General features: G+C 41.2%; 3 long non-coding RNA genes across 3 annotated transcripts; 1 reads left to right on the plus strand and 2 right to left on the minus strand.

The window, feature by feature from the left end:
• Positions 1-30,645: 30,645 nt before the first annotated feature.
• On the minus strand, positions 30,646-38,766 carry LOC106148994. The gene is made up of 4 exons (XR_001234847.1): positions 38,540-38,766; positions 33,338-33,472; positions 33,051-33,171; positions 30,646-31,193 (listed from the first exon to the last, which is right to left on the minus strand). It is a non-coding gene; the product is annotated as an uncharacterized LOC106148994 (long non-coding RNA).
• A 4,112-nt stretch (positions 38,767-42,878) lies between these two features.
• On the plus strand, positions 42,879-51,483 carry LOC102017493. Its single transcript, XR_261678.1, has 2 exons — positions 42,879-42,976; positions 51,090-51,483. It is a non-coding gene; the product is annotated as an uncharacterized LOC102017493 (long non-coding RNA).
• On the minus strand, positions 46,998-52,151 carry LOC106148991. The gene is made up of 3 exons (XR_001234844.1): positions 52,056-52,151; positions 49,281-49,371; positions 46,998-48,356 (listed from the first exon to the last, which is right to left on the minus strand). It is a non-coding gene; the product is annotated as an uncharacterized LOC106148991 (long non-coding RNA).
• Between the last annotated feature and the right edge of the window lie 19,938 nt (positions 52,152-72,089).

Below are 72,089 nucleotides of genomic sequence, written 5' to 3' on the forward strand. Positions count from 1 at the left end.
AACGAATTTCATGAAGCAGTTTTCACGACTGAACTCTCAGATAAAGACCATCTGCCTTTTCGTGCAATAAAATATCGAAGTCTAGCAAGTTTGGGGGTAGGGTACTCTCTTTCTTTTCAAAAAGCAGTGTAGTAAACCACAAAGTGATGGGTTATCTCCAGCCATGAAGGGTTCGTTTCTTTATGATATAATGTTTGCTTCCTTTAATTGAACATTGTAATGTGATTTGAGCTGTAGCCAACATGACTTTCACAGTACAAGCAGCCTGGGCTTGTTTCCATTAATTCTGAGCCTCCAACCATAGCTCCTAGAAGATAGCTCTTATTAAATATTACTTGTTCATTTATTTTGTATAAGTATGTTTGCAATACATAATAAACACATTCATGGTGGGGAATTGGTACATATGCACACTGCATCTTGATCCTTTCCACTTCCCCTCCCTGCCCTTCCTTCCTGCCTGCTCTGGATTCCTAGAATGCCTTCCCAGTTATTACCAGAAAAAAACAAAAATACAATAACCCTCAAGCCTGTCAGAATCAAGTCATCTTGCCAGTGCAAAATACTATCGTCAGTAGTTACAGGTACTGACAACTGCCTTGGATCCTTCAAGACTCTTATGCGTGTATACTGACTCTATTTTGTTGGAACCACTTCCCAGTATGATCACTAGAATCTACAGAGCATCTCCTATGTGCAAAGCCTCACTGTGCAGAAGAACTGCCTACAAGTAGATTACAAACAAAGGGGTGTCAGAGTAGAGGCAGATTCATAGTGGTACACAAGCACAGACAAAGGAAGGCCCTAGCACCTGGGGCAGGGAGGAGAAAGAAGTGTGGGAAGAGTTCACCTGGGGGAAATGTAGGTGGATGTGTACTAAAAGGATGAGAACAGCATATGCAAATACTCAGAACACTAAGGGCACAGAGCCAGGAAGTTCTGCAGAGATACCAAAGTACTGATTTATGAAGTGAGAGAAGAGGTTTGTGGGCTAACGTTTGCACATGGGGTCAGAAAGACAGGACCAGACTGTTAGGTCTATGGAGGAACCAGAAGCCCCACAAAAAGGCTATTGAAAACCATCTACAATGAGATTCTTTGGACCTCTTGCTAATGAGATCCCCTTAGTAGAAGTCATAGTTTTTACTGGGCTTCACCTTTTAATAAAATGTATTAGAACAAGATTCCGCAGTCCCCTAACGTAAGATCTTGCTATTTATTCCTGGCTTCTCAGAGGTAGTTAGCTGGAAAAAACACACCATTAGAATACCTTCTTGTAACTAACTTGGGGATATAAGGGTTGTCATGCTAACAGAGATGGAGTAGCTTTAGGAAGTTGCTTAGCCTAAAACCATACTTGATCACAGCGCAGTGACTAATGCCCACGGAGAGAATGTGCGTGGGCACTCATGAGAGATGAAGTGGAGTCTGAAGTCTGTCTGTCTGAATATCCCAGTGCTTTCTAAACTAACAGGATCCAAAAATACCTCTGTGCATAGCCCTGGGGTGCACAGGTTCTTACATGTCCCCATTCTGCAATCTCACAGCAACAAACCCAGACGCTGCTGCATAATTCAACCCGCAATGTTAAATGTTCAAATTTCTGACCTGGTTAATATGTAAGTTAAAACCACCATTTATGAACAGTTTGGGGTTTAGAGCGTATTGCTCATTTTTACTGCCCAGGTTGAACTCCTGGCCTCAAAGAAATTAAGCTAAATGAAGGGTGCATCATAATGTTCAGAGATACTTGAGGAGAGGTTGAGGCAGCTTCTCTCTCCTGCAGTGGACGTTTGTTGTAGCCTGTGTCACATTCACTTCTCCTGATGACTCACTGAGGGCAGGTCCTACCTTCACAGCGTGTATTCTTGGATTGTCCACAAAGGCGCCCTACCTAGGCCACATCGGTCAAGCTAGACCTCTATCTTTCCTGAAAATTAAATATTGTATAGGAAGACAGAAGAAGAGAAAATGCTTAGAGGGGATAGCCAGACCTACTTCCTGTTGTTTGCAACCAGAGAACCCCAAGTGGGACACAGAATCTAGTTTAACGATCATGAAGCCAACGATAACAGAAAGCTAGACAAGGGAGGCTAAAACAGAAATACTGAGCTTGTAGCTTTATGGAGAACTCATATAAATTTTCAAACTGGTTCAAAATAGTGTGAGAGGGAGAGGAGAGGGATGGTGCTAACTGGATGGGAAAGGAAAATTCTTCTAACATAAGCCAGCAGAGGCTCTCTCAGGCACTAATTTGGATTATGATAAGCACTGTGGGTGAAGCACAGCATGGATGTCACATGGATGTCACAGGCACTTGCAAAGTGCTGAGAACCAGGTGCATCACCACGATGCCTTGGGTAAGGCCAAGGAAAAGATGCAGTACACTAAGGGGCATTCAGGAAATATCCAGGGCAGTATCAGATGGATGAGGCAGAATATCCCAGAGCAATAGCTACAGAAACCAGGAGAGCATAGGAGTACTTGCTGCAGCAAGCAGCGGACTCTGAGAGATGCTTGCTTAGCCATTGCAAGAGCCTTTCTATCATTTCTGACCTTGCATTGTCACTGGCAGTTTTCCCAAAGAGGATGGGAGACTACTCAGGGAAATCCAGGAGCCTCAGTGGCTCCTCTGTGCTATGCTATTACATTCCAGTGGCTGGGGAGAGGCTATAACCTCCTCTGCAGCATTTACATACAAACATACAAGCAGCATAGCTTCAGAAGGACTCTCCCAAGACCTCATGTGCAACAGTGTTTGTCTAGGAATGGAAGTCATCTGGCACAGCGAGCCTGTGCTTTAAATCCCACCCCCTTTGCCACAGCTGTGAAGACCAGAGAAGCACAATAGCCATTTCATGGGGTTGTTGTGAGGACAAATGAAATGGTGCATGTAATGCATTTAGCACGGAGTCCCACGTATACTAAGTGCTCAACAAAGTTAAAGCAAGTGCCAGAAAAGATGCTCAATGACGTGAGAGAGAGCCATTCCAATCCCTTTACTGTTATCAAACTCCTAGACACATGCTGTGTACGTTGGGAAAAAACTAAGCTTATTTCTGGGCAGCGCACTCCCTGTGACCTTCAAGTGGCCCTGGACGACTCCTGATGCAGGCGGAGGGGTCAGCAGGGGTTTGGATCTGGCTTCGAGAAGGGGGAAGGGCAGCATCTGGCAGCAAAGTCCCCTAAGGCCGAATGGCAGCTGAGTCACACAAATAGTATTCGGACAGAAGCGGAGGGAATAAGAGAGAAGCCTGCTCTTGCCTCCCGGAAACCGGCTCCTCTGTCATCATCACAGCTGCCATCTTTCATCACCCGGCCTCCCCCAGATGTGGCAGCCAACTACAGAATCCCCTCCCACACCAGGAGCATGTTGAGACTTTGCTGTCTGCTGCTAGCGCTTGTAGGGACAGTACTCCCGTTCCCGTGTAAAATGAAAGCAGCAGTAGAAGAACTGGGGCAAGGCGGGGTCAGCAATTGTTTTCTAATGCAGCTGTTAGTAAAAATAGATCGGATATTAGGGAATCTGAGGATTGTGGCAAGAGAAAAGGCTTATATTTAGAGAAGAGTAAGATCCATGTTCATGAAGATATCCAAAGTCCCAACAGCTAACAATGCCGAAAGGCAAAACACTCCACTTGGACAATGGCCTCAGTGAGTCGTGGCCACATGCTATTGGTCACCACCAAGCAGGCCGTGATGGACAGAGCAGAAATTAATTGGTTTCATTTAAAGGCAAAGCAACCCTAACGTGATTTTTCACTTTCCACCTTATTCTACCATTCACTATTACAGCTTTAGTTATCGTTCACCTATTATTTCTTCATGAAGCCAGATCAAGCAACCCATCAGGACTCACATCAAACTCAGACGAAACCCCATTTCACCCATACTACACAATCAAAGACATTCTATGTCTTAGGTTCATATTATTAACTTTATTAACTTTAGTCCTATTTTCACCAGATCTTCTAGGTGATCCAGATAATGATAGATCAGCAAAGCCCCTAAACATGCCCCCCATTAAACCAGAATGATAGTTTTTATTTGCATATGCCACCCTTCACTCAATTCCTAATAAACTTGGAGGAGTCCTAGTCTTAGTATTCTCAGTCTTAATCTTAGCTCTGTTTCCAATTTCATATTCATCATAACAACTTAGTATGTCATTCTGCCCACAAAGTTACTTATTCTTACATGGACTCGTGGCCAACCAGTTGAACACCCATTTATCTCTATTGGTCAATTAGCATCTGTAACCTACTTCTCAATTATCTTGACTTTTAGACCATTAACAAGCATAATAGAAAATAAACTAGTTAAATGAAGAGCCTTCCTAGTATAATCATTACTTTGGTTTTTGTAGAATATCATCTCATGTTGGTAGCTGCACACGACATTGTTTAAAATATAGAAACGTTATTATTTAAAATACAAAAATTTCTAAAGATATTTTTTGTGCACTCATGTCCAGTTATTTTTATGTCAACAAAATCCCACTTGGAAATTGTTCTGCCATTATGCTATCCTTAAAGAACTTATCCACAAGGAGTTATTGGCACTGAATTCCTACCTCAATCTAAAAAGTTCCTTGAAGGAAATCTATACTCATTTCTAAGCTTTATATATGAAACCCAGTAACGATATTTAGGATTGTTTAAGAATCCCAAACTCTATGCCGATTACTTTGTAAGCATTGTCCAGTTTTCCAATCTAAACTGGGGTGGCTGGCCCCATGTAAACTGGGCATGTAGATATTGGCCCACATAATTGCACCTTCTCTTTCCAGATGCCAACACGGGCATCAGAGACTCTTTCCAATTCATCCCTGTCCAAACCTCTTGAAAATCCTGTCAGGATGGTGATTTTATTATCCTCATTTTACAGATGAGATAACTGGCTTAGAGGAGCCAGGCAATTTGCACAAGACACCAAGCCACTGAGTGGCTCTGCTGAATTACAGCCCATTGCCTCGGAGCCCTCAGAGGGTTAACTTTTGTTTTCCAATAAAACAATCAGCTTGTTGTGAAAGTTACCCTTCAGTAACCTTCCTAAGATAAGCAATGACCTGCACAGATTGTATTTCCGATATAAATCAAACCTAGGTTGAAAGAGAAAAACCAAGGGCCAAAAACAATGATCCCTTGCCTACCTTGTGAAAGACAATGGTAATTCTAGGTTAAACTCTAATGAAGGATATCCACGCAGCAATTAGTAATTCAGGCACACTCACTGGCAGTCTTGGCAGAACAGTTGTGATTGTCATAGAAACTGGACTCCTCTCCGCTCCTCAGGGGAATTCCATGTGGCTGATCCAGGCTGGAGCTGACTGCTGAGGGTTTCCCCACTGCCCAAGTTGGAATGCTGCTCCTTTAACATCTTTCCAGAGAAACACAACTCAAAGAGAGTCACAGAAAGATGGAGCATGCTAGTAAAAAGTGCATCTCCTTCCATTTCATGCAGTTGCTTTGAAACTTCGGCTGGTAGTTCACATAGTCTGCAAGGGCAGCTTCTCAAGTTTGCTAAGAAGAAAAACTTAAGTAAAATCAACTTTGTTTATTATTTCCCACTCTGTAAGACTTATAATTTATAGCCAAGACTAACAACATTAATAGAAGCAATGAATATATCCCATTAACATTTTGTCTTAATTCTGCAAATGTCTAAGTCTTCCTAATCCCCTTAAGAAAATTATCAAGCAACATTAATCTAGTTAGCACTGTAGTTGAATCGTTGTTTATTTAGACAATGGATGGCTTTACATGATAAATCTATCTTATCTTTTACTGAAATGATAAGGGATGAAGATCTTGGGAACCAAAATTTACAGAATGTCTTACATGAACTCAGCATCTTACCTCATCTACACAATGAGTCTATGAGATACTTATCTCCATTTTATAAGAATTAAAACAAGATCCATAGAAGTTAAATAACTAGCCTCTACGTCACAGAAAATGAAATTCAAAGCTGGAATTCAAAGCCAGAGCTGTCTGCCTCCAAAACCTTTGTCCTTTCTTTTACCAAATTTCACATATATGGAGTTTATTTCACATGCCTCTTTATCTGGCAGTACTCTCTGTATGACCTTTCTATTACTGTAAAATGTAAGAGAGATAGTCAATTTTAAAAGAACAAATTTTGTTTAAACTCGCAAGTTCTAGTCCATGGTCAACTGGTACCCCTGCTTTTGGGCCTGTAGTGAGGCAGCATATTATAACAGGAGCACGTGGCACAGCCATTCTCTTCATGGCCAGTACACGAAACAGAGTGGAAGGGGAAGTAGTTGGGGTCCTATTATTCCCTTCAAAGGCACACTGTCAATGGCCACTGTCAATGGCCCTGGGCTCCACCTCCCAATGGCACCATGGGCTGAGGAAGAAGCCTTTGACATTTTTCTATAATCTATGTATTCCAAAATGTATACTAGCTGGAGCCCAAGTAATTAGAATCTTGAATTAAATGATTCCTCCTCTCCCATATCCCTGTGGTCTACCACCATCACATTCCTAACATGAAGGGACAAAAGCTAAATGTGACAAAACGATGAGGAACCTTGATTATTTTTAACCCTTAAATGGAACCATGAGATGACATAACATATAGTCCAGTTTCAGAAACCTATCCCAATCCTGTCCATTGCTGCAAGCGGGATTGCTGATATGAGCCCAAGGCTTTCTGAAAGTCTAAATTATTGAAGAAAGATTCTGTTACATTCAGAATATCTTGCTTCGACAAGAAGATCTGCTGGAGAATTTCCAGTTTTTTGGTAATAAACTACAACAGGGGAGGTAGCTATATAGAAAGCTCCATTACATAACTCCATGATCATGTAGGTAATCTACATAATTAAATATACTTTGAAAGAAACCCTCATTTCTTCCAAAGCCCCAGAATTTACCATGTAGATGAACACAGCATTGTGAACGATGAGGCAAACTTCAGGTTTGGCTCCCGGCTCCATCACTACTCAGCCTTGGAACCGGGAACAAGGCTTTAACTCTTTTGGACATCAGATTCCCTCTCAGTAGAAAAGTATGAATAAGACAATGTCTAAGCCCTCTTCTGGAGTCATGCATTCATACATTCATTCATTCATTCATTCATTCATTCACTGAATAAATAGGAATGGCTTATAAACATAGTGTTCTAGTCTTTGATGATATTAGTTTGATGTTATCATTACCATCAATATTACACATCAATTATGCTCCTGCCATTTTAACCATGGTAATTACAGAGAAAGACTCATTCCTTTCCAAGAAGAAACTTGACATACACGCAGCCACGGAAGGTACCTCAGGACAGGCACCAATAACCAAGGCACGACAGAATTACCCAAGAATCACATACATTTCTTTCCTTATCTCAGCAGTGGAGCTGAGACAAAGTTGAACAGCACTCAACCGCTACACTGGAGGTGAGATCATGCTTGGTATTTCCTGTACATTGCTCCCTATTGTAAGTCTCCAACCGGACCTGACTCTCCCAGCCCCTCTATCTGCTTGCCTGCAGAAGCACTGCTGCATGCAGGGAACTCAGCTTTCAGCAGGGAACTCAGCTCAGCACCTCCACCCCCTACCCCAAGGCTGTCATCGACAAGCACAGGAAAGGAGATGAGACAAGAAATCTTGCAGGTCCTAAAAACATTTACAGACACTGAAAATTTTACATCAAACACTTCAAAGTACTCTTCCCACTAAGATTGAAAATTACCAAAAAATTTTAACCAGAGATGTCCATTGAGATCTTCTGCCTAATGTCTCCTGCCTTCTCTCCATCCCTATAAAAGACACACACTTCTCTTTGTTTGGGGCAGACAACCTTATCCCACTCTCTGTGTAAACCCAGACATAATAAATTCCATGCCATGTTACCTTTACACAAGCCCGGTGGTCTCTGCTGGTTACATATGTTACACCTCTATCGTGAAAAGCACATATAACCTGACTGTACAGTAACCAAACACAATTACAGACAAGTGGCTACACGCACACAACTGACTCACTCAGGAACCATGAACCAATGTGTACAAACATCCATACACCAATACTCACACCACTTTCCTTTAATTCAGTGTTATAGTGAATGTCTTGTTTGGTGGGTACTATAAAAAGTACTAAGGAAAGGGCCCTGTCTCCTCCCACCCCAGGAGCTCACCATTTATTCCTTTCACTTGAAAATGTAAAAGATTTCAGTAGGTACAATGATTCTAACAGTAACATTCTGGACAGCAGAAAAGGGAGTACTCAAACATTGCTGAAGAATGTGGGAAGACTTCTCCACAATGGTAGGCTTTTAGCGGAGCTCTAATGAAAGTACAAGACTTTGCGAACACGATGTCACTCTGGAACAGCAGTCAAGAACATGGGATTTAGAGCCAGACTCCCTGAGTTTAAGATCTGACTCCCTGTGACTTCAAGCAAGTTACTTAACCTTTCTGTTCTGTAGCAAGTACTAAATAAGGTTAAAATGATAGAAATGCTTTTAAAAGTGTCTGGAAGTTTGTAAGACTTGCATAAATGTTTACTACTCATATACAATGGAGAGCCCTGCAGGTAATGAAATTACCATAAGCTAACTGGTCTATTATACAGTTTTTTTCCCGGTCCAGTGGCTATACTAAGGAGCTTAAAAAGGACTCTGTGGTTGAGATTATGTTGCAAAGTTTAGGGCTGTGATGATGAAACTTTTACAGACCAACTGCCCAAACTGCAACCCAAAACCCACTTATTTATTGCAAAGTGCCAACACTGCAATTAAACCTGAACACTGAGGCTTTAGTTCAGAAAAAACAACTGTTATCCAATGCTCAGCGGCTGGGGTGACTTGGCTCTCACACTGACAGAGAGGGCTCTTCGTGCTTTCTGTGGCACATATGCCATAGCTTCACCACCCCTGGTTTAGAGGAATATATATTTAATCTGTATGGCACTCTAGTAATGACAGTTTCTCAGATTCGAGAGCTCTCAGCTTGCCTGGATCCCAAAAACATACCATGAGGGTGCTTACAAATTCCAGAATTTCCAGAATTTGGAAAGCACTAGAAAAAGTTAAAATAATCAGGGTAGATAGATGCTGTTATATCAAATTATCATCCTATTTCTTATTCATTCTTTCATGATTTTTTAGTAAGTTTGCTTAGAAAGAAGTACTAGTGTATTGGAAAACAAAAAGTAGGGCTTCTAGACAAGAACATAAGATGCCTAGCCAGAGCAGAACACAGGATTCTCTTAAGAGATGCCAAGCCTATTTTCCTCTTAGGAGAACCAGGAGCAGAGGGCTCTGCAGACTGTGTTCTCACTATTAGGACACTATTCTTCTCTCCTTTGTTCTGTTATTCACTGGTAACCAAATTTAAGAAAAAGGTCATTGTTGCAAGACAGCAAGAAAGCAGACTTTAAAATTAGAATTGCCTTGGAAGGTTGCAAAGCTATGATTTCCCTTCCTTTGAGAAACAGTAAAGGCAAGTATTAGAATTCATTAGGGTTATTCCTTTATGCAATTCCAAATCAGAATCTCATTACTTTCATCCTTGTGATTTCAGCAAGAATTGAATTTTCAGATGAAATCAATTTTAACTATGGACTCTGCTTAAAGTTTTGCAAGTTGAAGAAAAAGAAGTAGGACAGCATTTCTATTCCATGTGCTGAAGGAGGCCTGGAAAAAGAAGAAAGGGAAAAAAAAAGCCATCGCACTCCAAGAACTGCAGCAAGGCAGCATGACCTAGTTGTAGCCCGAAACACCTGGCATTCTTTTCCAGTTTTGCTACTTCCTGGGCCGCATCATTTTACTGACTTATCTAAACATCCTTTTCCTCTCTCTGTTGAAATATATATTAATGCAAAAAATTTACCACCTTGGATAGGGTCCTCTTGCTTTCTAAATCCCAACTAAGGCTGTTAGTATTAGTCCTCTCTCTCCCTCTCTCCTTCCATTCCCTCTCTTTATCCTCTCTTGGTTTGCTTTATAAATGTTCAAATTTGGAAGACTAGCAGGAAACTATACATATATCTATATATGAACATGTATGTGTGCATTATATGATTATATGAGGAGGGTGTATCATATACAAACATTATGTAGATGTTTAAATGTTATGCTTCATTTGTGCAACATTGTGCATCTAAATGTTGATGAAAGATCATTTTATCCCAAGAAACACTCAGGGGATGACAGCAACCAACTCCTTTCACCTCTTGGGTTCCTTTTCCAAACTACCGTTCATGTAGATTGAGAAGGCTCTGGTTTGCCTAGGGAGCTACAGCATTCCACTTGTACTTCCTGGCCTCTTCCACTCTGAGTTCTTCGTCAGCACAGGTTCTCAAACTGAAGCCTCTGGACCCACAGCATGAGCACCAGCATCACCTGGGAACTTGTTAGATATGCTACCTCAGTGCTCACCCTAGACCTACAAAATCAGAAATTCTGCAGGTGGGGTCCCAGTGACCTGTGTTTTCATAAGTACTTCCCTGCTCATTACTATAGATATGAAAGTAAGGGAACTTTGCTTCAGTATAGAGATGCAAAATTTATCATTTGGAGAATAAGGGAAATGATTACAGTAGGATACAATCTGGCGATGTAAACCAAGTACAAAGCAGGTAATGATGGCACAGACTCTTCAAACATTACTCTGGTACTCACCACTTAAAACCAAAATTTTAATGTAGTTTTATTCATAATTTTATTTTATTTCTTAGGAAACACTTACTGAACCCCACCACGTGCCCACCTCTGAAGGCATGGAGATGGGAAAATACGTGGTCCTTTTCAACTCATATTCCATTAGTAATCAAGAAGATGGACGGGAAAATATGCGACCAATTTTTATTGAATGCTTACTATGTGTTCTTTGCACATGAGATATTAACTCTGTACTGTTTCTACCGTCATTACTTATATATTACAGGGACAGAGATGATCTCAGGGAAGTCAATAAACTTGTCTAAAATTGAGATTTTTTTTCCTGTCAACTTTGTATTTTGAAAAAGTTCAAACCTATAAAAAAGTTAAAATACAATGTTACAGCCTTCACCTACATCAAACAATTTTTAACACTGCACCACTAAATACATCATCATACGTCTTTTAAGACACCTGCTACATAAGCACAACATCATTACCACAATCAGAGAAATTTATCATTGATACAATAGTATGTCTCATAACCTCCGGTGGGCTCAAAAATATCCCAAATAGCTTTATTTTCCCCTTAAATCATATTTCCATCAAGGATCAAGCATTGTATTTATGACAGTATCATATTTTTGCAGTATGTGTCCTTTAATCTGGACTCACCCTTCTGTTTTTTGTTTTTAATCTTTTATGACACTGTTATGCTTTGAAGAGCCTAAATTAATTTAGGATAATTGTCTACATTTGTTACTTGGCTGTTTCATTCCCTCATTTTTGGCAAAAATTTTACATAGACAATGTTGTGTATTTTGTTTCATATCATATCAGATACCTAATATCTGTTTTGCTCAATACTGGACAAGCTAATTTTCATCCCTTAATTCATCTAGTTTTGAGCAGATCTTCCTATGGTAAAAGTAATATTAAAAAGTTTTTTATTTTTAGGCAATCTGCAGGGGAATTTTTTATGTCTATTGGTACAATGTAAGTATACAGAATGACCATGTTCATTACAGGCAATTTGTATCTGTACATGATATAACTTGATTCCTCTTTTTTTCTCCCATTCTCATCCCCTCTGTTTAAAGCCCCTTCCCCTCCCTGTTCACAAAGCTTGGTTTTCATTTTATCCTTCTTTTCTTATTTTTTTCTTTCCCTTCCTTCCTTTATCCCTCCCCCTCCCTAGTTCCCTTTTCCTTTTAAATAGTGTTATGGTTTGAATCTGTGTGTCCCCGCAAAGCCTCAAGCGGCCATGGGGCAGGCTTTTAGAGTTTGATGGGTGTGAGAGCTACACCCGCCCAGGGGTGGATAGTTTGCATATGTAAGGGAGAGGAAAAGAGTGCTTGAGGCCATTCCGTCCTGGTGTGTGCTTGTTGCTTTGCTGTGTTCTGCCGCCATGAGCTGTAGCTCTCTGCCATGTGCCACTCTGCCTTCTAATCTGCCAAGTACGGACTGAAACTTCCACAAACTGTAAGCGAAATAAACCTTTCCTTCCTTAATTTTGGGCTTCAGGTATTTTGTCCCAGCAGCGAGAAAAAAGTAACCAAGACAAATAGTTTCTTCTTAGTTCACAATATCTATTGTACATTTTGGTCTTATTTTCATCTTCAGTTTGTCATACCCAAGAGATAATGTGATATTTACACATGTGCGTCTGATTTAGTTCACTTATAATTATGGTCTCAAGGTCCATCCATTTAGCTGTAAATGTCTCAATTTTGTCTTTCTTTATGGCTGAGAAGTACTCCATTATATTAAAAACAAAAACAAAAAAAAAAAACACATCTTTTTATCCATTCATTAGTTGAGGGGCATTTGGGTTGTTTCCAAGATTTAGCTACTACAAACTATGCTGCTATATAAACATGGGTGTGCATATATCGCTGTGGTATGATGTTTTTAATTCTTCTAGGGAGATACCCTAAAGAGGAATAGCTGGGTCAAATGGGACCACTAATCTTAGTTTTTTGAGGAGTCTCCACACCAATTTCCACAGTGATTGTTGTACTAGTCTACACTCCCACCAACAGCAGAGAAGGGTTCCTTTTTCCCCACCTCCCCTTTGGCATTTGTTATTGGTTGATTTCTTGATAATACCCACTCTTTCTGGGGTGAGATCAAATCTCAGAATTGTTTTAATTTGCATTTCTCTAATGACCAGTGATGTTAAACATTTTTCATATATTTATTTGCCATTTGTACTTCTTCTGAGAAGTGTCTATTCATCTCAGATGCCTATATTTTGATTGGGTCTTTGAATTTGGAAAGTCTGATTTTTTTCAGTTCTTTATATGTTCTAGATATTAGTCCCTTGTCTGAAGAACAGCTGGCATAAATTTTTCCCCATTCTCTGGGTTGTGTTTTCACTCTGTTGGTGATTTCTTTTGCTGTGCAAAAGCTTTTTAATGAGATGAAATCCCAGTTGTTGATTCTTTGTGATACTTCCTGTGCAATCAGGGTTTTAGTCATAAAGTCTTTGCCTATTCCACTGTCTTCAAGAGTTTTACCTATTCCATCCTCCAACAGACTTAGTATTTCTGTTTTAATATTTAAATCTTTGACCCACTTTGATTTTAATTTAGTGTGTGTCTTAAAATATTGTACTCTGGAATTTTCTTGGGGCATGGGCACTATACTGGGAGTTGGACCCAGACCCTTTTGACCGAGTTACATTCTCAGACCTTTATTTTTATTTTTAGTTTATTTTGTGACACAGTTTTGCTAAGTTGCCCAAGTTGAACTGGATTTTGTAATTCTCATGCTTTGGCCTGCACATGGCTGGGATTACAGGTGTGTAACACCACAGCTAGTCTCTAGCAATCTTTTATCCAGCTGTTTCAGTATCCATTAATGATCACTGTCTGAATAATTTACTATATTGGAGATTATAAAAGAGAGATTTTTGTATCATTTCTCCTAAATCTCCACTTCTTTCATTCTTTTGGATCACTGACAAGGATTTTTTGATTGATTTTCATTGCCATCAATTTTTTTAAAAATATCTAAATTTGAGCAATAGGAGCTCAAGTTTTTTCCTTACTCTTCGGTCATTTTCTCATGATTCTTTGAGCTTGTCTTTGTTTTCGGCACAATAACATATGCTAAGAGCATCTTTGCAATGCTCCGTATCTGGAATCTTGCCCTGCTCCAAGGACTTCCAGCTTCCTTTCATCAGCAATAGCTTTTAGAAATTAATATTTGAAAGTCACAGCTGAAATTTGAACCAAGACTGTGGTATTCCAAAATTTGAGTTCTGAATAGGTTTACTACATGGTTCTCTTAACATTTTAGTTTAGAGCCACAATATATCCACAAAAGTTCATATGCTCAGAGGATGAACTTTGGAAGGTTATTGGATTATGAGGACTCTAACTTAATCAGTGGATTAATTCATTGATGAGATCATAATTGGTGACACCTCTGAGAGGTGATAGAAACAGGGTATAAAGCCTAATTGAATGGAGAAGACCATAGGGAATGACGTGTTATGGTTTATGTCTGGGTGTCCCCCCAAAGCCTCATACGGCCATGGGACAGGCTTTTAGAGTTTGATTGATTATGGGTGTGAGAGCTACACCTGCCCGGGGGTGGATAGTTTGTATATGTAAGGGAGAGGAAGAGGGTGCTTCTGGTCATTTCCTCCCTTGTGTTTGTTTGTTGTTTTTGCTGTGTTCTGCCGACATGAGCTGTAGCTCTCTGCCATGTGCCAGTCTGCCTTGTAATCTGCCAAGTATGGACTGAAACCTCCACAAACTGTAAGCGAAATAAACCTTTCCTTCCTTCATTTTGGGCGTTGGGTATTTGTCCCAGCAACAAGAGAAAAGTAACCAAGACAACTTGGGACTATATCTGGTCCCCAGCCCCTTCCTCTCTAGCTGTTTCTTGTCACTTTGTGTCAGGCATGAGATGAGCAGCTTTGCTCCCCCACATACTTCTTGCTACAATGCTCTGCCTCACAATGGGCCCAGAAGCAATGGAGCCAAGTAACCATGGACTGAAGCCTCTGAAACTGTGAGTCAAAATAAACCTTCCACTCTTTAAGTGATTTCCTCAGGGATTTTGTCACAACAATGGAAAGCTGACTAACACATTTTATGAATAATCCCTGAAAAAGAAGGTATACAAAAGATGTTATAGGAATATAAACTCAGATGTGAGTGAAAAGAAAGGACAGTATAGGCAGAGAAGTCTCCCCCCGGTAATTTATTTTCACTGTTAATGGCAGAACTATTCATTTAACCTCCTGGTCACTAAGGAAGCAGTCTTTCCTGTCTGAGCCCCAAATCTATACTAAATTTTCCATATTTAACCTTAGTCTCAGAGATCTCTGAACAGCTGTTCTTTCCTAACTTTCAGGAAGGCCTGAGAGAAGTCATTCTTCTCTCCTTTCTCCCACTGATGCTCCTGTTGTCCTCATTCACACATTCTTTTGGGACTTCATTGTTTCCTTTAATTATATAGTTTCTCTCATCAGGAATTCTCTTTCTTCAGAATCATCCTTTATGATGACTCTGGATAATACACCTCTCCACATCACTGTCTTAGCAAAACTGTTGTACAAAATTTTACCATGTTTTAAGTTCAGTTTTATATTTTAATTACCCTACCTGGGTCATGTGGGAGCACCTCTCCATCCATATAAATTTTAGATGCACAATTTTCAATTACCCTAAGTATAAATGTGCACAGCACTGGAATACAGGAGAAGGCAGCTTAGAGTTAACACCAGTCTAGGTTTCCTTAAAGAAGGCACCAAAAGGAGCCAGCTGAGAGCCTACCTGGGCTGCAGGCGGCTGGCGAGCATGCAGAGCCTTTGTGGGCTTGTGTGTGGTTAGATAGAGCCTCCTCCCTGGCAGCCTTCACTTTGCATTGCCTTGTGTTTTCTTAATGCTTTTGTTGCTGCTGCCGTCAGTAATGAAATCAATAACAGTAACATCTGGATCTATTCAGCCACCTCAGATTTCAGTCCATGTTAACCTGCAGCAGAGATGGTAACCCTGTGACATTTTTGAATAGTAATTAAGAGATCTTTCAATGGCACAAAAGAGAGAGTCAAGGGCCTGTTTAAAAGCATTCCTATACATCAATACTAGATAGGAATCAATAAGGCATTCATTCTCAAGATTACAAATTAGCTTGGAAAACAGATCCTCAACTGAGAACCTATGCTCCCTCCCACCCAGAGAACTCCAGGCCAGATCTCCCCCATCTGCTGAAAGCTCTGCAAGTCCGGGTAACCCATTACTCACTCCTAACCTGTCTCACTGTTGCTTGACCACAAGCCAAGCAAAACGAACGTCCCTGCAGTGGACTTGGCAGCCACTCCAGTCTAGATTGCACTTTTCACCAGACAGAAAGAGGCTTTGAAGCTGGCCTCCCCTCTGTTCTGCCCCACACTGGGGAACCACCCTTGGAGGAACAGAGATCAGCTGGCACTGAGCCATGCTGCCTTCGGGGAAGGATGAATTCAGGAAAGGCCTGGCCTGTTGATCTCATGATTGTACAGAGTGATTTGGCCTGTTCCCAGTTCCTCAAAAGGTGTCAGGCATCATGCAAGAGCAGTTTAGCTACATCTCTAGGATAAAGAACTCAGTATTTTCTACTTGCACTTAACATAAGAATATCTGTCCTTTGGCCTGTATGTATTATGTTAGATTGTTGTTCCAGTGCTAGGCTTGAGAACTGTTTTACAAAATTGCACGTAGTTTATCAATAATTCAAAATAGGACCTGGACTCATGTAGGGTCAGGATTCAGTACAGAGTGCTGGAATAATGGCTGGGTGAACAAACAAGTGCAGTCGGAGCACAGAACGAGGGACGGAGAATGAGAGAGAATGCTGAATCCACATCCGGGAGTCTGGGTTTCGATCCTGGCTCAGTCCCTTCTTGGCCTCTCAGCCACTTGGACAGCGGCAGCCCCTTTTACGAAATTAAAAGCTTGGAAATTACTGTATCTCTGCCAGCTGTAAATAGTTTACTATTTCACTTGTTTGCATATGCAGATTAATTATTAAGACTCAAACCAGCTTGTAATTTGTGGCCATCAGTAATACTCAGTCTCTGAACAAGCAGGAATCCAAAAGCAGCCCCCAACTGAATCACACCGCATGACTAATGAATTGTGACTCTGACTTTTGACTCTGTTTCAGGGTTAATGAATTCAGTCTCTGTGGCAGGTCTTCACCTATAAATATTCTAGACATATTTGCTCCCAAACTAAAACATTTAGAAAATATACCCAAAAAATACAATGCTTACCATAGGCATGTTTTACTGTCCCAAAATGCACACAGTGAGCTCTTCAAAATAAAGTAGGCTTCTGTGTAAAGCCTCCAAAACTACAGAAAATAAAGATTCAAAGTAAAATATCCAGGTAAAGAACAATTAAAGAGGCACTGCAAATGCACTTTAAGTTCATAAGGAAGTTTTATTTGTATATTCAGGCAGTACAAAACAGATCGCAAGATTGCTTCCCCACCCCCACCCCGTGTCGGGATTTGAACTCATGACCTTGCACTTGCCAGGCAGGCACTGTACCTCTGAGCTAAATCCCCAGCCCCAAGATAGCTTTTATTATACCTTGCCTATCAAGGAGGGAACAAAAAACCCTGTTAAGAGACCAGGAGGTGAGGAAGTAAGATAAATCTGAGTAAACTCCAGCACCTTGCTATATATGTGAGAGAAACACTGTAAATAGTGTAGATTCTTTTATAAATTAGAGAACTTCAGATTCCCTTCTCTGACCTTCTTTTTCAGATTGAATAAAATAAGCGTAACTCTAGAAATTTCTGAGCCCAACACAGTGTAACTCTGTTCTCCCACAATGACCTGTATGTAAAGCGAACCACCTAAGTCAGGAACTAGATGGAGAATGTGGAAGAAACTCAGAAGGTAGAACTTAAATTACTTCAAGTTAGCTGGACCAGCTCAGGGTCAGTGATAGAAGCCAGCAGAAATACCTGTTCACTGGCCTCAAACATCTGCACCAGATGCCAGGACGGGGCCAAGTCAGCCACACTGAGAGTGCACTAGCTATGCTCTCTGCCTCCTAAGTTTACACAAACCATTCCATGCCTCTAAATGCATTCTGCCATAGCCCATGTTCCAATATGCACTTGGAGATGATGTGGAAGTGAAAATATGAATGATTAAGCAATGATTACACAGAGTGAAGGCTGAAAATTACTTAAAGGGCTGCTTAAATGGATGAATTTAAAATCATCAGGAATAAAAACATAGTTGATTTCCCCCTCGATGCATTGAGGGAGTGAGGTTCACCAGAAAGACAGATCAGTTATAGGTAAAAGAAATAAAGTATGTTTACCTCACAGTTGTTGGGTGAACTCACAACTTTGTAAATTGTCTATGAAACTAGAGGCAATTATGACTCAAATCTGCAAGGTAGCCATGAACCCTCACCACCGTGAAAAACTTCTTCATTTATTTGCTACCAAATAAGTAACTGGGCTTCTCCTCCTGCTAGTCTGAAACTCCCGATTTTTCAGCAGGTGACAAAAGTGGATGCGCTAAGTGCACACAGGGGTTGAAGAAGAAGTTGTTACCTGTGAGCGTGGGGGACATGGCCAGCTGGTTAATCTGAATTAATTGTGGAGAAATGTGATCCTGCTCTTTTCCATGAACGGTTCCCTGGGGAAGTGAGATATAAAGAACAGGACAACAAGGACGTTCATTGGGAGCTTACTACCATGTGAATCCAACACTGTCCCATCAAACTTGCTAAGACAATGGAAATGATCTACATCTGCACTCTCCAATACAGTAGCCACTAGCCACATGTGGCTTTTGAACATTTGAAATATGGCTAGTAGAATAGGAAATTAAACTTTTTTTTTTGGATACCGGGAATCAAACTTAGGACTTTGCAATTGCCAGGCAGTGCTTGTGCCACTGAGCTATATCCCCAGCTCCAGGAAATTAAACTTAATGTTAGTTAATTTCAATTAATTTAAACAGCTAGGGCTGGGGATTTAGCTCAGCGGCACAGCGCCTGCCTGGCAAGCACAAGGTCTTAAGTTCGATTCCCAGTACCAGAAAAAAACAAAAAAAAACAAAAATAAAATAAACAGCCACACGAGGCTAATTGTGTATGTGTGCATATACCTATGTATGTATTTTTATTAGTACATATTCGCCATACATAATGATCACGTTCATCATAGGCAATTTGTACCTGTAAATAATATATATTAATTTTTTCCCATTCCCCCTCCCTTCAACCCTTCTTCCCTTACCCATTTACAATAGCTTTGCTTCTATTTTTTCCTTCCATTCTCTTCTTTTAGTCCTTCCTCCCCTCCTTCCCTTCCCCTCCCCTCTTCCTTTTTCCCCTTCCCATTCGAATGCTCTTCCTACTTCCCAATATCTGTTCTCCATTTTGCTCCTTATTTATCCCTTGGGTTTCTTACACAAGAGAAACAATGCAACATTTAAACTTGTGTGTCTGATTTATTTGACTTAAAGTTATGATCTTGAGGTGCACCGATTTTCCTACAAATGACTCAAGTTTACCCTTCTTTGTGGCAGAGTAGTACTCCATTGTATATAAATACCACATTTTCTTTATCCACTCATCTGTTGACGGGCATGGGGGCTGTTTCCAAGGTTTAGCTGTTGTAAATTGCGTGGCTATTGTACTGAACAGTGAAGTTTTATATAAATGTTAAGGTATTTAAGGCTCTAACCTGATTGATTGATCGATTGTGGTACTGGGAATTGAACTGAGGATATTGCATGAAGCATCCCAGCCCTTTATTATCTTTTATTTCGAGACATGCTAAACCAGTAAGGCCAGCCTTGGTTCAAACCCTCGTTTTGCCTCAGTCTTCCAGACTGTTGGGATTATGAGTGTGGGCCACCACAACCAGCAGGTATTTGAGTATCTAAAGCCTTACCGGACTGGCACATAGGTGTCTATGAGCAATAATCGCTGTTGCAGTATTTGAAAAGCAGAATACAGGTCAAGTTTAAATCAGAAATGGCGCCTACTTTCAATTTGCATTAAGCTACCCTGCTCTAAATCTCCAGTACCATGGGTTTATAGAACAGATTTTAGGAATATGTACATACTGCATCCTCCCTTTGATTTCGGCTGTGAATGCAAATGGGCTAAAGTTCTGCTCCTAAAAGCACTTTAAAAACAGTTGGGGCCCAAGGAGCTTCTTTTGTTCCCGAGTTTGAAACATTTCCTCCTGTTTCTTAGCCTATTCTGCTTCCTCATTTCCATAAGTTTCTTTTTCCCTTGCTGTTCCTTGCTTTCTTTTCTCTAAAACGAGGTACCAAGGAATAAAATAAGAAAGCCTACGCAGCTAAGTTCACTGTACAACTGCATGTAGCCCAAACGACGAAGAAGCACTCTGAATTTCCCAGAGATCATGTTTGGGTTTTGGTGATTCTGAAGTTTTGCAGTTTAGGTAGAAACTTGATACATAAAATAGGAAGCATGAGAAATGTAAGCCTCATGCTTAACAGGATATGCTCTGAAGAGAGAAATGTTCAACAGTAGAGCTGGCATATTTTTGACCTGTATATTTAAACTGAAAACTAAAACTTAAAGTAAAAACAAAATAGGAATAAGTGGGTCTTTGAAACAATAGTGCATTTACTTCCCAATGTATAGTATTGACCACTCAATTAAAACAAATAAAAATAACTGTACTAATCAGGAAGAGGAATTAGAAAAACAGATACATAGGAAACAACTCCATCAATTTGTAACCCAGTGGGGTGATGGCCTTGATCAGATAGAAGCATATCACTGGGCACTTGATGTTTGCTCTTCTGCCCAGTCACTTAAAAAAGAAGTTTTAAGCGTAGGTGGAGAAATTGGTCTAAGTGACACTCAGCAGAAAAAGGCCTCTGAACTACATTTTTCACTGTCTGGAGAACTTGGCTTAGCACAGATTCCACGGTTATATATAGAATCATTGGCATGTACTTGACGTAAGAGTAAATCAGGAATCTTAGTAAAGTTGGAGTTTTCATTGTCTTAAGCAAAGAACCATGGCTTCCTTCTATCTATGAGATGGTTGTAACCCACACTGCAGGCTACTGTATCACCAAACTACACTGACCGTGGCCCTTTCCTAGTACACCATTCCCAGCACTCACAGCACATGTGCGGCCATCTCCACGGAAATGATTCAGGCAGTAGAGAGAAAAAAGCTGGTCACTTGGTGTCAAATTTACTAGGTTTGGAAGCCTGAAATGTGGGAGAAAAATGTGTGTGACCCTGACATGCACAGGCAGAACTTACCAAGGAACTCTAGCACCGATTCTTTATTAATTATGATGTTCATAAACCAACTTGTTCCTTAGCAATAATCATACTTCCCTAAGTTCCCTGTAAAAGTTTGCTTCCAAATTTTTTAAATGAAAATGTTCTACAATATCTATTGAAAACTATCTATTTGGTTACCTGTTAGATATTCAACCTAAGGAGGTAAGGAAAAACTGATAAAGGAACAGAGAAAGAAGTAAGGAGAATCTAACAGCCACATCTGCAGTATCTCACAGAAGGCAGATGGTTTTAGTATTTACTCTGATAACTAGTACCTGGTACCTGTTATAGATATCTCAGTGTAGCCAATGGCAGAATTTATAAATAAATTTAAATTGATCATTTTGAGAGGAAAAGTGAACAAAATATATGTGGATAATTTAGTTACAAATTAAAAACTAAGACAAGTGAGGTAGCACATGCTTGAAATCCTAGCTATTTGGAAGGCTGAGGCAGGAAGATCACAAGTTAGAGGCTAGTGTGGGCAACATAGCAAAACCATATTGGAGAAAGAAGGTAGAAAGGAAGAAAGGAAGAAAGGAAGAAAGGAAGAAAGGAAGAAAGGAAGAAAGGAAGAAAGGAAGAAAGGAAGAAAGAAAGAAAGAAAGAAAGAAAGAAAGAAAGGAAGGAAGGAAGGAAGGAAGGAAGGAAGGAAGGAAGAAAGAAAGAAAGAAAGAAAGAAAGAAAGAAAGAAAGAAAGAAAGAAAGATAGATGACTGGAAGAGGAGAGGAAGGAAGGAAGGAAAGAAAGGAAAGAAAGGAAGAAGGAAACGGAAAGGATAGGAAGGAAAGAAAGAAAACAAGAAAGGAGTGGGAGAGAAAAGACATATTTGATGATAGATTTGAAGGTATTTTATAATGCAAAATGACATATTAAAACTTTTGGAAACCTTAATGAAATGGATGATTTACTGAATAACTTGAAATAAAAAGTTGACCAACAAAACATGAATAAAATAATAAATCCAAGAAAAAGTTCTTAATTTCTACTCAATAATTGAGAAATAAAGAGACAGCTTTTAAGATTTATCTTTCAAACAGGCTAGGGGGCAATAGCAATAATTATGATTACATTTATAAGTCATATTTATTAGGTGTAATTAACTGCTTGCAATTGCACTATCTGATATACATGCCTTATCTCCTTCATTCTGATAATAAGCTTAAAATAGGAATCATTATTTCAAAGTTTTACAGCAGGGAAAAATCAGGTTTGGTGAGAACTCAGAAAGCTAGTATGTGGATAACTTAGTTACAAATTAAAAACTAAGACAAGGGAAACATCACAGCACAAATGAAAGAATTTCATTAGCAAGTTCATTTGAAGGAGGGAAAAGGAGATAGGAAATCCTAGAGTTATAAAAGATGTAAGTGACATTATTTTATTGCAATGTGTGGACTTTATTTGGATTCTGATTCAAATGATAAACAATAAAATAAACAAATAAAAACATTTATATTTATTAGGCAATTAGCATATTGGACATTTATTAGATGTTAATATTAGCAAATTGCTATAATCTATAGATGTGGTAAAAGTATTGTGGCCTTTTTAATTAATTAATCTTGTAGTGGCAGGGATCAAACCTGGGGGCTTCATGGTGGTAGATAGCTCCACGTGGTTGTTTTTATAGTTCTTGTCCTTTAGAGACACATAATGAAATATTATACTTATTTCATATTATAAATTATAAATATATAATATATATTTTAAATTATAAATATCATACATAATTTTATGATGTCTGATATTTGTTTCAAAAATTATTGGGCAGTGGAAGTGGTTAAAGAGATAGATATGAGACAATTACCTGTGAGTTGACCATCATTGAGGATGAACAGTGGCTTATTTCATATTATAAATTATAAATATATAATATATATTTTAAATTCTAAATATCATACATAATTTTATGATGTCTGATATTTGTTTCAAAAATTATTGGGCAGTGGAAGTGGTTAAAGAGATAGATATGAGACAATTACCTGTGAGTTGACCATCATTGAGGATGAACAGTGGCTTAACTAATTATATATAGTTCACATTTTCCATGATTAAAAGTTTTCTTTACAAATTACTATAGAGCTATAATAATTAGAATTCTATGCCTCAGGGGCTGGGGATTTAGCTCAGTGGCACAGCGCCTGCCTGGCAAACACAAGGTCGTGAGTTCAATTCCCGGTACCGGAAAAAAAACACCAACAAAAAAAAGAATTCTGTGCCTCTGGCGTATGTAGGGAAAGACGAATTAGTGGAATGGAAAACATAGCCTAGAAAGAGATCCAAACATGTATACTATATGGAAAAGGACAAATTAATGGTCAATGTCAAAAAATGATTATGTCATGAAAGTTGTTAGAAAAACTAGCTAGCTTTATTATCCAGGGGGGAAAAATCCCTTTAGATTGATTATTCACCAAAATCTAAGTACATTCCATAATTAGAAAATGTAAGTGAATGTTTATCTGACGTCTAAGCGAGGAACAACTATCCAAGTGCAAAAGTAATAAGAGTAACAGATTTGATCAGACAAAATTTTAAATGTCACCATATTAGATTATCATAAAATATAACAAACTAAAAAAATACACAACAAAAAGTGACTGCAGAAGAGAAAATATTCTTAATATGTTAAGCACTTAACTGAATTGAAAGTAAGAACAAAAAGCCACTATAGAGTATTGACAAGGGGTATAATTAAGCAACTCCCAAAGAGAAATTGTAAATATCTACTAAATAAATGTATTAAAAATCAGTCTTGCTGTTGGGAATAAGTAGCTCAGTGGTAAAGTAAGGGTTTGGCATACATAAGACCTAGATTCAATCTCCAGCAACTCACACCAAAATAAAAATAAATAACTAAAACAAATTTCACAATGCAATCAAGAAGGTAAAAAAAATCAAAACATGGATAAGGTACTATTTCAGTGTATCAAACTATCAAAATAGTAATTCTGATAAGATTACAATGAAACAAGCTATTTTCTTCAGTGTTCATGAGAGTATAAATAATTTACCTAAAAGCCATTTGGCAAGATAGTATGAAGTCTTAAAAATGCTTATGCTTTTTCACTCAATAACACCAAACTCAAGTTTATCCTAAGCAAATCATCTGAAATGCTAGCATAATTTTATGAGTGAGGATAATACATATAGCATTATTTATAACAACAAAAACCTGTAAATAACGTAAATACCAACCACTGGAAATTAGTTAAGTGCATATGATACAGTTACTAAAAGTCATGTTTCAGAAAATGTTTATAACACCAAAAATGTTCATACTCTATTAAATGCATGTTAACATTGTAAGATGTTCATTTACATATAGAAAAACACTGGAAAACAATCACCCAAGTTTTCCTATGATAAAGTACAATTAAACCAATGTAAATATTACAGATTTTAATAAAATGAAAACTAAATTAGGTTTTCAAAATGCATATAAAATACAAAGTATGTCCAGATAAATGCAAAGAAAGATGGTAAACAAATTCAGAGTTTCCAGCTATACACAGGTCAAACATGGATCAAACATTCTAGGACTCCAGGTGGCCAAGCACCGAGCCAATGGGAAGCAGTTTCCTTCTGTGAACAGGTGAGGCGTCTAGAATACAGGAAGTGAAGTACTAAAGATAGACACAAGACCACTGCTCATGAACTGTCCGGCGCCAGAGCCAAGGGCATCTGGGTAGCTGCTCCTGATATGCTATTTCCTGCAAGGACAAGAATTTAGGACTGTGTGAGGCTAAGTCTGAGTTTGCAGCTGTTTAAAGAATGAGGGAACCAATACTGGATAAGACCAAAAAAAAAAAAAAAACCCAAACCACCAAACAGTAATATTGCAGGTGGTCTCTGACAGATATAGAAAGCAACAAGCTTCAAATAAGTCTTGTTCTTTCTACTGAGGAAAGAGAGAGTTATGTGCACCAAGACAGTTCAACAAGATTTCTAGTTTAAGCAAGTAACCGGGCATAGCAGGTACTTCAAAAATAAACAAACAGAACAAGACTCACAAAACTGGCCCTATAAGTCTGCAGCCTCAAGAATGCATTCCAGACCCTGATAGAAGTCCACTGCCTCGTTTCATTTTTAATCAATAGAATAATTTCTTAATGCACTATAGTGCTGTCACTGAGCATCTAGTGAACATGACAGCCCCAGATCCCTCAGCTCTGGCCTCTTAACAGGGCAAAATCAGCTTGTATTTCTTACTGAATTATCTCAAACAAGATTCCACCAGTTTGCTTTGGAGTCAACCAGAAAGGAATGAATTTAACTCTGTTTTGCTTAACATTTTGAAAGAAAGATGACAAAGAGTATCTCTGTAAGCAAAGAATTGTAGACAACTGCTTTCTTCACTCTACAGGATGGAGACTGACTCGATCTTTTGTCACCACATTGAAATTATTTCTGTACTACAGTCTTTTAAAATGTATCTTTGACACCAGCACATTCAAAGGGTGGAGGAAGAGGCAGGCAGGTTGTTCATTCTTTGTAGCTTTGTAAGAAGTTTGTGGTATTTTGCTTTAATTTAGAGTCGCTACAAAAATTGCATACAGTTGCTCTTCTGCAATGGTATCAGGTAATGATTTCTTTAAGAGGACCATTTTTGTCGTTCCTTTCTCCCTCTTGTAGAATGATTTTTCTGGTTTTTTTGTTTTGTTTTGTTTTGTTTTGTTTTTATTATTATTCCCTGAAAGTAACAGACATCTTTGGCAAAGCACCAGGAAACGTCTGGCCTTGGACTTCCACATGCACAGATAGTTTAGTTAGATTACCCCGGCAGAGGCTGAGGCTCCCTCCCTGCCCACCTCCCCTACCCAGAAATTTATTTTTGGAAGTTAAATAAATGACTTTAACCTTATCAATGGTTGACTCAAAACTATAGACTATATAGTTATGATTAATATTAAGAGCTATGTGGGAAGTGAAGAAAATATTAACAGCATAAAGCTTCAAGGTAAAAGTACCCCCTAAAACCAACCAGGAGCTCATTGTATAAATAGAGCTATAATGGAAGGGCCTTAACTAGAAACCTAATCTCACCTTCTGTGCCCAAGTAAATTTTAAACTGAAATTAAATAAATGTAGGCATTCAACATTTAGTAGGGAGTTCTGCCAGGAATTGGAGTTAGGCCATCTAAAAGCCTGCCATTAAAGGTATATTTCTTTTAACTAAAAGGCTTATGGATCCACAACACCTAAAATCAGAGGTGTTCTATAAAATATCAGCAGCTCTCTTGAAATGGGCATTCATTGTGAGCTCTCTGTCTACTCTCTACTGATGGATCAGCCACCCACACAAGAGCTTGCGTCAGATACTCTAATTACAATCAAGGACAATATCTCTATGAAATCTATTAATCTAATGCAATATAAAAAATGTTTCCAGAAGTATCTATAAAGTAGAGGTTTCCTCTTCTCCATGATAAATGTGAGCATACAAGTAACTGAAAACATCTCAGAAGCATTATCTTCAAGTTCAAAACTTGTGACATTCTACTTGTACAAATTTATTAACCTGCATAATTCAGAGTTAAGCTGTATTAATCTTTGTAGTGCCTTATAGCCATAACACTGGAAAAAGGAAGTATAATGTGGTTCTCTAACTCTCCAAGTCATTTTCTAGAAATATTCATTCAACAAATATTTATTAAGTCAAGTATTATTCTGCATAATAGAGACAAAGTAGTTAGTGAAGTAAATATAAAACTTGGAAGTTTAGTCCACAGAAACCCTCCTAGGTCTGTGGGAATTTATACTGGACCTGAAGCAGCATAATTGCTGGGTCAAAAATAGGTACCTTTTCAGGTTTTAGTACACAGTACAAAAGTGGCCCTTCGGAAAGCCTGAGTCAATGTACCCGTTAGCAGGGTGTCACATGCACTTTGCCAATGGATGTACCCTTGCCAGCCTGGGTGTTTTTGCTGGATGTTTTTTAGTGTGATAGGTGAAAATAATATCATATAGTTATTATCATTTGCATATAATACAGACAGTTGTTGATAAACAGCTATTGGAAGAAGCAGACAAAAGTTGAATTGGCTTTAAAGATTTACAGTGTGAATTTCTTCCTTATTGTCTTGGATTTCTAAGCTTGTTTCTGTCTGAAAGAGTGGAGTTCCTTTGGGGAGCTACCTCTGGATTATAATAGAAAGAACTTCTGCTATGGTTTAGACCTAAAATGTCTCCCAAAAACCTCATGTTTTTGAAATGTGAGTGGATTATGGTGGCACGAAGCACATCAGTAGATTTATCCAGGGCTGGGTTCAGTAGCTGACTTGCTGTTAGGTGGTGGGGCCTGATTGGAGGTGGGTCACTGTGACCTGGAAAGGGATACTTTTGTCTTGGCTTGTGTCTTCTCTCGCTGCTTCCTGGGTGCCATACATCAAACAGCTTTCCTCTGTTATGCCCTTTCACCTGCCATTTCTCCCTTGGAGCCACCAACCATGGACTGAATCTTCTGAAACCTGTGAGTCAAATTAATTGCTCCTCTTGCAAGTTATGGGTGTCAAGTATTGTGTCCAGCAATAGGAAAGTGACGACTACAACCTCTGAGTATGCCAAGCAGTGGTGATGCTTGCTCTTGCTCCTGTGGCCCTCCTTAGCAACTAAATTCATCATAAGTGAAAGAAACTCACTCTATCTTAGGTAAAGGGAAAAATGTGTTGGCTCAAACAACTGGGAAGTCAAGACATAGATCTACCATAGCAAAATCCAAAAGCTGTAACAATAACAATATAAATTCTCTGTCTGTCTGTCTGTCTGTCTCTGTCTTTCTCTGTGTTCTTTCCTCTAGCTCTCTCTCTCATTTGTTTTATTGTTCTTCATGTTTTCCTAGTAGCCCTCTCTGCTGGTTCCCACTGATCTATTCTAAGGAGAACACTGGCCTGAGTTAGTATAGTTCCATCTTTGAGCCTTTGAACTTGCCCAGTCTGAACCATCTGTCCATAGGTGTGGGCTTAGCGTGGGAAACACGGGGCAGGAAGGGATTTTGCAGACTGATTAATAGCCTTTCTTATTTGGATTTTGTGGAGTTGGGGAGGAACTCAAGACAAGGGTAAAAATGTTTGTTGGATAAACGAAAACTATAGTTACCTCTAAAACTACAGTTACCACTGCCCTTTTGTGTCCACTAAAATTACCAACCTTGTCCTATTACGCTCTGTTGCGGCATATGCATACCACAAACCATGCTGCCATATTGGCCTTTACTCTGTGGCTGGTGACACATTTATGTCCCATTCAGCCTGGACTGCCCTTGAAGGTCAACCATCATATAATATTCCTTCCAAAATCAGCTTTCCCAGCTTTATAGCTGAGGTTTATAACTTCTATTCTTTTTATTCTGCTCAGTAAGAACAAATTGGGGCCGGAGACGCAACTCTGATGAGTCAGCAGTTTCTAAGGCTTCTGAGTGTTCGTTTCTCATGAAATATCTGCAGGAATTCCGAGGCAGCATCTGGGAAAATGTCATGCGGTCGGACAATGTTCAGGGTTACGAGGTAGCTAACTCAGCCATGGGAGCTGGGTAGAGCAGCAGTGAGAGGATAAATGAGTAAGGGCGGTGGGGTCCTGCGGAATATGCACTCCCCTGCAGGTAGCTTGGCTTGCCTCTCCCATACCCACCTCAGCAGGAGCCCAGAGCACTCTGCCCTCAGCTCCCCAGCTGAGGCCTTCCTCCAAGCTGTTCTCCACGTTCAGTGTTCCCTCAAAATATTCCTTCTCCACATCTCCCGCTCCCCCATGCTGGCTAGGCAGATGCTGGGAAGCGGGTTTCAGTGATCTCATTACAATAAATAGATATGCCTGGTCCTTGAAAAGAAACTACTATGTCATCTAACAGAATAGTTTTTACCATTTTAGCTTTGTAATATATTTTCTTGACTTTGTTTTTATTTTGTCTAGTCCTCCCATTAGTCTTATTCTTTATCAGGTTTTTTGTTTGTTTGTTTGTTTGTTTTTTTGATACCCGGGATCGAACTCAGGATCTTGCGCTTGGCAGGCAGGTGCTTATGCCACTGAGCTATATCCCCGGGCCCTCCTTTATCCTTTTAAACAGAAAATAAGAAGCATCGTGTCCGGTAAAGTCATGCCACAAAAGAAGGAGCCAGGTGCCTGTTTGCTGGTTTCCTCCCTTCTCTCTCTCTCTCTTTTCTTTTTTTTTTTTTTTTTTTTTTTTTGTCCTTTTGAGACAGGGTCTCACTATGCAGTTCAGGCTGGCCTTGAGCTCACTTTGTAGCCCAGGCTGTTCTCAAACTCACAACGATCCTCCTGCCTCAGCCTCCTGAGTGCTGGTTTCCTCCCTTCTCAACAGCCACACTATCCCTGCCTGTTGGGCCTTTCTGGCCACTCTGCAGTGTGCGTTTTAGCACCTTCCACTCAGGCATTTAGTCAAATAACAAATACTAATGGTGTATTTGTCAGGACTGGGTTTCAGGTGTACACTTCATTCACACTCATGGAGGATTCAGAGTACCACCTCTGGAGACCACCACCTCTGGAGAAAACCAGTGATCATATTACTCATATCTTTAAATGTGCAAACTGAGATACAGATAGGCTGAATAAGTTATCTAAAATCACAAACCTAGTTGAAAGTATTCACCCCAGAGTTTTTTTAAGTCTCCGGTCCTTTCTTTGCATTTAACAGTGTAGCCCAGTGGTGGCGAACCTATGGCAGGGTGCCGCAGCTGTCTGTTTGCATCATGGAAAGCTCTAAAAGGATCGCCATCACTGGAGTAGCCTCTTTAAATGTGCAAGTGCACTGGGGGCCAGTTACATTTGACAAGAGCCAAGATCTTCAATCCCTGCTTCTCTCTAGTTGTTCTGCCTGCTATTCTGACAGTGAATGGCTCAGTCTCCCTGCCTGGATTGAATAAATCTCCAAGGGTTCTATCTACAAATAAAATAATCCCTAGCAACTTACTAAGATCACCCTTTATGAAGCACATTGACATATATGAGTAAAGGAAACAATTTAAAGAATTTTGAAAATTTAGATTAAGGTCAATAGAAAGAGCACTAAGTTAGGAATTAATAGACCTAAATTTAATTCTTAGTTCTATCACTGACATACTATAGTAGCCAATTTATTTCTGCATCACAATGCCTCCCACTGCAAAAAGAGATATTTAAATTAGACTCCCCAAAATTCCTTCTAGTTCTAAAATTCTGTGATCTAAATAAATACTTTATGAAACATTATTTATTTTTGTTTGTTTTTTGTTTTCTGGTACCAGGAATTGAACTCACGATCTTACGCTTGCCAGGCAGGCGCTGTGCCTCTGAGCTAAATCCCCAGCCCCAACATTATTTATTTTTCATTTCCCATTTTCCTAGAAAAAAGGACTAACAGGTTTTTTTCCCTGATGGTACCTGGAATATTGAGAAGTCCCTGGACTGAAGGAATCATTTTCTGCAGCTGGCGCCCTATCAGGCACAGGCTTTAATTGTCCTATGAAAGATTTTTAACTGCAAATCCAGGCCAGTCTCCAAGTCTTTTTATTAATCAGGATTCTCCACAGAAACAGAACTGATATAGACAGTCCCTGACTTGTGACGTTCAACTTGGAAGTTTTCAACTTTACAGCAGGGCAAATAAATACACATACAATTGGTTCTTCACTTTTAGTATGGTATCAATAAATCACACAAGCTATCCAATACTTTATTATAAAATAGGTTTGTGTTAGATAACTTTGGTAACTCTAAGCCAATATAAAGGTTTTAAGCATAATTAAGGTACGCTAGGCTAAGCTATGATGTTTGATAGGTTAGCTGTATTAAATGCATTGATCTATTTTCAACTTAAAATAGGTTCATTGAGATGTAACCCCATTATAGGCTGAGGAGCATCTTTAAATAGATATTTGAGAGGGAATTTATGGGAATTGGTTCCTATGATTATAGAGGTAAAAGGTCCCATGATACACAGCTTGAAAGCTGAAGAAAATCTGCAAAGACGTTGACATAATTGAGTTCAAATCCTATGGAGCCAATGGTGTTACTCCCAGTCCAAGGCCAAAGACACCAGCAGCAAGAGGTTACTAGTGTGTGTCCTGGAGTGGGAAGGCCCCAGAGCCAGAAGCTCAGATGTCCAAAGGCAGAAGTTGGATGTCCCAGCTCCACGAGACAAAGACGCCTTTCCTCCATCTTTGTGTTCCACTTCGGCTTCCGTGGAGTGAATGAAGCCTTCCCACATTGCCAAGGGCAGTCTCCTTCACTCAGTCTACTGAATCAAGTGCTCATCTCTGCAGGCACAACGTGAAATCATGTTATACCAGCTCTCTGGGCATTGCTTTGAGAAGTCAGTCTGACACAGAAACTTAATCATCACAACTCCCTTCCATTGCCAATGCAGAGGTATTCCCTGCCCACCCCACCCCAAATGCCCTGCTGGCTTTCTGCCCCTCCTAAGCAGGGAGGGTCTGTGGGATCAGGTACATTCTGGCCCATTCATATCTATGAGATTAAAGGGCAGAAAGAAGAAATGGGCCCTGCATCAGTCCCTCTGCAGCTGCACTTCTTCCTCTTCCTGAGGAGTTAGGGAGGATGTTGAAGAGGCTCAGCGGGGGACAGGAGGCACCCCGCATGTCGCTGCTTTTTCCTTCCTGGCAGAGCAACCCGAACCCTTTGGCTCAGAAGGTCTTCTGCTCATGCTTTCTTTCTTAGCAACAATATTTTTAAAATTAGAAACCAGATGTTTTTTAACCATTTGTTTTGACCTAATAATTCCACGTGCTATGATCTGGATATGTTTTGTTCCCCAAAAGTTAATGTGTAGAGGGTTGGTAGCCAGTGTAATGTTTTCAGAGGTAGTGGGACCTTTAAGGGATGGGGCCTGGTGAGAGGTCATTGGATTATTGCCCTTGTGGAGGAATCAATGTTGATGTCAGGGAGCAGATCGAGTCTGGTAAGAGTTGGTTAGTTCCTGTGGGTTGACTGTTATACAAGAGTGATCCTGGACCTTCCTCTCTCTCTTGCTTCCCATCTTGACCTGTGACCTCTCTGTATGTATCTGCTTTCCTTTCTACTTCTCTGTGATATTGTGACGCAGCCAAGGGGGCTCTGAGCTGCTATTTGTACTTCCCAGCCACCAGAATTCTGAGCAAAACAAACCTGTTTTCTCCATCAGTTTCCCAAGCTCAGGTATTTTGTTATAGCAACACTAAACAGTCTAAGATACCATGTAAATTAGCCTTATACTTTAAACTGGGCTATGTCCCCAGCATTAGACTAATTAAATTAGCCCAGAATTTACTATCTGTGCCCAAAGATGAACATATCTATGTTCAGCAAATATATATTCAACTAAAAAAAAGCCATCATTCCACCATTTGTAAAACACATCTCTTGGGTTTTTAAAAGTTAGATGCTGACCAGAAAAGTGAATTAATTTTAGGCATAAAAAGAACTGAAACATGAGAGATTATTTACCTGGGGTCTCAGGAGTCAGTCTTTAAAGCTCTGAGTTAGCCCTTATTATTGATACCTGCTGTCATCTCTCCCAGTTCCACTGGCTTCTCATCTATCACATACCGTTCATATGACCTTAGTGTTCCAAAACTGAGTACACAGACCCTTACTTTACTAGGCCAAATTGGGTCCTTTGAAATGGGTGGTTTCTTCAGGATCTCACTCTCCTGCACTCCGCTTATGAGCTGATCTAGGAAACCAAGCATAAGGAAGGAGATAGTTCTGCGGGCATCTCTTTCTGCCCAATTAACTGAGTGTACTTTGCTTCCCCTTGGTCACTTCAGAGTCCTTATACATGCTGTTTCCTCTGCCTAAAAGTCCTGCCCTTGCCCCAGCCTGTGCACTCCGCATCTCAGTGTAGATGTCATTACCTCTGGAAGCCTGCCCTGACATCTCATGTCTAGATCAGATCCTCTGCAATACCTCTGGCTTATACCTCTGAGCATGCAGCACTGGTCTCTGCTTTATCTGACCAAAACATCTCTGTTCTTAAGATCTGGGACCCTAAAAATGGAGAAACACCCCAGATAAATAATGCTTTTAACCAAAAAGTTAATCCTGCAACAGCACTTGTTCAGGAGGTTGCTGAAAATAGTGGGGTCATTCCCAACAGAAACTGGTGTGCTGCCCACCGTGATTAAGGCGATGGCTGATAACCGACGACCAGTTTAGCTCCTGTCTTCACAACCCAGGAGGGAAGGGAAGGCCAGCAGATGCTGATGATAAAAACCATCAGATTTGCTCACATATTCCCTGAAAAGAATCAAAACGCAGCTGTTTAGTCTCTGGCTGGGTTTCTGGTTCTCTCTCCCACCCACAATTGTTCCAGCTGTCAGTTACAGCCAGTGAGTCACCGCTGGCTGCCGAGAGATAAGAGTCTTGTTAGGACAAACCCAAGAGTCATCCTGGGAATACTTACCACGTCTTTCTCCCACCACAGATATTCCACTTGGCTCTCTCTGCCTGATGTTTCAGCTCCTCCAAAATTTCAAATATAGAATGCAGTTCACATTTAGCTTCTGAGAGGTTTGATTGTCTTGGGGGGCTTCCGAATCTGATAGCACAAGAGGAAAATCATCATGAGGACCAGCTGACAGTGCACACTGTCAGCAAGGGACACTATGAAAAAGCCCTGCATGGTGGTGAGAAGAAAATGATAGAGCAAGCAGCAATACAATGTAATAGGGGGAGTTTTGGAGGGAAAGTAGGAGAGTGCAAAAGCGTAAGGGCATAACAACCCTCGAAACACACTCTGGCCTGGATTGCCATGAACACATTAAACTGAATGAGAGAAGCCAGTCACAAAAAGCCTCATACAGTATTATCTCCTTTATGTGAAACACCCAAAATAAATGAGTCCATAGAAACAAAGCAAACTAGTAGTTTCCAGGGACTGGAGAGAGAGGACAATGGTGAGTGACTACTTGTGAGTTTTGGTTTCTTGTAAGGGAGATGGAAATATTCTAAAATTTGATAGTAATGATGTTGCAAACTCCATGAATATTCTTTTAAAAAACACCAAATTGCACACTGAAGGTGGATGACTTGTATGGTGTAAGAGTTGTTTTTTTGTTTGTTTGTTTGTTTGTTTAGAGAATCAAACTTAGGACCTTGAGCTTGCCAAGCAAGGCCCTGTGTGCTGAGCTATATCCCCAGCCCCTGGTATAAGAATTTTATATCAGCAAAGCTGTCTAAAAATATTCTGAGGTTTTGAGGTTTTCTGAAAAAATAAATATTTGCTCATTTCATAGTATCTGTTTCTTGATTCTAAAAGTCAATTGCTGAGAAAAAAATCAAATGAAAGATAACTGCATTTTAGTTTTGCTTAGAGCTGGTCTTCAACTTGTCTTGGTCCTTGGGCATCCCACACACGGTAGCCAGTGCACAAGCTGCCTGTTGCAGCCCATAGTACTCACTGATTTAATTTCTCAGTGACTGATCCAAGAAGTCCCATGCCTGCAATGCTCTGGGTTCCGGGGGCGTTGCGGTAACTCTCCAGACAAAATCCCTGACCGCCGAGCTTGCATTTCAGTAGAAGAGAGCTGAACGGAGGTAGAGGATGTCAAGCAGCCACTGCACTCGAAGGTGTGACCAGCAGTGTATGCAGCATGCTCCCGAACGGCATGAGTTGGGTTTGGGTCATCCACAGTTATCATCCAGTGCAATGTGGACCAGAGAGGATGGAAGTCAAAAGTTGAATGAAAGGGTAGAAGAGTAGTGTTCAGGCTATTGACCAGTATGTAAATGTGCAATAATAATAGCAGGATAAACTATTAAATAATAGCATTGTATAACATAAGAAACTAAATAAAGCAAAGCAGACATACTTCTCTTGGTCCTCCAGCTAAGACCTCACAGACCTGAGAGAATTTGAACACTACAGAATTTAAGCATCAGCCGACCACCACAGGGATTGTTCTAAGCTAGGGACAGACCCTATACGTTCAGGGAGTATGGAATGAGTATTCTGCTTCAGATAGGTGGTCAGGGAAAGGTGTGGAATGCTGGTATCTGAGCTGAGTTCTACATGCTCAAAGTCATCTTTGTGATGATTAGGGCGAGACTTCCAGGCAGGGGGAATGCAAGCCTAAAGACTTTAGGCTGACACAAGTTTGAGTGTTTATGGAACAGAAAAAAATGCCCTCATTGCTGGAGCATGGTGTGGTGATAGATCAGAGAAATAGCCAAGCATCAACATTTATTCTAAGTGTTAGGGAGCAGTTCATTCCAGAAAGACAGCTATGTGAGTAGGCCTTGTGGTGGAACTATGAAGAATCTTCTAAAATAAGCAATATTGCCCTGTGAACATGAGAAGGCCCAGAGAGACATATTAGAAATGAGGGGTAAGCTTTGTCTCAGGGAGCAGTCTCATGGGTCATCTAGGTTTTCACCTCCCCTAGAGGGCTGTAAGTCTACCCTGCTCATCATTTGATTTATATCTTGAGAAATGTAATTTTTTTTTTAACTCTAAAGACCCTTGAGCCAGGAGCAGTGGCACATGCCTGTAATCTTAGCACTCAGGGAGGCTGAGGCAGGAGGATCTTTGTGAGTTCGAGACCAGCCTGTGCTACAAAGTGAGCTCAAGGCCAGCCTGAACTGCATAACAAGACCATGTCTCAAAAAAGACAAAATAAAAAGACCCTCAAATTTGTAAGGACTCTTAAATTACCTAAATATATTTTGTTTCTAACTTGATAGAATCTTTCAGTATTCCAAGTTCTTTGGATAATGTAACTCTTACAAATATTTAAAATGATATCCCAGTGAATTTTGGATGCCTCTGATGGCTTTATCTAACTTGGTGTTAAAACTTAGAAGGTCATTTTCCTGACAGGGAGGAATGGGGAGAAAAATGGACCAAGAAATTGGTGATCTGCTCATGTTGAGAGATATAGACAGTAGTATCTGAAGACACAGGCTCTGGGATCAGGCTGTTTGGGTTTGGAGCTAGTATTGCCTTGTACTGTTTACACATCCTTGGGAGGTTATTTAGTGTCTCTGTACCTCACTTCTCCATTGTGAAAAATAGGGTCAGTAATGGTCCCAGTTAATGGTGTAGCTACCTGTGACATCACTCCAAGTCCTTTGAGGCCCTTTCTTTGCTCTGGGTACTGCTGCAGTGACCAAGTCCCTTCAGGTTTTGACCAACTTCACCTAGAAACAACTCAACAATGCCTCACTTCTGATCTCCTCCTAACTATTGCTTCCTGCCCCAGTGCTTCTCTGATGCCACAATATAGGACACCTTTGGGAACCCCATTCTAAACTCCAGAGCTCTAGACATGAACAATCTAGACACATAAGGGAACAAAAGCTCTGAGCTCTCCTGTGAGGAAAAGAAGTCATGTCCCCATTTTGTCTTGGGCAAATAGTTCTGAGGAGCATTTTTGTAAGGCTTCTTGCCTTACAAAAAGTTGTCATGGTAGTAGCCTAGCTATTAAACCATCCTTGCATTGGATTTCCCTCCTTCTGTATTTCACCGCCTCCTGTCCCTTATATTTATTTTCTGGGATCATTTCTCAAATGTTCCTTCTATGTCTTTTGCTTAAGCTCAGTTTGGGGGTGAATTCAAGTTAAGACTACATGTAAAATATTTAGAACAGTACCTAGCATGTTGTTAGCCCTATGTAGGTGCTAGTTTTTATTCTTTCATAAGGGAGTGATAACTGTGGTGGGCCATTACATTTAAGCTGGGTTCAACAGGAAGTGAGAAAATGGTAGAGGGGCTACAGTGTGAAAAGGTGGCAGCATGAAGAGACTGGAGGTCACATAAGGTATTGGTATGTGAGTAGAGATAATGCAGTAAGTGAGCTGAAAGAAGATGGTCAGAGTGATAGTCTTAAGATCAGTATACAAAGTGGAATTGTTATTGACAGTAACAGAGCCTAGAATATGACCATGATAGATGAGATGACATGGAAAAAAAAGTAAGTAAGATCAAAGAGGTTCAAAATCTAAAAGGCCGTAGCATTTCTATATATGTTAGTCAACTCCAACTGCAACCATGCCATGTAATACATATCCCCAAAATCTGCCGACGTACATTTACTGTCATGTTCACCAAAGTGCAGGTCAGTTGGCTTATCTAAGTTGGGCCCCACAGCGGATCCATTTGGTTTGATTCAAATCTTCTGCACATGTATTTGTTCCAAGGCCTGGGCTAAAGGGACATTCGCTACTTGGGGCACATTCATCTCAAGCATATCATGGCAAGAGCCAAACTGGAATGGTATAAGCATATTCACCATGTTCTCACGTTTATGTTGATCAAAACAAGTTGCATACCAAGCCCAGACCCAATCTTTCAGAGATGTTTACTCTGCCCTCAGTGGAGGGGAAAGGCAGTATTTGCTGAGCAACCATCCAAACTATCACAGCTGGGATGTTGCAGATGTCAAGAATGGCACCATGTGTAGTGGAGAAGGATTATACACCAAGTGCTGAGCCCAGCCAAGCACACAATGCATAAGCAAGATGTGGGAGCAATAACGATAAAGTTTTCCTTCCCATGCTGACTATGCAGGTACCCACTTCTCAGAGCTAGACCTTCCCCTGCCCCTTTATAAGATTTTAGGCACATTTTTTTTCAGTTACTCTTAGATAGCAAAATCTCTCAATTTCATTCAAAACCCAACCTCTCTCCTCTTTGATTTGGACTGCTGAAGGTGGGAAGCTTGAGGTGGAAACTGGGGAGTGGGGTTGGCTTCCTTAGCTACTAGCCATCTCCTCCACTGTCTAGACCACGCCTGGGTTGACATGGTGGCAGGGGGCATGGGAGGGGTTCAGGCGCTGCAAGGTCTCATTTGAATGGCATCAGTGAAGCTTGCTTTTGTCTAATGTTTAAACATTTGGATAAAGTATATTGGTATTGACTGTAAAGTTTCCTCTATCTGGAACACTTTAGTGTTATCTTCAGATCAATACCCTCCTCTTTTTATTTTCTGAAATTTCTCATTTCCAGTCCCTTTGTAGAAAGCTATTCCTCCTCCACCTCACCCTCTGAGCCTCTAGTTTTATTCCACACATGTTTTCTGTTGAGGTCCTACTGATTTGCAAATCTTAGGCTTCTTGGTCTGAGGTCTAGTGCCAGCCTTGGTGTCTTCACAGACTCAGGAGGACACTAACAATATTTCTGTTTTCCTTGACGCTCTTCCCACCAGGCTTAATAAGAAGGGAATCACTACCAGTCTTCCTCCATGGAGGAGCCTGAGGCCCATAGCACGCTAACAGTTCTCTCCCAGGAAAATCTCGCTCTTGTCTCCCACTTCTCCCTTGGTTATCTGAAGGCTGCAAACCTTCCTACATTGCATACCCTGCTTGGATAATCCAGTGTTTTATTTTGGTATGTGAGGCAACCATACTGTTTTGGATCCTCAGTCTAAACTGAGGCTAAGAGAGTCTCAGTTTAATGTCTTATTTCACAGAAATGTAGGAGGGTCCCAGAAGTCACAAATGGAGTACAAAGTGGTAGAGTGGGTAGAAACAAGATTTTCACACAATAAAAGCAGGACCACAAAGGAGAGTTACTGTATTCTCATTTTTGGATCGTTTTCCTCAGATTCATCATCACTGGGTTCCTGGCAGAGGACTCAAAAAAGAAATACATGGGGTTGCAACTTACCTGCCTATAGTTGAAAATGTCGAATGCAGCTTGTGGTTTGCCAGGAAAGGATTGACTAAGATCTAAGCTCCAGGAGATCAGCAAGAACTCCGATGGAAGCTGTGAGTTGTGAGGTGGTGAAGAGAAGGACCCTGCTACCCGTCAGCATGAAGAGAGGAGGGAACTCCAAGCCTTATGCATATATGCAGACCCAGACCCCACGTGAGGTAGAAATTCAGTCAGCACCTGGGAAAACTAGAGAAGAAAAGTTACTTGTTGGAGTGTAACTATTTCCCCTTTCTATTCTTTCTTCCTGTTCTCTTATATTCAGGAAGCTCATCCTTTTTGAAAAGTTAGTCTCTTCCAGAAAATCACATGATAACCCCACCGATCCATCCCACCCAAAGCTACTTTCTTCCACCAGCATAGAAAGAGTCCTGGAACCAAAGCAATGGGGAGTGGCAAGCATCATAGGTAAAGTCATGATGTGACCATTTACATGTTCAAAAATTATCCTGAGGCTGGGGTGTAGCTCAGTGACTCAGTGCCCATGAGGCCTTAGGTTTCATCCCTCGAATCACAAAAATAAACCAAATGACAGAAAAAAGTAGAATTATCCAAATGTGGTGGCACAGGTTGCCACCAGCTACTCAGGAGGCCGAAGCAGAAAGATCACTAGTTTAAAACCAGCCTGAGTAACTTAGCAAAACTCTGTCTCAAAAGAAAGGAAACAAACAAAATATGATTTCTTGAGCTGTACTGTAGAGAAACCTAGGAATCAGTAAAAGGTAGAGAAAAGGACATGGTCATTCAGACCATGTATAAGTTCAGTTCTATGTGCTTGGGAGAAAATATATATATAAAACAAAAATACATATATAAAACAAAAACATAAATATAATATAATATAAATATATATAAAACCAAAATATATAAGAAAAAATATATATATAACAAAAATATATAGATAAAACAAAAATATATATAAAACCAAACAAATCCATAGGATACCTGAATTTTAAATCATTCTGATCACATTTGTAAGAATGATAGGATGTCTTGTTTGTCCTTGGACCCTTAGTACCTAGTACAATGCCCAACATGTAAAGGTTCTGGAAAGATGTTTGTGGAATTGAATAGAATGTATAGTACATAGAATGTGTGGTACAATGCATATCAAGTTGAATGGAATATATAGTATGCAATACATAAAATATATAGTAAGAAAGTAAGAATTTAAGGCAATGTTTCTTCCTCTGATTAATAGCTATGCTTGCTTCTTTCTGACAGTGAGAATTATTGTTTATATAGCTTCTCTTCTTGCCTTGGCTGTCAGAATGCTTAGGCTTAACTATTTCAGCTCTCAGATGGTTCAGTATGCAGTATATATGTTACTTCTCTTTTCTAAGTGATCCACTACTTTTCCTATTCTGTTAACCCTATAATGTTTAATTTTGGAACTGAGAGGGTAAAAATAAGTTATATTTCTATTCTTGTCTTTGCTCTAAGGTGAACAGCAAGATTTGATTGATGTCCAGTTCCTGGATTTGGGGAACTGGGCCTTCAACACAAAGACAGGGCCCCAAGAAACCTAGAGTTTTATTTCAGAGAGATATATCTGTGCTCTACTGGAAATCTATCCTTTCTAACCTCACCTACGGGGCATCCTGAGAGGCTGACAGATAATTTCATTATTAGAGAAACCCAAGAAAAAGAATGACAGGACAGTAGACACAATCTGAACTTACGTACACTAATGCCCAAGTGAACACTGGCTGCCCTAGGATGGAAGAGACGAGGAGAGAAAAAGGTAAAGACAAAGGCAGAGAGAACAGGGAGGAAAAACAACAGCAGGCATTGTGTCTGAGGCCGACGGCCTTGGAAAGGAAAGGGAGGAGAGAGGAAGGAAAAGGAGGGGATAAACGGGGACAGAAGAAAGAATGACCACTTATTATTTACTATTAGTTGAATATATATTAAACAAATATTTATTCAATATTTTCTTTGCCCCAGAAACTGAGGTTATAATAAAGAACAAGACATAAAAGGTTTTTTGCCCTCATATAGTTTATATTCTAGCAGGAAAAAAAAAGACTTCCAAAAGCTTATGTAAGTGATGAATGCCAAAAAGAGGTAGGTGTTGTTATTTTAGTGAGTAGCAAGAGACCTACTCTAACTCAGTGAATTAAGGAAGAGGTCTCTAAGCTGAGACCAAAGGAGGATCCAGGATTTGGTGGAGGAAAAGCAAAACATGTTTTAGGCAAGCTCAGCATGAAAACAGCAGAAAGGGAGAACAAGACTACTGGGAGGAGGTCCCGGGGACAAGGAAGGAACTCCTCAGGGCCCGGCTAGGCAGGGTAGAATGCACATCTACAATACGGGCAACAGAAGGCCACCAAGGGGTTCAAATAAAGTAATGACACAGTCTAATTTGTATTATCAGAAGATCACTGGTCCAGGGGTGGAGGATGAATGGAAGTGATAGGACATGGAGGTAGGGAGACCAGTAAGAGGGCTCCTCTTCTCAAGCTAACCCCACAGAAAGTTGCGGTGGTGAGAACAGAGAGAAGGCATCAGGGTCATGACACAAGAAGGAGGAATCTACAGGACTGGTTACTGGCTGCCTATGGGGGCTGAGGGAAAGGGACGAGTCCAGAATGATGCTCACATTTCTAGCCTAAGCCACACGAAGAGTTGAGAGTTCACTTTCCTGGGAAGAAAACTCTAAAGTAGAAGGTGGTAAGATGTTAAGGCCGTGGGGAAGATCACCAGTCTAGTTTCAGACGAGATCGGGCGCGTTCAGGGTGGTATGGCCGTAGACAGCACCAGTCTAGTTTCAAATACACTGAATTTGAGGAGCTCTTAAAACAGTAGTGTGGACATGCTAGGTAAATCAGATACAGTATATGGATTAGTATCCACAAGGGAACTCTGAGCTTAAGATATAATTTGGGAAGTTGTTGGACTTTAGAAAATATTAAAGACTGAGAGCTGAATGAATTTATCTAGGGAATACAGCTTGGAAAGAGTCCAGGACAAAGCCCTGAGTCTCCAACTTTTAATGGTTAAGAGAAGATAGTTAAGAAAGAACACTGAAAAATTGTTTCCAGAAATCTTTAAGTTGATGTTTGGGCAGGAAAGGGTTCATTGCCTCAGGTGTCTGCAATGGGAAGATGTTTACATCGTCATGCTTTTTCACAAATCCACTGAAAAATACAGAGAAAGGAAAACTGCCCTCAGGTTTACTGCTATCTTTCAGAAAATTAGGTGTGATTAATTTTGATTGTCAACTCAATTAGCTTGAGAAATGCCTAGTAAAGCAAAGTTCTAGGTGTGGCTGGGGAAGAACATGGGGCTTGAACTTGGGGACTATATCTGGTCCCCGGCCCCTTCCTCTTGTCAGTGTTCCCTGCTCTGATTCCTGGCTGCCATGAGCTTACTCCACTATGCCCTTTCACCGTGATGTTTCTGCCTTGGAACTAGCCAGCCATGGACCGAACCATTTAAATGCTGAGCCAGATTCAACCTCTTCTTTAACCCGTAGGTGTTACGTATTGTGTCCCAGTGAGCACATTACATTGCATCACCCAAACATTAGCAAGTTGTAAAACCTCTTACAATGATCACACTTACCCGCTGCTTGAAGTAGTGATTTGCGAGTGAATGCTAGAGGTGGCTATAACTCTCCCACGGAGGAGAAGTAACAACATCTGTTTCTCCTCTGCCTCCCAAGCCCACAGAAATGCCTCTCACTGATAATCTGCTGCAGATAGTGTACCTTCTGGTTCACGGCTGTGGCAAAGTGTAGCGCCCAGCCTCATGGCCCCTACTGTGCTCCAGTGCTCCAGAAGAGGTGTTCCAGTGTGTGAGTTTGGCTTCGCTGTGCTTTTTAATGTTTCACGAATCTCTAGGCTCCTGAGTCCAACCTTTTATCGTTTGTAATTCCGAAACTGATTTCTAGCCTTCTGACAGAACCACCTCTCTGGCTGCTATTTTTCCGTTTCCTTTGCAGTTTCCCCTCCTCTCTGTACAAACACATTGTTACTGTTTTCCAGAAGGAAGGACAAGAGAAATTAAATAATTTGCTTGTAATTATAGAGCTAATAATTGTTAGGTTTTGGCGCTATTGAGAGGCACCTACGGAGGTAAAAACAAGCCTTTATTGCCGGCGGAACGGAACGCAGGAGATCCCAAGAACCCTCAGAGGAGGGAGCTGGGAACAGGATTTTATTAGGTCAGACTGGGGGTGGAGTTAATATGAGCAGGTGATGCGGCATGTTGGGAGCGGATTGGAGGGTTGTTGGCGCATGCATGAAAAGGAAACAGGAAGTTTATTTTGAGACTAGAGAAAGAACCCGGAAGTTGGGTTTGAAGGGACACATTGTCATTTTTTGGATCAAATGCCATTTTGGATTACTACCATGATAGCCCTGGCAGAACTTCACACAGACAAAAACGGTCAGTAATTATTATTTTAATCCAGATTTATCTCTGCTCTGTTGAAAGGAACAGTTAATGTTTGATCAGTCTTACATGTCTATATTTGTTTATCTGAGTATCCAATTTGAAGATATCAGTATGTAACACAACCACCATTGTTAATTTCCTATCACCTTGTCTGAAATTCTGTATTGCTTGCATTGTTTTTGTGTTATTTTGTAAAGATATGTGTTTGTTAATGTTTTCATTCTTTTATTTTTAAAATAAAAGAATTCAGATTTATCTCAGTCTAAATCATGCTGTTTCTGTACATTAATCTTTTATGTACAGAATGCACAAAATAAAGACAATTCAAGGAGAAAAAGAAAAATAAAACAGAAAAGACAATATCATTATAAAAATAGAAAGGAAGGAGAAAAGAAGCGATCCCTTCTGTTCTTTCCCTACCCCAAAATTGCCTCTTGCCTTGGTTTTTGTATGATGGCATCATGATGCCCTGGCACACACCTATCCAGCTCTGTATATTCTCCTTTTTCTTTTTTTTTTTTTTTTTTTGTTGTTGTTGTTGGTGGTTTTTTTCCAGTACTGGGAATTGAACTCACCACCTCAAGCTTGCCAGGCAGGTGCTGTGCCACTGAGCTAAATCCCCAGCCTCTTCCTTTTTCTCTTAAACCTGGTCTGTCTCTTTTTCTCCCACTAGCAAAAGTCTTCATCATTCCTCATCAAAATCATTGCAAATTCTTTTCTCTTTTCTACCCTTGCACCCAATCCAATTCATCACATTGCTGCTAGAGTGATCCATGCAAAGCAGAAAACTGACCTTTCAATTACCTTTCAAAAGGGCAATAGCCCTTTTGTGTAAAGTTAAAGTATGTCAGCATGGTCCAGACTTGCCCTGCTGTATTTCCATGATCATATTACACTGCTTCCTGCATGTACCCTATGAGCCAACTATACTAACTTACTTACTATTTATGTACAAGTCATAATTCTTTGGTCTCCAGTCTTCTACCCATTGTTCCTCAGTCTGGGGTGTCCTTGTCTTTTCTTGCCTGGCTGATCATTATTCCGTCTTCTCTCAGGGCTCTGGCTAGGAAGTGTTTCCTGATGTGGGATGATTCTCTTCACCCCGTCATCACCTTTTGCTTACCACTATTAGAGCACCAGCCACCCTGCACTACAGCTGCTGTTTTCTACCAAATTGTGAGCTCTTTAAAGGCAAAGACTTAACTGCTTCCTCTGCAGTAGGTATTTTCTATATATTCAGTTTTTAAATAGTCATTGAATGAATAAATGAATGAGTGAAGCTATTTATGAGGACTGTGCAAAATAAAGAGAATATATGTTTCCATACTGACCTACTAATGGGAATAAAAACACCTTCAAGAGTTGATGGTCAATCTGATGAATGAAATCAATGAGGACAATATGGAATATAAAAAAGGAAAGTTGACCAAAGGCCAAGAGGCCAAAAAAATGTACTGAATGCAGAATTAATTGATTGGCTATCAATCAGTTACCAACTTCCCAAATGAAGACAAAATGGTAAAAGCTTAGCTTATTTTTTTTTAGTACATATTTGCAGTGCATGATGTTTACATGCATCTTAGGGAGTAGATACATGTACTACCATCTCGTGACTGTCTTTATTCCCCTTCCCCTCCCTTGTCTTCTTCCTCTTTCTTTTTCCTCTTATTCTCTTTCTTTTTAGTTCATATTTGCAGCGCACCATGATTGCATTTATTACGGGTGCTGGTGCATGTACATAGCAGATCTTAAATCTTCTTATGCCCCCTTTCTCTCCTCCCTGCCCTCACCCTTGGTCTCTTGATCCCCTCCCCATTTGCAAAAGAACTATCTGCCTGTTTCCTTTTATCAATGTTTTATTTTCTTTTTAATTTATTTGAACTTTGAATTTCTCATATGAGAGAAATCATATGTTAGTTAAGTTTGTATGTCTGGTTTATTTCACTTAACATTGTGTTTTCATAATAGCTAAATCTTGGAAGCCACCTATATGTCCATAAACAGACAAATGGATTTAAAAAATGTGGTGTCTATACATAATGGAATACTACCACACTCCTATAAAGAAGGATAGTGTTCAAGTTACATTCATGTTATCTATTTATGTGCTACATGTGCTTGCTTTGATCAGTTAGTAAATCTGTTTATAATTTTGTCTATATTGTATACATTCAATTGCTGTGAAATAATCCAATTTGTCAAAATTCCAAACTTCAAATTTCTAATAAGGTATTGAAAATAAAAATCATTGAATCTGAGTATATCCTATCGACTGTCTAAGTAACTACTTCCTAGGCAAGGATAGATATTCTTGGAGGTGGCTCCTTGCATCACCACCTCGTAGCTAGAGAAGCTGGCCGGGAGAGGGTAACAACATTCATATCCAGATGAGAACCACTGTGAGGCCTTTCCAGACAAAGGACTAAATCTTTTCCACTCATTACCTCACTAAGCCCTCTCACCAGCCCTGTGGGATTCGTGTCATCGTTCTATTTTACCAAGGTGGCAGGGGGCTTCGAAGGGTTAAGGCAATTTTCTAAAGTCACAGAACCATCAGAGACAAAGCTGTATTTCCCACTTTCCCAGCTCCAGACTTGTCCTTTTGACCACTCATTCGCTACACTCTCCTTCCTCTCTGAAGTGAAAAATCACTCAATCAGGGATTTTGATAATGGGCAGCCGAGATGTTTGCCTAAGAGAAAAATGATACAATGGTATTTTGATGTGTCGTGATTTCTACCGTAGTAGAGTGTCACCTACTGAGAAAGGGTTTGATTTGGACTAGTAAACTAAAACTCATCTCCTGGCATTGAGCTCAATCGGCCCCTCGGCCCTCTTACACAAAGCTGATTGCTCCTTCCTCTGTACGTATTTCTACATGTTTTCCTAAAGGCATTCTTCTTAGTCATATGCTGCTGTAGTTTGTGTGTCTGTTTCTTCAGTGGGACTGTGAGCTTCTCGAAGAAAAAGATGGTGCCTCAGTCATCCTTCATCCCCAGCACTTTGGAGCCTGGTACATGCAAACCTCTCAAATGCTTGTCAAATGATTACATGAATGAGTTACACAAATGGTGAAAGTATAACGCAATCCATGATCGGGAAGTAAATGAGAATGAGAATCTCTCAGCTTATGCACATAGGATATGACCTAGACTTCCTCTGCTCGGAAAGCAAAGCTCATCTTTTGAATTATTGCAAGAACAAAAGGAAGAAAATGGAAGAGACACTCAAAGGGCAAAGCAGGGCTCCGCAGTCCTTGGGTGCTCAGCAGGTGGCTGGTCTTCTGGCCAGGAGTAGACGAGCACCCTCCCTCTCAGGATCCTGCTGCTAAAAACAGGGACTTACATTCACCTTTTAGTTAGGAAATAAAATATTGATTCTGAAAACGGCTGTAATCAAAATTACACACGTGCACACACTCCAAAATAAACAGCACAACTCAAGTTGCAAATCAACCCATTATTTCCATATATGCTTGCTTGTTCTGTAAGCACTTTGCAGGCAGACTACATAAATATTCTCGAGCTGACTGTCTGTTCAGAAGCATAGACCATGTAACTTGGAAAACTCTCAGTCACGAAAAACAGTGAAGTCTTAAATTAGTTATGACCTAACTTCTGAAAAGGGGAGGGCTTCTGCACCCCGGACCTCCCTGACGTGTACAGAAAAACCCTTCTGTCATGCTAGTTGGCACCGAGATAGCGCACTTAAGCTGCTTAATGTTACAGCCACACTTTCAGCCTTGCAGACTAAACTGTGGAGAGAAAAAGTGAACGCTAAATGCCTGCTGTCAGCTCTGGCGCTCAGATCTGGAAATAAGCGTCTTTCCCACAAGAAAAAGAAATAAAAACAAACCACTTAGCCTTGGCTTTTGTAGACTTATGAGCACACACATATTCTCTCACTCTCCCTCTCCCTCTCTCTGTCTCTCCCTCTGTGTGTCTGTCTCTCTCTGTCCCTCTCTCTGCCTCTCTGTCTCTGTCACACACACACACTCACTCACACTCACACCCACACACATACTCCATACCATCATCCCAAAGTGGAACAGGTTCACATTATGGGCTCGAAAATCTGATCCAAGTAGAGACAACAACCCAAGTCTCTAGGACTCTGACGTCCAACACAACTTTATTTCTTGTGTTTATACTACATCCAACAGCAGGAGCCATGAGCAGCACTATTTTTGAAGTTTGTTTCTTCTAATTAAAAGAAATATAGGACCAATATTTTCTAAAGTAGGCTAAACCATCTAGTTCATACCCCACGACAATTGTTCCTTTTGGAATCTTTGTTATACTGATCAATAAATACTATAATTTTCTCAGCCTAGGGCAGTGCCTGCCACAGGGAAAGTATTCAATATATGTTCATGAATGAATGAATGAATATACAAACAATGAGAACAAATGAGCAACTGTAAAGATAAGTATGATAAAAATGATAAAAGTATAAATATGATAAAAATCGTCATAACACAGTAATAATGTTATCACAACTTTTATCAGCTGGGACACAGACAAGGGAGTCACTTGAATACCATCATGATGGACCTGTCACATATTTGCAAGGCTTTGTGAGAAATGTTATTTGGTTCCTCCAGGTCATACCATAATGTGGGAAAGTGCAGTGTTCAGCTTTTTGTTCCTTACAAAGATGTTTTACATCATCATGTAATTTTATAATGTGTCTTATTTCAATCTGTAGTTTAAAGCCTACAGATTAAATCTTCAGTTTATAGATAACAGCAATCCCAGAGGAGTCTTTCATATATTGGAGTGCAACCCAAAGATCCTAACTATGAACTCATTCTCCAGCACTACTGGAAGTCAGTAAGAAAGTCTAGCTCAGTCCAGAGCTCTGGAACCTTCCCTGAAAGTCTGAAGTCTCAGAATTGGTCTGTCTGTGGGCTTTAAACTCAGAAGTCCAATGGCAGTCTACAGTTTACAATCGCAAGAATCATTCTAAGGCACGATCTCATATCCAGATAAGTGCATTGCCAACTTGAATGCATGTGGGATTATCTGAAGGTCTGGTTGCAGTGTACACGTGGATCCAGTAGGTCTAGCGTAGGACCTGAGCACCTGCTTTGCGAGTAAGCACCCAGGTAATGAAACATGGAGAGGGCTCCATTCCAGCAGCTGTCTGGAATCTCTGGGCCCATCCACAACAGCACCTCCTCTCAGGGTAGCAATTACCGAGGCGATACGTGTGGTCAGCTCAGAGGAAGAATTTGGAAGTGCTTTCTCTCTGAGCACCAGCCTGCCGAAGTACAGACACCGGAGTCAACATACATGAGTTGGAAGCCAGACACTGGTACTCAGGCTTTGAGGCCTTGGGCTAATTATTTTTGGGTCTTCAGTTTTGCCATCTGTAAAATAGGGATGGGAATACCTACTTAACAGAACTGTTATGAAGATCAAATCTGCTCAGACCTAAATTTGACACCCAGCTCCCACCTTGACTCTTGATAACTGTGAGATGTTAAGAAAACCATGCAGGCTCAATCAGCCTCACTTTTCTTATAGGGAAAAGGAAAGATGAATTAACTTGGGAAGCTGTTTTTGAAAATTAAGTGAAGCAATTCAATGTCTCCAAGATGGGACATAATACCTGAAGTTCACATTTATTATAAAATATTATTCAGTGTAAGAGTTCAGTGAAAAGAAGTTCAAAAAAAGTCATATACATAAAAGACTCAGGGAAAGTGCTTGGTGAAACTGCAGTCTACTGAGTTGTGGAAGACAGTTAGGAGCTGCAGAGTAGAGAACGTTGCCACTTTACAGCCAAATCAGAGCCCCACACAGTTCTGTCCACCCTTCAGCTGACCAATTTTATTCACTTTTTATTTTTCTATTTGGATTTTTTTTTTGTCTTTTCTTCCAGTACCAGGAATCGAACTCATGACCTTGCACTTGCCAGGCAAGCGCTTTGCCTGAGCTAAATCCCCAGCCCCCTATTTGGATATTATTAAGGAAGTCTTCCCTGCTCCTCAAGCCAAGTTCATTCTATAGCAACTGCATTGTTATTATAGTACTTGGCATCTGTCACCATAGTTAACTAATTGGGCTCTACCTCAGTCTCTAAGGGCCAAAGGCAGGAACTTTTCTACCTTGTTTAGCCCTAAACTTAGCACAACATCCAAGAATACTTCAGGCATCATGTTATCTTTTTCTGCATATTTTCTTTTGTAGTGCTGGGGTCAAACCTAGGGCCTCAGCATGCTAAGCAAGTGCTTTACCACTGAACTACATCCTCAGCCCCCTTATTTTCCTTACAAGAGACAGGGTCTTACTGTGTTGCCCAGACTGGCCTCCAGTTCACACTCTTCCTGCCTCAGCCTCCCAAGTAGCTGGGGCATGCCTCCATGTGTGGTTCATTTTTTCCTAGTTGAATGAAACAAAAATCAGAATTGAAATGATTGGTTTTCAAAATGTATTTGAAATAAGATACCATTTCTTTCTAAGAAACATAAAAGATCATAACTTTCACTGAACTCAGCAACAGGAATTCCAGGTGACCTCCAGCCCTTTGGACCTTGCAGAGAGGGAAGAACACAGGTAGAGTGGTGTCACAGACTGATGTATCTCCCAAACTAGCAGAATGTTGAATGCATCAGAAAATGTCAGTGGTGGGATAACCACCCTTATTAGTGTATATGTGAGATGCTTCTGCAGCACAGATAGAGCAGCAACTTCTTCTATGGGAGAGCAGTTGGCGAAAAGCACAGAGAGCTGAAAAGAAGAGGGCGTGTGAGCTAAACCTCGAAGGATGGGCAGGAACTGACTTAGCAAACAGGACTTGGAAGCACATTTCATTTATCTAACGGGGCCTCCAGAGCACAGATTCTGAAACGCAGCTCTGCCATTTATCACTCCTGGATCCCTAAGCAAGGTACCCTGCCTATGATACTTTAGTTTTCTCTTCTGAAGAGAGAGGTGTTCTGGCTTGTGTTTAGATGTCCCCAAAACTCTCATGGGGTCATAGGTGGGTTTTTTCAGAGGTGGCTGAATCTAGAGTGTGTGATGGATTATGGTGGGATTGAGGGTGGGTGACTACTAAATCAGTCCACTGATTGGTTTAGAACAGCCCTAATCCCTGTAGTCTGGATAAGATAGAAGGGGCAGAGAGACGCGGTGAAGGCCCTTGTTGCTTTGCTACCTTCTGCCTGCCATCAGTGTTTCTCCTGTGAGGCCTGTCTGCCCCGCCACCCTGCCTTGGAGCCAGAGGATTATGGACTGAAATCTCTACAAAGTGTGACCCACATAAACTTTTCCCCCTTTAACTTAGTTGTCAGGTATTTTGTCTGAGCAATAACTAAGATAGGGACCAACAACAGAGCATATCTGTTAGCTTTCTATGATGGTTAGATAAATTAATGCATGTCAAATGCTTGGAGGAATGTGGCATTTAACAAGGTTATGTAAATCTTTTGTAGTTCTTCTGCTGCTGCTCTTGATTCGGTATAACCAAAATTATTTTTATTTGATAATCAAAATTTGGCCCTTATTTTTTAGACAGGGTCTCACTATGTAGTGCGGGCTGGCCTTGAACTCACTCTGAGCTCACTTCCAGGCTGGCCTTGAACTTCCTGTGATCTCCTGCCTCAGCCTCCTGAGTGCTGGCATTACAGGGGTGCACCACCACGCCCAGCTAAAATTTGGCTTTATACTTCCAATGGACTCAAGTCCACCTGTGTACCAGGCCACAACCAATGAGAATCACTGCTTCAAAGAGAATGGAGTGAAGGCACGGTGGTCAGAGGCGGACACACTGCATACTAACTGGCTGCAGTAGTCCAGGTAAACAATGGTGCCTCCCATCCACTGTAAACAGAGCAGTCAGCCCACGCCAGAGCTTTGAGTTATTGTTTGAAGGAGTGCTGGGATAATGCTACTCACAGAAGAGAGGTTTGAAATCTGCCGTGCATACTTAAGTGCTGGTGCCAATCAAGTGAGTATTCTGCTAAGACTTTTTTTTTCATGGCTATTTTTTGCCTCATAATCTTTAAGGCAGGAAGCTGGCTTAACACATCAAAGTAACATCATTCATTCGGTATGCGTTGTTCTGGAGTAATCTTCCTCATCAATATTTCATGAAACAGACTCCCTGGAATGGGCGCTCAGCCTGAAGGTCAGAGAGGATGACTCACTGCTGACGTTGGAAGGCCCATCTGAAACCCACTGCCGTCACACGCAGAGGCTGTGCACAGCCGAGACAGAGGATACTGCAGCCTACCACCGGGACAGAAAGAACGCTAGAGAGATGTCTGCTTTACAAAAAGCCCTGCAGCGTCCTGAGCCAGTTCCCCGCTCTAGATGGTTGTTCCTATTATTACTCAGCTCCTGGGTTTTCTTTCTCTATTTCCACCTGATTACGTGTCAGGTGATTGTCAGTCATAAGACAGTTTGGTCACATGATAAGATGGTCTGTGATACCTGAATACTTCCTCCCTCCCATCAAAGTTGCACCAATAAACAGAACAATTTTGGTGAAAATCTTAGAGTTTGACAACTTCTATCTCAGGTATTATTCTGTCTTTTCTGGAGGAAAAGCGCATGAGCACACACACACGCACACAGCCTGTTAGAGGTAAGCCAAAGAAGGTCCATGTATCTCTCCCATTCTTCCTTAATACATTATCATGAATTTATGAGAGTGAGGACCCATGACCAGCTAGCTTTTTTGTGGTGCATTTATGCAGTGCCTTGTGCATACATCTGTTTTTCATGGTTAGATAATGATTCAACCCTTTGTCCAGATTTTATTGGAGACTCCAAAACTCTATTGTATTTAAAACGCCTTGAATAGATACTTCTTGTTTACGTTTTGCTGTCTTGTTAACTTAGAGCTCTTTGTTCTATGTCCTCACCAGGCAACACACTCTTCTCAGAAGCTGGATAGAGCGTTTCTCAAAAGGAGGGTCTGCATGAGCATTGCTGGGGACCTGTTACTTATGCAAATTCTCCAAGCTGCCCCAGCCTGCTCAGTGAGACCCTCTGCGATGAGGTCCAACAGTCTATGTTTTAACAAGCCCTCTTGGCATACTCTGGTTCTGCTGCATACTCACATTTTAGCGCCATTGCTCCAGATGTATGAAAATTCATTTTCAAACAAGTCGTATCCGATTCCGAAAGGTTGCTATCAAAGCACCCATTTTGTTGAACTTTCCTCAACATGTCAACTTATCTGTTTGAAATCCATTATTGCCTAAATAATAAAATACAAATTCCTTAGTTTGGCCTACAAATACCTTACCAGCTGTCCCTTACCCAAACTCACCTCCCTATTATACACACCATGCTACAGACCAACTATACATCCCCCATCCCATGCTACCTGCATGCTGGGTGATCTCCTCACATACTTTTTTCTGTCTTCACTGGGCACGCTCCTATTCTTGAATACAGAGCTCTGATATCACTTTCTTTCTCAATTCTCCATTCAGAATTAGATACTATGTCCTAAGTGTATCTGTATCTTCTTATTCATATGTCTCTAAAAGTGCCTATTAAATTATTTTATACTTTTTCCTTCCATGGCCATCTCTCTTGGGATAAAGAGCCAGTAAAGGCATCATCTCTGCTGAGCTGAGCTGCTGGGTGCCCGACCCTATCAGGCGTTTGACATGTTTCCTGCACTGTTGCTTGATGCCAGTATTACTCACAGAAAGAAAATCCATTATTCATTCTACTCTACATACAACCATGGTCAAGGAATGATCTTGTGTGATTACATCCTTGTTTATTGGGCCCCAAGGCTGTGTGAATAGACATTAACAAAAGAGAATGCAATCCTTTTGGATCAGAAAACACATGTTCCAATTCCATCATCCATAGTGGTTACCCTCGGGGCATCTGAGTCTCTGGGTCGGATACGCTGCTCTGTGTACCTTGCTAGCTGCAGTGATGACACAAGATACTATATGTCTACAAGACATTATCATGTCCCAGGCATCCACACTTTGATCTTATAATTGAACATTAAAGGAAACAATAATGCGCAGTAATATATAAAGTTTTCATTCCATCGCTAAACGTATAAGGCATTGGAACTGAAGAAAGGAAAAAAGGATGAAAGAAGTTGAACAGTTGAAAAGCATTCTTTTGAATTTAACCTAACAGAGGGGTCTTGATCCAGAAAAACTTCCTGTGGATACTCACGTTGCAGATACTCAGGGGGTTTTTCCTATCAATCTCTATGTCCTCACACTCCAGATCTGATTTCTGAAGGTGAAAGCAGCAAGGAGGGCTGACGCTTGTGTCTTCCTTTCCTACCTCCCTTCCACACATTTTCTATTCGCATGCAGGGGCAGCTAGCCTGGTGGGCTTATCGTCATTCTCCCAAGAGCCTCATGTTATACAATTATGCCAGGCTTCAAACTGCTTGCAGTCAGGTTATCAGGCTACTTCCAACCCCCGGCTTTTTGGCAGATATGAGGCTGTCCCGGGCAGGGTCTTTAACTCCCAGCCTGCGCCACCAAGCACAGCTGATGCTTAAAGCAAGAGTGAAGGAATTTGAAATTGACTCTGGCTCTTCAAAGTCTGTTCAAGGATGCTTGGCAGTTTATAAAATTGAGTCTTTTTAAAAATGAAACTTACTGCTTTGGGGGGAATAATTCGTATTACCCTTTCTTTGGGAATATTTCAGTCTACTTCGACAGCCTTGTTCAGATTCCATTAATCATACGATGTAATGACTTCCCTACTTTTTGATTTTTAAGATGCTTCAAGAGAAGTCTGCCTTTTCAAACATGTTTGTGCTACATTGTAAGCCATTTTCACTATGAGGAGCATTGTAAGATCGATAATGGACATACTGTGTGGGTGATGAGCACAGACACGGGCTAAGCAGGCTTGACCTCCTGCAGTGACGACGGTGAGCAAAGAGCCTAAGCCAAACTGAGAGGAAATAAGGGAAAGAAAAAGGAAACAAAAAAGTCAGAAAATGTCAGAGTGCCGAGCAGGTAGATAGTTGAAGGCTACCATAAAAAGGATGTGTTAAATGACCAAGGCAAGACATCTAGGAAGGGCTCAGATGCCTAGGACAGAGAACATATATTGGAGCTGTTCTAAGCAAAGGTGAGTGCTAAGAACAGAGAATCACTTGCCAGGAAGGCAGAGGCTGTTCTAAGCAAAGGTGAGTGCTAAGAACAGAGAATCACTTGCCAGAGGCAGAGGCTGAGACAGGAACTATGCTGAGGCTTGAATATCCATGAGACCAAGTTCAAGGTGGAACCACAAAGTAGATCCAAGACTCTCATAAAACTTGTACTTCTTCTCTGATGAGAATGAGGCTCATTAGCTCAGATGTGGTGTAGGAATAAAGGGAAAATCGCAGGCTTGGAAGAACTCATTGGGTTATTAAGTTACGCTACCTAAAAGAAATAATAATAGACTTTGTAAACATGGTATTTTATGTAGTTTTCTCCATGATGTCTCTCCACCCTGCCATGGTTCGTACTGTCTGACAGGAGGAGGATGTGTGTGTTCTGCCACAGAGATGCTGAAGAGCAAGAAACTTCCAAAATAAGAGGAAGCCTCTCTTTCTATTGGGTGACGGAGGCAAAGATGTACATAATCTCACTTGTCCAATGGTGTCCTCCTGACTCTCACAGCTAGACAAGACTGATTCAATTTCCCAGTCTACTGATTGGAAAATGTGCATGGCCTCTGGAACATTTCTGACTTTCCAGATGTGGGTAAGGGGGTTGGACCTCTTGTAGTCACTTCCAGCGCTGGGCTCCTACTTATACAGACATGCTTGTTTAAGAGCTCATTATCAGACATCTGACCATGCCAATTGTATGGTCCCATTTTCTCATCATATCGACCTGGACATTGAATTCAACCCTTTTTATTAATATCTGCCCCCCTAACCAACAAAAGAACAAGATAATACCATCACTGCGGTGTTTATATGAATAAAAGCCTTTGTCAAAGATTGAGGCAATGGCAGGATATACATCACAGAAACATCATTTAAAATTCACCACAAATATCTCCATTCCTAAACATCTCTTGGCCAATTCTCAACCTTGGACTCTTGTCTTCTGCCACATTCTTTGCCCTCTTCTCTTTTTCTTCTTTCTCCTATGCTTAAAAATTCTACTGATTTCTAATGCAGAGAAAGTGAATGATTTGTTACCTAGCTCTGAGGAATCCATATTATCAGTAGTTAGTCTTGGTGGCTGGGGATTTAGCTCAGCAGCACAGCGCCTGCCCTGCAAGTGCAAGGTTGTGAGTTCGATCCCTGGTACTGGAAAACAAAACAAAACAAAACAAAAAATAGTTAGTCTTGTACCACATGAAAGGAAAGTATTGCCTTACGATATGAAAGCTTAGATCTCATGCATAAACATTTCCACATTTCCAGTGATAATTTCATTGAAGAACTATTTCTTTGAGTCACAAGGTTTAAGGCACAAAGATGTCCACATAACATTTCTAATATGCAAAACTGGAGAAACTTAAATTTCAATCAGAGGGAATAGAGTAAACTCATTATGGTTTCGTCACTCAGTGGAGTACTACATTCATTAGGGATCACAAAGTTTAATTCACACTACAACTCCTACGTGCAAAAAACTGTAATTGCTTCATTTAATCTCTCATTCCTCTCACTTGATGGTGAGAGGTGGGGTGGTGGAATTAACTGATTGTCTGATATGACTTAAAGCTTAATTCATGTCAATAACTTAGTTGATATTCAGTCTTCTTGTATAACAGAGTTAAATCTCTCACATAGTTCCGCATCCTCTGCTTCTCTATCTGGTTACATGGGAGCATCTTACATGTCCTAGGACAGCAGTAAAAAAGAGATACTCTAGAGTACGGTTCTGGCTGCCTCTTCTGGTCGCTGGATCAGGCCCAAGGATGCTTTGCATGTTGCTGGCATCTGCCGATGCAGGCTGCCACTAGTTCAGTGCAACTGCATCTCTTGGCTTGGCCAAGGGCTGAGTGCTACTTAGGTTAAAATTTGCATTAGCTTCCAATGGCTGGATATCTGTAAGCAGCTATCATAGACTCCATCCAACCCGGACCTTATAGTGTACCCCCATGCTTTGTTGCTGAATTACCTTGTTCCACCACAAGAAACCCCATCACCAGCCCACTTGTTTGCAACTCAGAATGGTCATCCTTGGCAAAGGAAGGGTATTTTAGGAAGTGCCAGCCTGACCCTTTTCCCATCTGATTTGACCAAAGGGTTCCCTCTCTTAATTATCCTGGGTCACCCCGCTGTGCCAAAATGGCTCCTTCAAGGCATCCAAAAAAAGCGGGTGGGGAGCAGTAAAAGCTTCCTAGAGGCTGTTTGCTCCCTCAACATATAAAATGCACAGTAAATTGGGGCCCACATTTAATTCTTTTATTTTCCTCCCTTTCTTTCTCTTCTGTGTCCCTGCCTCCTCCAGGACAGGAAGAGTGAGCTTTTATTTTACTTACCTTTGTCATATGTATGCCCTGCACCTGCAGAACCTTCATGCTTTGGGGCTGAGGACAGATCGAGCACCTTCTCTACGCCATGGGGAAGGCTGTGGTCCAGGCAGTCCAGGCTTCCTGTAGTGTATAAGAGAGGGCAGGACACAAGCGGTAGAGAAATCCTTTTCTCCTGCAGCACAGTCCTATGTGCCTGTCAGGAACATTATTACTATGAAATAGTACTTCAGTCACTTTTTCCTGACAATACTCTCATGTCAGTTAGGAGGATATGGATATATTGGTCAAGGCAAAAAGATAAAGGTCAAGTACTCAGGAAGACAAAAAAGAAAAGAGAAGCAAAATACAAATAAAGAAGATAATAAAAGATGGATATAAGGTGGAAGAGGATGGATCTCTTGCAAAAGGGAATGGGTCCAAGGGAAGAAGGGTTAGGGGTGAGGAGGAGGAGAAGGGGAAATAAGCAGAATAAAGATGTGCCATGTGCAGGAACCCAATAACCTCAATGAATGTAAACATTATGTGCCATAACATGGGTTAGATTAATAATATAAACAGGAGTGATATTAGAGGAATTTAGAGGAAGAGGGAGGGAAGGAGGGAGGAAAAGAGGAAGCGGATTAAACAAGAAACAAGCTGTAATATGTACATGGATCCTCTCCCAAGATGACTGTAAACTGCATGCACTGCAAATGTGCACTAATAAAATAAGTTTTTAAGAAGATGAATAAAAAATTAATTAAACATTTATCTCCATTACAGAAAAATCATTTAAAGGTATGCCTATGAAGTTTTTTATAACGTGCAAAAACTTATATGCCTAAAAGGTATTGGAAAAAAAGATAAAAAATTATGAAAGAAAGAAAATTACGAGTACATTAACATGTAAGTAAGGAAAAGTTTGAAAGAAAGGTACAAAAATGTTAACAGTGTTAACCTCTGTGTATCCAAACTGTTAACTTCTCTACTTCTCTACTTCTCATTGCTGGCATTATGGAAATAAAATTTAGGGGGGTTTTGGTTGTTAATAAAAGTATTTTAAGTTTCTTAAAAGAATAATTAAGCAAATATTTTTCTGCAATTTTCCCCTCATTAATGTAATATTTATTGACCACCTGCCACAGGCCAGGTCTTCTAAGTGTTATGAATTATTGGTACAAATGAGGCAAAGTGACTGTTGTTATGAGGTTTCACATTCTGTTAGGGTGGGGAGAAATGACAGTGGTGTCAAATCAGAAGAATGCAAGATTAAATGAATAATAGAAATATTATGTGGAGTATAGTATACACTACTTTATCCTAGTATTGTATTACATACTACACACAATACATACTGATAGAGAATATATCTATAACATATATCAAAAATGCATAGTAAAGAAAGTTATATAGTATATCATAAATATTATGTACCTATTAATTATAAATATGCAATGATACAGAGTTTTCCAAAACAGAGCTTTTAGAATAGTGTATGGAGCATGCCCCACACACACACACACACACACACACACACACACACACACACACACGTTTATTTATGTGCATCTCTTTCTGGAGGAATGCATAAGTAAGTAGCTGTTAACAGTGGCTGCCTTTGGGAAGGCACGATCCCTGCTGCCATGGAATTAAAGGATGGAGGTAGGAAGTAGACTTGCTTGGGATATTTGAATTATTAAAATGTGCTTGTATTGGCCACTTAATGAAGAACAACTTAGCATATATTTTCAAATTTCTCCCTGACACTATGAACCACACAGTCTGTTTCATACTTTGGAATGAATATTTAAAGATGATTTTGACTATCCTAACACTCGGTTCTATTTAAATTGTTTCTATGAAGAGTGTCGTTTTCATACAACTCCATACTTAGAAGGTACTAAATAGCCATCTAACTCCCCAAATACATAATAGAAAAGTTTTGGACACAAATTATAATTGTCTGCATGTCTTTATTGAACAACTGCTTTGTAAGCTAAAAACTTCACAAAGATATAAAAAGACCACTTAAAGGCTTGAAAAATAAAACCTTTGAGTATGAGGAAACTGTTGTCCATGAAACAAAATCTCAGAGTGAGAACCCTTTTAACACGTGGCTTTCCATGGTTTGCATAAACACAGTATAACGTCCCCGCTCCATGAAACAACCGCCCTACCTGGGGACTCCTCCAGTCCCCAGAAAGTCCCTTCCTATCTTAGTAGAGGCCTGCAATTGCAGAGCTTTTCCCTTTGTCTGGAATATTCACCTCCTTAAGTACCTTCCTTCAAAATTCTACCAGCTTCTCTAGAATCATATCAAAGGCCACCACCTCATTGCTCCGTGTCCCCAGCCACCGTTTGCCTTAAGTTTATCACTGATAATCTCCCCGCTTGGAGGGCAGGCCTGCGTTTCCCTCTTTGAAGTGCCTCTTGCAGTAACCACGCAGTAGGTGCTCAATTTTTGTGGCAGTGAACGAAAGCTCTCTATGTTCCAGTTACGCTCCGCCCTGACATCACTTCTTAAGCACATGGCTCGGCAATGGCAAAAAGGAAGGTAGCAGTGAGGCAGTGAGACATCCTGGAGGCAGGGATAAAGGGAGTGCGACCAACAGGAAGACAGCGATATGTTCCTGTTCCGTGTGCGGCTGGCCTCACTACAGCTCTTCAGCAGGCAGAGCAAACAGAACACTTTCCTCCAGCGACTGCACACCCTGAGCCGCATTTAGCTGTGCGGCAGGACCAGCAAATCTGATCCTGCCTTCATCCTTATCTAATCACTTTACGAGGCATTAAGCTGCCTTTGGCTGGCCTGGTTACCAGCTACAGCAGCACTCCGTGAGAGGACCCGATCCCTGTTTCCACACAGCACACAACACGAACAGAAGCCATCTCAATGCCTCCGTGGTCCACAGTTTATATAACTTACGCTGGGCTTATCCTGCTCCTCGGGAATGTGGAACTATACCCACTCAGCTGGAGGCAACTGCTTGCTGCAGGGGCCCCGCGCAGTGTGAAAACATTATTAGGGTTTTAGGTAAAGCTGGTGGCGCTTTTTCCCATGGAAGCGTAACACATTCACAGTTTCTGGGTGAAATGCAGGCCTCTCACTGCCTAACTGTAAAGCCAAGTTTGCCTGATTTAGGAACGTGATCACAGTTCTATTCTGAGCAGTGGTTACCTTGTTTGTGGGGTCAGCCTCCCTCTGCAGAAAGACGCAGAGCCCGAAGGCATTTCAAACATCTTTTTGCTTGGAAAGTTAATCACTGTGTGCCTCTCTTCACTCTTGGCCTTTTATTGTGCCTGGCATGGCGCTTGCACATGTTCATTCTGCCGCTCCTGGCAGCTGCTGGTCAGGGCAGGAGGATTCCAGCAGGTGAGGAATGTATATTATAGGAGGCAAACCATGGCAACAAGAAACACTAACAGCTCCTGTACCCCTCAAAACTCATGGCACAGCTCCTGCAACAAAGTCCGTGCACTAGAACTGCTCAGAGTCCTAAGAATCAGCTATGAGCTTGACAGAGGCAGCAGCAGGCAGTGTGGTGACGTGGCTGGCAGGGTGCTGGAGCCAGCCTAGGGTCTTTGCTCCAGGATCTAAGCCTTAGTAATTGACATTGGGTAAACCACGGAAGTTCTCTACTATCTCAGTTTCCTCATCTATAAAATGGAGAAAATACCTCAGAAGGCAGTTATACAGATTAAATGAGTTAGTATAAGTAAAGTGCTTAAAGTTGTGCCTAGCTGAAAATAACACTTCAATATATATATATACCCAAGTGTTTAGTTATTATTTATAAATCCGTGATGTAAAAAGTTCTAACTCCAGGATAGACTCTTCCCAGTGGCTAGTGGGAATATCTCCTCTAAGGTGTCTCCAAGACTCCTCCACCCCGGTGTCCAGCACCAGGGTCGTGGCTGTTCTCCAATCAATCCAGGTCCTCTCCGGCGCTCTTACCTCTGAGAATGACACTGACATTCAACCCTGGCGGACTCCTGTCCCTGGCTGCACGTCCGCTCACCTAAGATACCATCTGGGCTCTCCCCAAGGCCTCAGCCAGCCCTTCTCAACGGCTCACTCCTCATCCTCGCTCTCTCCTCTCCAATCTGTTCTTCAGGCAGCAGCCAGAGCGGTGCTCTGCTAACCATAAAGCTGTCCCTATCACCTGTGCACATACCCGCACACACATATGCTGCTAAACCCCCGCAGGAGCTTCTCAGCACAGAAGCTAAGTTCCTGACAGACGCTGCATGTTATGGCCCTGCCTCCTTCCTCAACCTCATCGTGCCCTTCTTGCTCTTTGTGCTCCAGCCAGAAGAGCTATTTTAGGTCATTTAGCACAACGTCAGCCATCTTAACGAGGGCTTTTGTACCTGCTGTTTCCCCAGTCCTTTGCCTGGAGAACTCCCGCTCTCCCTTCAAATACATCCCAGGGCTTTCCTGAGCCTCTGCTAAAATCAGGTTTCTGTTTTCATTTGTTCTTAGACAATGGTATACTTTTCCTTCCAAACTGTGTTTGTAATTAGGTATACTTTCATGTGATTCTTGGGATAACATTTATCTTCCTGATGGACAAAAAATTCCAGGACAGGGCCAGGGATATAGTTCAGTGGCACAGCACTTGCCTGACAAGTGCAAGGCCCTGAATTTGATTCCCAGTACCAACCACCCTCCAAAAAAACAAAAAACAAAACAAAAAAATCAGGACAGTATCTACTTAGGACAGTTAGAATTCCAAGTTTGGGTGTTCAGTAAATATTTCTAGACCTCATTAACCTACAAAAGGCTCTCTCTTTTTAGTACTTTTCCATACATTACCTTATTTACCCTTCATGCAGACCTCCAAGTTGAATATGATTGTCCCATTTTAAGGTTTGACATGAGGTGAGGGGCTCAGGGATTTGTTCAAGACCATGAAAAGGGCAAATAGAAGAATTTAAAGTCAAGTATTCAGACTGGAAGCAAAGTCTCTTCCTACAAATGCTTTTGACAGCTTCTCTTTAATAGTCATCGCATTGTACAGAACCTTCAGAGAGAGAGCTATTCATAGCTGCACCAAGATGCTGAAGTGGGTGAAATCAAGAGGGCCTGTGTACTTCAAATAGTTCACCATGAGCCATCCTTCCAACAGTTCCACCCTGCTTGTACATCCTGACCTGAGAGGGAGAGAGGGGGATGGCTCTTGCCAAATGGAAAGTTGGGCCTCTGCTAATTCTGACATAACTGACATTCTGAGGTGCCCCCATATCCCTAATCTCCAGTAGAGACCACCAGGACACAAGGTCACTACCTCAACTTATCAGTCAAGGACAAACCAGGAAAACAAGAAAAAACTTTTGGACATTTCAAACAAAGGGAATATGACACAGAGAATTTGTTACCAAAGAAGATGAGAAAAGAGGCTGATTAGCCAATATGGGGGACAGTGTAACCCAGAGGTTTTCATCAGCAGGAGGTCACTGCTGTACCTAGGCTACAAGGACCAGGAAAGGAGGAGTCTTCCCAGAAATCAGGAGCCCAGGTCACCTTGCACATGGAGGAGGAATGTTTGTATAGTAAGGAGGAAAATGTCCCTGCAGATATGTCTACTTTCTCAATCCCAGAATCAGTGAATATGTTACCTTATACAGCAAAAGGAATTGGGATGGTTAGCATTTATTATGTCAGCTTGATCAATTTTTTTTTTTTTTTTTTTTGGTTTTGGTTTTTCTCCGGTACCAGGAACCGAACTCACGACCTTGCACTTGCCAGGCAGGCACTTTGCCACTGAGCTAAATCCCCAGCCCCCAGCTTGATCAATTTAAGAAAGGTCCAGGGAATTAGTAAAGCACACTTCTGGATATATTTAAATAGTTATTCTAGAGAATTGGTTCCCCAGGATTTATTTCACTGTGCTCTGCTAGCCACACTCAGAGGCTACTGTAGCCATGGTCTGTGGAGGGCTTGGCTACTATTTCCATTGACAGCAGATTTGGGGGGTATGCATGTGATCCTGCTTTTGACGACATACAGAATGCAAGAGTTGTGGGGTCAGGGAGGCTTCCACTCAGATTTCAAAGGAAGCCCTGGGAGATCAGGCAAGAAGCCTCTGAGAGGAAAAGTGTGTGAAGCTATGAAAATAAAGTCAAAGATGCAGTGTAAGTTGGAGATACCAAGAATGTAGAATGTCTGCCAAGTAAGCCTGAAGCTCTTTAGTGGGGCCAGCCTAAGAAATAGGCCACATAGGCTGCATCCAGCAAGACCACAGAGGTTGGACCACCTAAACTCTCTAGAATTCACATTTCACCAAACCTGTATCCCAGAATTGGAGCAACAGGGTTTAACACATTCCTGCCAGCCTATACCACTGATGATACATGCATGACTGATGAAAGTGATTAGAGTCACCAGTACCACCAGTGGTACAAGCTCCCTGATAGGACAGTCATGCATGTACCACTGGTGGCTCAAGCCGGTAGGAATGTAACATGTGGAAATCAGAGCAGCCCAGCAGCAAAACATGAATCACAGCCTTGTCATGAATGTGTTAAGGTTTGCCCTGCTAATTTTTGGTCTTGCTTTGTTGCTATTCTTTTCTATCCCTTCTATCCTCCCTTTTGAAATGGGAATGAGTACCCTGTACCATTGAATTTTAGGATTATATAACTTGTTTTTGATAGGGAGTCATAGCTAAGCATTTGCTTTCAGTCTCAGAGGAGAGTTTAACTTGGACTTTTTAGCAATCCTGGAACCGTTGAGTCTTTAGGGAGGGATTAGTGAGTCTTCAGCTGTATGCAGGATAGTTTGGATCATGTTATGCAGAATTATGAACTTGCTGTTGTTTTTATTAGCGTTCAAGTACTGCTGTAAAGAGATATGTTTGGTTGTGAAGTTGACAAGGTATAAAATATAATTGTTAACTTTAATTGTATCAACTTGATTGGTTTTTAATTTTATGTTATGAGTGCCTGAGTGTAGTACATAATATTTACATTCCTTGTGGGAAATTATGTACATGTACATAACATATCTTAATTCCCCAAGAGATTATTAAAGCACACTTCTGACTGTGTCTAGCTGGGTCCTGGAGCCATGACTTTGGGTACTACACATGATCCCTAGCTCCTTCCTCTCCAGCACTGTTCCTTGCTCTGCTTCCTGGCAGCAATAAACTAAGTAGCTTTGGTCCACTACACCGTCCTGCCATGATGTATCTGGCTTGGACCCAGGAAATTATGGATTGAAACCTCTGTGAGCCAAGTAAACCTTTTCTTCCATTATGTTGAGGGTGTCAGGTGTTTGGTCCCAGCAATGAATGGTGACTAGTAGAGGAATTTTGGAGACAAAATTAGACTAAGGATCTTCAGATGGGAAGATTATTCTAGATTTTTGGAGGAGGATCCAATGTGACCACAAGGGTCTGTCTAAGAGGGACATAAGTCAGAGAAGACAATGTGATATACACAGCAGAGGTTGGAGCACTGTGGCCATAAGCCAAGGAGTGCAGGTAACCCCTATAAACTGGAAAAGGAAATGGGTTCTTCTCTAGAAACTTAAGAAGGAATGAATCCTTGCCAACACCTTGATTTAGTCTCAGAAGACTAAATTTCTGACTTATTTCTGGTTTCTAATTTATAAACTCTAAGATAATAAAGTTGTTTAAGCCACTAAATTTGTGGTAATTTGACACACCAGCTCCCAGCTTACACCATCTTCCCACACTTTCATATTTCCAGTAGCTGAAGCCAACAGGAAGCCAAATGGCAGAGAAGTCAGAAAAACAGCCTGCAAGGTAAGGGAAAATATGCCAGAGTACTGCAATCTCTTTACCACACCTGCAGGTGTCTACCTCTGTAGTGTACATATGAAGCCCATTTTTCCTGATTTCCTTTTTAAATGCTATAAGTCAGACATATGGTTCATGTCTGTTATCCCAGAACACTGGGAGGCTGAGGCAGGAAGATCAAATGTTCGAGCCCAGCCTGGGCAAGACCCTATCTCAAAATAAAAAAGGACTGAGGATGTAGTTCTGTTTCAATGCACTGGGTTCAATCCCTGATACTACTAAAAAATTAACTAATTAAAAAATAAAATGATACTATTTATAAAGTTTCCTGGTAAGTTTATTCTGGTCTAGTGCAGAAAACACTGACATATTAAAACCTTTCCACCCATAGGAACATGTTATGTGATTAAAAAAAATAATAAGGCTCATTCTCTCCTGATACAGCCAAATTCCTTTGCTTAATCATTAGAACCAAGGAATGACATTTGGTCAAAAAGTATTTTCATGAGATTAGTAATTTTATGGGCTTCTTTCATTCTTCTCATTGTATTAACACATAAATCAAAACAAGTGACATCACCTTCTCAATGGCACCAGTAATCAAAGTGTCCCATGAAAACGAGCACTACCAAGTGATCATTCATGCAGGCGGCTGCTCGTTGCTCTTTTCTTTCTCCGAGTCGTTCCCCCATGTGACTTGGCAGCCCATCCCCATCAGCTCTGTGGTTAAAAAAAAATGGGTCATTGCACTGTGACAAAAGGACATTCATTGAAAATCAGCAATTAAGAAAAGTTTGAGCTCCAACGGTCCCAGAAGCCCAGAGGAAGCTTGTACTTACAGTGTGCGGGTGTCAGAAGCAGACAGGCCAACAAAGCAACACAAGCTCCACCAGCAGACCACCAGGGACAAATTTAAGAATTCAATCAGATAGAAGGAAGTGGCTGAAGGCCACTGATGGAGGGGACATGAGACCTTGGGAGTAAAGGTCATTTTCTGCATTGCTAGCATTTAATTGAAACATTCTGGAACTTCTAGTCCCAGAACCTGAAAATCGGGCATGGCAACAGAAGACTCAAGTATCAAGTTTTATTTTGGTCTAGGTGTTGTAGGAGTAGATAGGACTTGCATACAATAAAAACAGCTTCACAGGTTTCACATACACAGTTGGAGCTCATAAGAGAAACAAACTAGCAGGAATTGACAGTCATTGAAGCTGCATGATGAGCATCTGAGTGCACCTGTTCTAATTTAGCTGCCTTTGGGCTTCACGGTGTCCATTAAACAGAGAAAAAGACAAGTACTGCTGTCACTGGATGCAGACTTTTCCTCGTTAGTCTTCCTCCACATTGCTCGCCTCATAAAGATTTTCAGCCAGGCCTGGGAGCACATACCTGACAGCACTTACAGGAGGATCAAAAGTTTGAGCCCAGCCTGGGCAATTTAGAAAGACCATGTCTCAAAATTAAAAATATAAAGGGGCCCAGGGATGTAGCTCAGAGCAAAATCCCTGATTTCAATCTTCAATGCCACATACAAAAGTTGAAAACTTTTCACCAGGTTTCACTACGTCTCTGTGTCTGGGGACCCAGAGGCAAAGTAGACAAGGTCAAACTCTGTTTGACTTCTGCCTGCTGAGGGAGGGGTAGTAGGAAATATCAGGCAACAGGTTGAAGTGGTGAAATGAACAGGCCAGGAGCAGCTCCTCTCCTGAAATGAAAGGGCACGGCCCCTGCTCTGGGACCATCTCACCTGTACTAGAGGGTCAGCAGCACCCAAGGGGTACTTAGATACTGACACAATTTCAACTCAAACAGCACCTCATGAGCCAGCTCAGGGGTTCGGCAATGGGCATATTAGGGTAAAGACCTGATAGCTTCTTAGTACTGCAATCTAGAATACCTCGAGTTCAAGCCTGTTTTAAAATCTGAAGAATGCTGACTGAGATTTCTACACATCCAGCCATATCAGCAGTATTCACTGACTGAAGGAAAACCTTGTAAGACAAAATTCTTCTGATGCTGCTGCTCAGCACCACCTCCTGCTGCTGAGGGGACGAGCAGGTGAGTGGATGATATCCCAGCTTCCTTTCTTAGTAAGAAATTTTTTTTTAATTTATTTTAAAAAATAAAAGAAGGAAAACATATTAACAAACAGACGTCCACTTACAAGATAGCATAAGAACAATACAAGCAGTACAGAGTTACAGACAAAGTGATAGGAAATTAACAATGAGAAATTTTTTAAATAATGAGAAACTTCGTTTTCTAGAGAGTAGGAAGTCATGCTGCTGAGTATGGCTCCCTTTGAGTTTTTCAGTATTCCACATGCCTGAGAGAAATTTCATTCAACCCATGATCCCTTCAGTATGAAACAAAATCGGCTCAAAAATTGGCAGGTCATAGATCTTAATTATTCCAAACTCCATTTAGTGTTCTGCACTTTTTTCAACCCAAGTCTTTTTTGAGTCTGGAAGGGACCTGGTTTTTCTTCAGGGAGGGTGTTACTATCAGACCATTCACACTCACTTATTGCCTTACTCTGAAAATACTTTTTGAGTACCTACTGTGTTTTGGGTTCTGCTCTAGGAACCCTGGTCACTAACAAACCAGGGTCAAGATAAACACCAGTGATGAGCTGACTAATTTTCAGTGTTCTTAGCACGTAACAAAGCAGAACACAGTGAGAGAGAGAGAGCAAATGTCTGAAAAATGACAGGGGTCGCAGGCTCCTGTCTGGGTTGGTTCTATGGTGGCAGGGGACGGGGGATGGAATGGTGAGGAGGAAAGCTAGGCCTGGGGGACAGTGCAGCGCCTTATCCATCTAAAGCGCTGCTCCCCACCCCCTTCTTCGCCTTCTTAACAGCTGGCCCAAGGACCTAAACTTAGTAAGGGCGAGGTGTAGGAAACTAGATAGTGCATTCTGCAGTTGGAGAGGAAATACTGGGCTCAATGTGTTTAAGGTTAAGATTAATTCCTCACTTCCTCTGAATCTATTTTAAAAACAGAGCAAAGGATGGCATATGCTTTCTTCTCACAAAATGACAGATGATCAAAGGATAAACATGATCCCTATGTCAAACCCTCTGACTCTCGCTGTGGCCCTTTGCCTACAGAATCAAAAAAGTATTTTAATTTTATCATTGTGGCTAAAACTTGGTTGCCTGTGTATGTTCAGAAAACTCAGTAGCGGCAACACCACAAGAAAGTGAGTCGTGATTGTCTGAATAAACACAAGCCAGTAGAACACAGGAAAAATTTAGCGTTGCTTCTTTTAAACTTCTACCTCACTGTGATAAGCAAAGACCTCAAGTCTTTCTCTGCAAGGGGGAGCTTTTTCTAGTCTGTGAGACTGTGCCTATAGCAGAAATCTGTCACTGTAGAGGCAAAAAAAAAATCAATTTTTCTGACTTGCAGTAACCATCCTAATTAATGTTGGCTCTTTATTATTCCCCCTGTTATGCAAACAAGCGCTGTCTTTCTGCAGAGCCGCTCATTCGAGGTAATTTAATTGAATCTGAGAAATAAAAGGATGACTGCCCTGAGAAGCACAGGCTGAGGCTTCCTTGAGACAAGTGTTCCGCCATTGACTTACAAGCGACACTTGCGTCACAACAAATGTGCAGAGGAAGAACAAGAGCGTTCTCTTCCCCTTTCTCCAGAGCAGTTTACATGGCTCATCACTAACGATTTCTCCACCTCTGCCTGTGCCCTACTCCTCAGAGGCAGGTTGCTGAGCTGTGGCCCCCTTTGAGTTTTTCAATATTCCACATGTCTGAGAGAAATTGCACCCAATTCGCAATCCCTTCAGTGTAAAGAAAATCAGCTCAAAAATTGGCAGGCCAGAGATCCTAATTATTCCAAACTCCATTTAGTGTTCTGTACCTTTTTTCAACCAAAGTCTTTTTTGAGTCTGGAAGGGACCTAGCTTTTCTTTGAATAGGGTGTATTATCAAGGCCGTTCACAGTCATTTATTGCCTTGCTCTGAAAATACTTTTTGAGTACCTACTATGTATTGGGTTCTGCTATAGGCACCAGAGTCACTAATACTTGTTGCTGAACAAAATGCAAAAAGGTGCTGCTCCTAGGGAGGTGATGGGAAGGAGTCAGCCATGTGGAGGCCAGGGCAGAACATTCGGATGGCGGCCCAGTTCGTTCAAAGGCTGCAAAGCAGGAATAAGCATGAGGAGCTCCAGGAACAGCAGGCAGGTCAGCAAGGCTGGGCACAGGAGTGTGGGTGAGGCCAGGACTGTCACAGAGCAGCAGCATCCAGTCCTGCCTGGCCTCCTCTGTAGCACATGGGCTTGCCCTGGTGCTTGGGATTGGTTTTATTTTCAGCGCAATGGGAAAGCAGTAGCAGGAAAAGGGCCTCCTTAACCCAGAGAGTGTCATCATTTAGCTTGCATTTTAAAAGGTCTAGTTGCTAAGTATCAGCGGAAGGGGAAGGGTGGAAATACCAAGACCAGTCAGGAAGCTATTGCAGCATCTGTGAGAAACAGCAGATGGGTACTCACATAAGAACACTTGTTGAGTATTGCGTGCTGACTGTGCTCCGAGCACTGCATTTAGCCTTTGCATGCACTACCTCATTTGTTTTTCTTAAAACCGCCCTGAGAAGTTAAGGGAGATTAAATGACCTGCTGTTATGCTTGATACATTGTGTCAACTTGAGAAGTCCAGAAGTTTAACTGACTCAGCAGTTCTACATCCTAGGGTGAAAAGGACATGTCCTTACTGCTCTGGGATCCTGTTCATTGTGTCAATTTGAGAAGTTTAGGCAGTAACTATGTGACTGAGTGGGGCCAGGGTCCTTAGTTTGTATTCATACTGAGCCTGTGCAAGAGGAGGGCATGGAGATGGTGTGAGTGGTACACCCCGGTGGGTGGGGATGGCCTGCATACAATATAAGGGAGGGACAGAGGCTTGTTCTCATCCCCCTTTTGCTCTTGCTGCTTTTGCTGCCTTGTGCTGCCCACAAGTATTGCCCATTTGCCCGGCCACTGTGCCTTGGAGCCAGCTGATTATACACTGAAACCTCCACACACTGTAAGCTAAATAAAACTTTCCTTCCTTAATTCTGGGCAGAAGGTCTTTTGTCTCAGCAATGAGGGAAAAGTAACCAAGGCAGAATCTGGTACCAGAGGAGTGGGGTCATTGCTGTGACTGTGCCTGACCATGTGGTCCAAGAGCCTTTGGAAATGGCTTGTGGGACATGTTTGGAAAGGTTTGGATATTTCACCTGAAAGAGAAGCACTACAACATCTTTGGCTGTTCTGTATGGGAGATTCTGGTCAGAACTCAGAAGCCCAGAAGGTTGATAGAAAAAAACAGGTTTGGGAGATTTCTGCTGGGAAGAAGGACTGCACTGGTTGTTGGACTCCAGATGATGTGTGTTATGGCTTGACAGAAAGTTTGCCTGCATTTTGCTCATTTCCAGAGACTTTGCCTGAGACTGAGATTAAGGGCGGCAGACTAATTAATCTGGCAGAAGAAATTTCAAGGCAGTTGAACACTGAGGCAGTGGCATGGCTGTTGTTGGGGGCTTTTAGCCAGATTTATGTTAAGAATCAAGAGCAAAGAGCCCAGCAGGATGATTTAAAACACTGTGAGTTCAGCTAGGAAAAAAGCACCAGTAAAGCTGTGGACTGCAAAGATAGAGCTGAGGAGATCTCCATTGCAGAGAAGGAACGGGATAGAAAAGATGGTCTGAGGGCACCACTAGCAGCAGCAAGCCTCCACCCTTTGTAGCCTCAAACTTGCAAAAGTGAAAGGTTTTGCTTTGAGAAGAAAGCCACAGAGTTTATGTTCCAGGATGGCAGCGGCAGCCACACCAGGTTCCAGAATTGCAGCTCTTTGGAGCTCACAATGTGCCACAGATTGCTTCAGATGCTGGACACGGACCTACAGGACTTAATGTTTGCCCTGCTGTTAGTCCCATTCCTTTACATTCCCCTGTCTGTAACTTTTGGAATGAAAATGTTTATTTTGTGCCATTGAATGTTGGAAGTATTTAACTCTTCATTTGTACATTGGGCTTGCAACTAAGAGTTTGCCTTACATCTCTGAGAAGACTTGGGATTTGGACTTTTCAATAATACTGAAACTGTCAGGACTTTGGCAACTCTTGCAGATAGACTAAATGCCTTTTGCATAAAGGGATATTCATGAGTCTTTGGGGTGCCAAATACATTCTAATGTAATATAATATTGATAGACTCAATACTGATTCTTAAGGATTGTTAAACCTGTGCTATAATGTTCAAGTTGTGAAATGATAAAAAAATGTCTTTGTATCAGGAAACTGGTTTAAAGAAATGTCTCTGGTTACCAAGCTGACAAGGGGTGGATTGTTATCGGTGATACACTGTGTCAACTTGAGGAATCTAGAAGCTTAACTAAGTGACTCAGCAGTTCTACATCCTGGGGTGAAAAGGACACACCCTTTGTGCTCTAGGATGTTGTTCATTTGTCAACTTGAGAAGTTTAGAAGGTTAAGTATGTGACTCAGCAGGGAGTCCAGGGTCCTTAGTTTGTATTCATCCTCAGCCTGTGCAAGAGGAGGGCATGGAGATTATGTGAGTGCTACACGCCCCCTGGGCAAGGGGAGCCTGTTTACAATATAAGGGAGGGAAAGAGGCTTGTCCCTCCCCTCTTTTGCTCTGGCTGCTTTTCCTGTTTTGTGCTGCTTTAAAATGTTGCCCCTGTGCCCTGCCACCCTGCCTTGGAGCCAGCTGATTGGAGTCTGAAACCTCCACACACTGTAAGCTAGATAAAGCTTTCCTTCCTTAATTCTGGGCATAAGGTCTTTTGTTTCAACAATGAGAGAAAAGTAACCAAGAAACCAGCCCAAGGTGACAAGTGATGAATCAAGCAATCCGACTCCCACATTCACCTGCCTTGGAACTTTAACAGTGAGCCCTGCATGAACCCTGGAAGCAATCCATTTTAGACAACCAGACATACCTCTTCTATATATAGCCCCATATATATCTGATGCAGTCCTGGGATTGAAAAATATATGCTCTGGTAATTCTGATTTAAATGGTAACAAAGCTTTTCTCAATAAAGAGGTGAAGAGGGGCTGAGGGAGGGAAGGGGTATGGGGAAAAAAGAAGATGCAAGATATACCGTGTACAGGTACAAATCCCCTATGGTGAATGTTATGATGATGTGTATCTAAAATGTACCAATAAAATGAAAACAAAAAATTCTGATTTAACTATTATTATATTTCTGGGTATGTGAAAAAATGGGCTTTGTAAACAAGTACCCCTGGAAAAATGCCAAGTAGCTGAAGGGAGTCCAGAGAATGCTCCTGAAGCCTCCTCCCAAATCTCTAGTCTTTAGGACCCAGGAGAAAAAGCAGCCTTTATTTGCAAACCCAGGCCTTGGGAGAGAGCTGAGTTTCAGTGAAGGCCAGGAAGTGAGGGGAATATTTTCTGACAAACAGGAGTGTGGGGGTGGGGGTTTACAAATGGGGATTCCAGAGGACCCGCTGGAAAAACTGGCAGAAACCACAGCAGTGGGAGGATGAGTCAGGCTCTAAAAATGCACAAAACAACCTAGGAAGAAGAGGAGAGGATGTCAGTTCCAATGGCTTACATTTTGGTGGTGCCTGAACATGACAGGGATAAGGACGCAGGAAACTGACTGGGCTTATGGGTCCAACAGAACTTTGGCAAGGAAGTCTCTCTGCCCCAGCGCAGGACTCCAGGTACCACGGAAACCTCTGTAGTCAGTTCCCAGTCGTACTGCCATTTGCATGACTCACCCCACTGACAAGTGTGACATGTATGACTTATACCCTTGAAATGGTCAGATGTTCTGAAACTGCCCTGTATGCATAATCTAAGATCTCTAAAGTAGAATTTCTAGGTTACATTTCTCTGAGAGCATTCCTGATCTTCCTCCACTTTAGGCCTCTACGG

This window comes from Chinchilla lanigera, unplaced genomic scaffold (genome assembly GCF_000276665.1).
Source record: "Chinchilla lanigera isolate Chin_1 unplaced genomic scaffold, ChiLan1.0 scaffold00034, whole genome shotgun sequence".
Taxonomy (NCBI): Eukaryota; Metazoa; Chordata; class Mammalia; order Rodentia; family Chinchillidae; genus Chinchilla; species Chinchilla lanigera.